General features: G+C 46.9%; 3 protein-coding genes and 1 pseudogene across 3 annotated transcripts; 1 reads left to right on the top strand and 3 right to left on the bottom strand.

The window, feature by feature from the left end:
• Positions 1–15,692: 15,692 nt before the first annotated feature.
• Positions 15,693–23,682, bottom strand: LOC149364666 (uncharacterized). Its single transcript, XM_089570156.1, has 6 exons — positions 23,496–23,682; positions 23,101–23,211; positions 21,911–22,102; positions 17,070–17,195; positions 15,962–16,105; positions 15,693–15,715 (listed from the first exon to the last, which is right to left on the bottom strand). Exons 1-6 carry the CDS (start codon positions 23,674–23,676, stop codon positions 15,693–15,695), a joined length of 777 nt encoding a protein of 258 aa, XP_089426282.1. The 5' UTR covers positions 23,677–23,682.
• Positions 23,683–24,855: 1,173 nt separating this feature from the next.
• On the bottom strand, positions 24,856–32,045 carry LOC149364665 (kelch-like protein 10). Its single transcript, XM_089568726.1, has 5 exons — positions 31,668–32,045; positions 29,428–29,636; positions 28,395–28,627; positions 25,847–26,042; positions 24,856–24,862 (listed from the first exon to the last, which is right to left on the bottom strand). Exons 1-5 carry the CDS (start codon positions 31,824–31,826, stop codon positions 24,856–24,858), a joined length of 804 nt encoding a protein of 267 aa, XP_089424852.1. The 5' UTR covers positions 31,827–32,045.
• Positions 32,046–32,480: 435 nt separating this feature from the next.
• Positions 32,481–47,195, top strand: LOC149364663 (peptidyl-prolyl cis-trans isomerase NIMA-interacting 1-like). The gene is made up of 2 exons (XM_089570155.1): positions 32,481–32,623; positions 46,698–47,195. The coding sequence occupies exons 1-2, from the start codon at positions 32,621–32,623 to the stop codon at positions 47,193–47,195; spliced, it is 501 nt and encodes a 166-aa protein (XP_089426281.1). The 5' UTR covers positions 32,481–32,620.
• On the bottom strand, positions 41,913–43,225 carry LOC149364664 (uncharacterized; annotated as a pseudogene).
• Positions 47,196–71,281: the final 24,086 nt, after the last annotated feature.

Genomic DNA, 71,281 nt, shown 5'->3' with positions numbered 1-71,281 from the left:
TCAGCCTTAATAATAACATACACAGATATACCCTCCCAATGCAAAGGTCGTCCCAAGCGAGGGTCAGTTTCGCGGCTTGCGAGCTCTGAAACATTTGAGATCACGCCTTTTTTGAAAATAAAATGCAGTTTACATGATTGGGGAGAGCACAAAGCAAAAAGTACCCTTTAAATCAGTACGTACGCAACAAATGCTTTATTTTATCCACAGTATGCACAATAACGGACAAGCGACTGGAAGCGCCGTGATCTGAAAACGGAATATCGGCAGAGTACAACGCTTCACGCATCGTCCCGCAGTGCTGCCAACCACACTTTCTTCAGAACGGAATTCGATGCCATTTCTTTTCCCGTTTCGACGCAGACAGCGTAAGGTTTCACGTGTACCTATTCAAAAGAAACGCAATGGTAAGAACAAAGCGCTGACAGGCGGCCTGATTTACAAGTTCTGCTCGCCGACGTTGGCTCGCCGCGATGTGTCTCGCATTCACCGGCAGGCACTCGCTTTTAGATGAAGCAGAGCGGGTCTGGTAGATCCAAAATATATGCGCATACTTCAAATTCTGAGTTTAGCGCAAAAGTAACCGAGGTAAGAATTTTCTGCAACGCATATTGTTCGTCAGTAAGAATGCGCCGGTTGGAGGCACTTTGAGACTCAATGCCGAATAGATTGCGCGTGCCATTCATCTTGAGTTATTCTTCTGGAATCTGCATTTCTTTCTGCACTGACGAAAGAACAATTCGACTCGACTAAAAGACAATTGTTCTTAACGTGCACTGGGATGACAAATCACACGGGCGCCTTTTGTGTTTCGCCTCCATCGAAACGTGACGGAGGCGAAACGCAAAAGGCGCCCGTGTGACGTCAGGGCACATTAAAGACCCCAGGTGGTCGAAATTCCCGGAGCCCTCCACTACGGCGTCTCTCATAGCCTTAGTCGCTTTGGGACGTTAAACCCCATAAACTGAACCAAACCATCCGTCTTAGGATCGTAATGTTTCATGATTGCAGGACACAGTGGAGTGCCTGTCTGCAGGCGCCTTAAAGTTCGCAGGTATGGAGAGAGGCCAGTGACGAGGCCAGTGATATGGGCCTCAGGTTGTCCGTATTCACGTTCTTGTCTGTATTAGGGATAAACGTCACAAGTGACGTTTTTCATTCGGGAGGGAGCGGACGCCCGCCTCGGATCTGGTTGATGTATTCTAATAAATGGAGGTAGGCTGAGTCCGGTAGGTTCGCCAACAGGCTCACTGTTATGTGATCCCGTCCCGGAGCCGTACGCCGGCGCATTTTTGCTAAGGCCGCCTTAAGGTTGTGCAACTCAAAAGGGGCATCGAGTGTTTCATCAGGCCTGCCAGAGTACATGTACTCAGGCCCAGGCGGGTCCTCCGTACGACAGAGAGATCTGTCGCACAGAGCGTCCGGAAGTTGCGCCGTCGTACCTTGATACCCTTGCAGAGCCCGCCGAAGCTGCTTTTGCGTCTCCCCTCTCGTTTGGGAGGAGTCGATTAGACTGCGAAAGAGACGCCACGTCCCCTTCGAGCTCATCTGATGAGCTGCGGCGTCGCAGCGTGCTATCCAATTTGAATATGAGAGCTCGGCAGCATACGCTGCAGCAATAGACCGGCAATAGACCCCTTGACAGTTTTTGAGTGAGCGGAATCAAAAGGTAAAAGCTCTTCCTGTGCCCTCGGACCGTACTCCCAACATACATGATCAACCCCTAGAGTAAAATTGACGTCTAAAAACTGCAACGAACCTTGTAAAGGGAGTTAGTGCGTAAATCTCAATCCCCTCCCGTTCTGCTGAAAGCTCTCCAGGATGCTGCCAACTGCGTCGGTGCAACAAATGTTGTTTAATTTTTTCTGTATGTTGGGTGTACGCTCCGAGGGCACAGAAGGAGCTTTTACCTTTTGATTCAGCTCACTCGAAAACTGTCAAGAGGTCTATTGCCGGCCTATGCCAGAGGGCTTCTCTCTCGAAGTCGTGCCCGCATGCTATGCAGTGTAGCTTTAATAAGCAAGTACACCGGCTACTTACGGCCGGGTTCCCCTGCGCGGTCATTGTTTCTGTGGCCGAGGCCCTACTTCGGATTACCAAGCAGGTCATGTTCGCCGAAGCGCACGTACTGGAAAGGAACTCGTTTAAACCAGTTGTGGTTCCGTATATTCACAAGGTTGCTCATCATGTGAAGAAAGTGGCAGGCCGACACGGCGTTGCTGTGGTGTTGTTCGCACCGAAGAAACTCGCCCAACTTTGCTCACGCATTTCGTGCGCGGAAAAGAAGAGTGGCTGCAGGAAGAAGCACTCAAAAAAAAGTATGTCGACTGCTGTTCCCGTGTCGTTTACGAGATACCGTTGACCTGCGGTAGGGCTTACATAGCCAAGACAGGGCGGTGTGTCAATGACCGGGCGGGGGAACATTTGCGGGCGTTAAGGGGTGGAGGGTCACATTTGGCAGACCATTGTGCGAACTGCAGAGCGTGCGAGCCGCGGCTAAAGGAGATTAAGATACTTGGCAGAGGCGGTGATAAGACGGCACGTGAATTATTAGAAGCCTTTCACATCAGGAAGAGGGGGCATGGCTGTGTGAGTGACACGTCGGTTATTCTTTTGCAGGCAGAGTACAGGTATCTTGAGCACGTATTGTGAACTGACGATGTGTTTCTTTACTGCGCATGGCTCTTTTTATGTATATATTTTTGCTCTCTTACCTGCGAATAAATCAGATGAAGTAAGCGCCTGTCCTGTGTGTTTCCTCATTTTGTGTGCGTGTTCTTGTGCGCTTAAATTCATTTCAAAATAAGCTATGCACCATCTAGCCCAAACAGAAGTTTTGTCTAATTGGCTTCTCTTAAATTTTTTCTTGGGCGCTGGCCCTTTTTATTTTCAATTGGTTTTGCCTGCGATAATCTCTGGTTCGGTGAAGGCTTCCTTTCCCATCATTTTTTTTTTGCTTTTTGAATATATTCGTTCAAAGCTTTACAATGAAGGGATAATGGATTTTCATCCCTTTTCATTTACTGTGTTTCATTGTCGCATCTGCAGCAATACCCTTTGCTTTCTTGGGGTACAGATTGTTTTATATACCAGGCAGCGCTTTCATCTATATTAGTAGAATGGCTTCCGGGGACGCGTGCATGTATTTCTTATTTTTTCCTTTTGTTTATTACACTATGCGCAGACAAAAACTTTGTGGCGTAGCTGGAAAAAATTCGTTTGTTTCTTGAGTCGGTTCTTGGCGTGAGAAAGAAACTTGTTCCGGGCACTGTCAGCAGTTACTTTTTGTTGTGTGAATAACATCACACAAGCTGGCACATCGTTGTCGATTCAGAGATAATATTCTAGCCATAAATGTAATCTTACCACACGACTAACCTGTAAAAATATATGGTACATCTCTGCTGGCTTTCTTTTGCTTTCTGTGCATTTTGTGCTTCATGTTTAAGCAAAAAAAAAAGCGACAAAACTTGAGAAATAATAACGTAGCATTTCTCAACAGACATTAAACTCCGCGAGTAGAAACACTGAAAGGCAGTTAACACAACCTGACATAAAAAATAAACAAAAAACAATGGCTTCATAAAACTGTTTTAATAAACCCTTTAAGCTGCCCATGCGTCATACCTTCTCTTTTGCTCTGTCCACTGGACATGACACTGTCAGGGTATGCGCTCAAGCTTGTAACATGCATAACATCCACAAAGATATTGTTGCGGGCATAGTACCCTGTCTTGCACTGGCAATGCTGAGCGGCTTCTGTAGCGAAAGAGGGCCAGTTAAAGCGGTCTCCGTTGCTTTCTTCTGAATGACGTTCAGAAATAACTGTCCTCTTTTGGCTGTCCCTCAAAAACGGACAAAAATATGTAACGCAGTCTTCGCCCCGACGTGGTTAGACGGCCTTTCCGATGAACGAGGAAAAAGACAAGGAAAACCGTTGCAAGATGAGGGAACCTCTGCGAAGAGACTTGGCCGTGGTGAGCACCGGGGTTGGGTCCTCGTTATCGGAAGCGACGTTAATCCTGAATTACGGTGCCTCGTTCACAAATACAACGGCACGCAGTAGACAGGGAACCTTGTTAGTGGTTGCGGAACTCGCGTCGCGGCAGAGAGGCTCTTGCCATGGACGTAGAGAGATTTCACGTAGATGGCTTTTCTGCGTGCAAAAGTTTTAAGGTGCTACTCCGTCTATATGCGCGCACACTTAATTGGTTGGTTGGTTTGGTTTTGGTTTATGGGGTTTAACCTCCCAAAGCGACTTAGGCTATGAGAGACGCCGTAGTGGAGGGGTCCGGAAATTTCGACCACCTGGGGTTCTTTTACGTGCACTGACATCGCACAGTACACGGGCCTCTAAAATTTCTCCTCCAAAGAAATTCAACCGCCGCAGGCGGGATCGAACCCGCGTCTTTCGAGTCAGCAGCCGAGCACCATAACCACTGAGCCACCGCGGCGGCTACGCACTTAATTAGTACCTGGTGCAGTATCGTGCACTGTTACTAAACCGAGTGCATATACAGGGCGTTTCACCTAAGATTTTACACAATTATTAAAATTAGGACTTTTGAGTTAGAATAGCGCTTTTTTAGGCATAGCATTGTCAGCGGTTAAGTACATCAGAATACAGTAGGGCGTCCTAACTAGTACACTGGTTAACTAATACTGAATATTTAACTTTTCAGCTATTATCGTTAGACTCTTAATTATTGAGAGGCTTGTAGCCCACCGTAAGTAATATCCATATCAGTTTTTAGAATTTCAAAAACATGGTTGCCTTCGGCGCTGTGAGCGAAAAATTTTGCCAATATTGCGCAAAAATACATGAGTTTTTGAGAAGCTTGCAGGCAAAGCAACCCCTCCAGAGCACCTAACTAATCGAAATAGCCTAAATTTGTTGGGCCACAGCACGCCGGGTAACAGCGTTTTCAAAATTCTAAAAAGTGATATGGATAATACTTACGGTAATCTATATGCTTCTAATAATAAAGTAGCCTAAGGGTAATGATTAAAAGCTAACTATTCAATATTAGTTAACTCTTCTGATAGTTAGCACGCCTTCGCTGAATTCTGATGTAGTTCATCATCATCATCATCAATCATTATTCTGATGTATTTCATCGCTGACAATGCTATGCCGAAAAAATCGCTCTTCTAACTCAAAAAGCCTATTTTTAAAACTTGTGTAAAGTTTTAAGTGAATTACCCTCTATATTAAATTACATTCATGAGTAGGAAAAGAGCGGAGATCAGAACGCAGATTTTCAGTCACTGTTTACTTTCCTCCAAGTCGCATGCGCATGTCTGCTGACCGCTTCGGCTGCACATTTTATGGCATGCCACCTCTTCTGCGTTACCCGAAAACCATTTGAACGAACTCCGGATCTTAGCCTGCGCAATGGCATACAGCGGGTATTAAAATTTAATTTGTACAGCTTGGAGTGCGGTCTTCCCTGCGTAACACGCCGGTTGAATTTATTCAAAATTCTCTATTCCACAGCAGTCCTTCTGGCTGACCCCACGATAGATGGTGCTAATTGGCACTCCTGGCATGAATGAACCATCTGATATGTGGTCCATTTGCATCTAGACTCGTCCCACATGAGCGCACACGTAGCCAAACGCAGTATATCTGCTTGCACATACCGGAGACGATTTTTTGCTCAGTGGCTCTCATGATGCCTGAAATTGCCAACAATCATAACTTTAAAACGATAATGATGAAAGAAACTATTTATTTATCTTTTACACTTTGGGAGAACCTCTTGGACAGTTTTGGTTATACTCATAGGCGCCTTCCTCTGTGTAGCAAATTAGTCAAAGTGTGAGAAGCTGCTTTGTAAGCATGCGGCGAAACTACAGGATGTTTACTAAAAGAGCTACGCGGGAAGTGACGTGAACAGCGGTGAAGAAATTTATTTCGGGCAAGGAAAAAGAACGCAAATTCGAACTACTCTTTTTATTGCTGCTCTCGACACATACCCTGTAAACTTACGCGACGCGAATATTTTGGTGTGATGTTCATTGCGTGCGTTTGCTCTTTGTGTTCGTACGGCTGGTAAAACGCATGTGTTCACTACAAAATCGTTCAACTCTTGAAACTCTTAAAGCCTGCGGCCATGTTTGACGGAGCCAGTCAGGCTAAACACATGCTTTTGCACGTCTACTCGGTTTAAGTGCATTAAAGCCTCACCATTTTTTAATCTCCACGTATTGTGGGCGGAGGGTGGGAATGGATGCGCTGTTCGTGATGGAATTTTCGGAAATATCTTTTTTTGAAAAAGGGTGGTAATTCCTTTGAAGAAAGAAAGTTGCAACATTGCCGCTTAGTTTGACGAAAGTATGTAGCTCACGCGGAAAGTAAATGATGCGTCAATAGCGTGTGCAGTGCCACTTTACCATTAAAATCTAGTAGAGATAATGTTGTACTTTTCTATTTACTTACTTTGCTTCTTAATGTAGCAACCACATTCTTTGAAAGAGCAGTTTGCGTGACTGAAATGCTGGTCACGGTAGAAACACCTTTAGAGTACTCGATTTTTGATTTTTGTGATTTTGTGATTTTGTAGCGAGCTACAATGGCCACAGTCTCCCCGTTTAGCGTGCTCCCTCCGTCGACCATACTGCGCATGCGCGAGGAGCGAGTGACGTCAATGCGCACAGCTGGCGCGCCCCGCCGCGCGCGCTCGCTGCTCCGCGCTCACGCTATGTATATCCTGGCATAGCAGAGCTATAATGCCTAGAATATTGCAGTATTCTAGGCACTATAGCAGAGCTAAGCCACTGCCATATTTTTCTTTTTTTATGTCTTCCAGTAATTCTGTCCGTTTTTTAAAACGTATTTAATTACATTTTAATTTCACCGCTTCTTCATCTTTTCACCTGCACCTACCTGTTTCTCATCTATCCTGGTACAGTTTCCTGTCGCCCTCATTTTTGATATACCCCCTCTGCTTTCTGAAGCTCATTTATTTCCTGCTTTTGGTGTTATTTTTTGTCAGAGGCATTTTGGTGTCATTTACTCCTACTAAATTTTAAAACCGATTCTGTAGAAGTTATGACTACGGAAAAGACTCTACTAGAGAAAAAAACTCATTAGGTGCCAAGGATGATATTTGCAATCTCTATGTAAGGTTAATGGGCATGACTAAAGAAAATCTGTGCAACAAAATTAAGCACTTATCACCAAGATAACTACTTATATTCTAATGAATGTTAGCGTTCAGAGTAATTAATCACTTACAAACATCTCGAATAAAAAAAATTAATCATTTACTGTGTGACTTGTGTGAACCATTGTGCGACTTTTAGTTCCATTTTACATGGCGTCCTTGTTCCCGCATACTAAACACGCTTCAGGCATCATTCTTGGCCGCGCACTCCTTCTTGCTCCCGATGCCCTGTTCCCGTCACATGCTCCATAAATCATCCTACCCTGCCGTTCCTTTACAAATTTCTTTCCGGTACCACAAATTGGTCGCATGTTGTGGACCTGTTCATCTGTGTCTGAAGGAAAAAGCCACTCTTGTAAAAAGTTTATTGCTTTGTGCACTCCTTTAACCGCACCGGAAACGATGCGCGCTCATGTAAATTTCCTTCATGCTCCGCTGTGCCCTCCATTGAGAGGCTAAGCTTTTGCAAAAATCTGATGAGGAGCATTGTCGTTTTCATAAGGCATTGGTGTAAGCCCCGACGGCCTCTTTGAATCACTCATTTAGGTAGTCTTTTGCCAACGAAAGCTAGCGAAGCAATATAGCGCCAGGGTCATCTACTGTCTCCACTGCGCTGATGGAAAGAAGCAGGCAAGAAAGAAAAAGACTTCAGAGGGCGCATCGTGCTGAAGAGAGACGCCATTAGGAGTAGGCAAAACACGCGCGAAAAAGAACGGCAAGGCGCGTAAGCTTTCTAGACGCACCAACAACTGTTGTCAGAACCTTGCGGAGAGGAAATGGCGCGCTAGGAAATAAGAAACGGAAGCCGCGGACACCAATCAGCGTTACAGCGAGTTGTCAGCGATGCTGCATCACCGGAAGAAGCGTCCACGTAGAGCTGGCGTCGTCGTCACCGGCTCTCGCCTTGTGTTGGGCTGTGACGGGGGAAGCCAACGAGGGCTACGTCGCTTCGCAGCGCGCCTAATGGGAAGCCAAGGCGTGTCCACGCGAGAAGACCCAGGCAAAACGCATGCGGAATTCTGATGACGGCTCTTTGCTATTAAGGCGCAGAGAATGCCAAGAATCCAAAAGAAGGTAGAGCTTGCGCGACGTAGGATGAAAGAGGGACCATCTAGGTACCGGTGGCAGACGTCGGTGATGGCAGAGAGAGAAATAACTGTCCTTAACAGGGGGATTCCAGCGCCCCATGCTCGTTAGCTGTCGCTGCGTTGGGGGAGTGCAGTGTAGGCATGAAGGAATGGCAGCAAAGCTAAACCAGGGATGCACTGTGAGGTTGAATGTGATATGTGAGAAATGTATTTCAAATTATTATAAAATGCAGAAAATTTTGTGAAATGAGAGTTGCAGTTAAGGCGGATGGTTTACTCCGACGGACTGCGGCGGCATTCTATGAGCTGTGGCAGACCATTGTCATCTTACGGAAATTACAGTCACGACACATGTTTATAGTTTGCAGCAGTGTCCCTGGAGTGGATGGCTTGTGCTTGTAGTAGGATTGAATAATATGAAGATTTTAACCTCGCTTGAAGATATTTTACTAGTGAAATCCCGGTCTTCCTAACTTTAGATTGTACAGCACGTTTCACTTGCCATGGAAGATTAGCTGATTTGTCTTCATTTATTTGTCCTGTCTTTAGCAAATGAGCTATTCTTAGTTTACTGCTTGAATTTTTTAAGTAGAAGAACTTTCGTTTATATGCTCCGATTTCAATAATTCTTTGGCATTGGTCTCTGGAATGCATGAGAAAGATTAATCGGCACCGAGGAAAACATCGCGGAAAACATCGGAAAACATCACTAAATATCTGGACAGAACAAATCGACTGTTATCTTCTTTACTAAATATTTAGATGATTCCTTTCTGTCTCAAACCAGCATAATTATGCGAAGGTGAGTGTTGTGGTAAAGAGCTCCAAACTGCCAGGACCACAATTTATTGAGAAATGCGCGGTCTTTAAAAGGCAGTAGATTCTTAGCGCAAGTTGAAGCCCCGAAACCGAATTATATTAAAGAGGAACACTGTAGTTGTTCGTGTTCGTTCAAGAAAAAGAAAACGCGGTGACTGACACGCATAGTTGTGGCCTTAACACATTTTCTCCCAGAATTTAGCGCTGGGAGCCCGTGTGTGATGAGCCATTAGCTTAGCACTGAAAATTAGACAGGAACCTTTAACAACAGAGTAAAGAGCAACGGTCATAGCTATTACATGCGGGTGAATATACAGGGCGTTTCACTTTAGCCTTTCCACAGTGTCGAAATAGACTTGTTGAGTTTGAAGAGCGCTTTTTTCGGCAAAGCATTGTCAGCGTATAGTACATCAGAATAAAGCTAAGACGTGTTAACTAGCAGGCTGGTTAATTAATACTGAATAGTTACCTTTTTAAATACTACTGCCAGGCTGCTTAACTACTGAGATGCGTCTAGCACACCTTAAATAATATCCATGTCAATTTTTAGAATTTCAAAAACGCGGCTACCCTCGCCGCTGTGACCCAACAAACTTTGGCTGTTTCAGCGCGTTACGTCCACCGGTGGTGGTGGTGGTGGTGGGACACTTTTATTGCGAAAGCAATACTAGTTGCACTTTCAGCCCGTCGCGTAGCGAGGCCGGTAGCTACCAATGACCTTTGGCATATTGGATTCGATTGGATTGTAGAACCGATGCATCACCCCAAGTCTAACCACAAGCACCACCACCAGCTACACTACCAGCTGAACCGTGGCGTAGCTACGGATTCTGAAGGAACCAGCGCACAAAACACAACGGACAAGAAAAAGGTGATACACGACGGACAGGAGCGCAGGTTTCTCAAGCTACGGATATTGCTTTCGCAATTAACGGGCTTAACCAAGCTAAGCCACAGCCAATTTTTAATAGAACATCCTTTCTATTAGGCGTTCAATAGGTCCTGGGCCAAGGCGACGAGGGCACGTTGCAGCTTCAGATCAAGGGAGGCGAACCAGATGGGCCATGGGGAGGGGAGGATAGGCGGGGGACTGGAAGGCTGCGTGGCACTGTGTAAGGCAGTGTTCTATGTCTGCATATCAGTGCGGACAGTATGGGCACTACGATGTGGAAGTGTACCGGATAGATAAAGTTTGGCTGGCGTATGTAGGAGATTAAACTCACAAATCAGTCACAAATAAGTCACAAATCAGTCACAAATAAGAAAACAAAACTTAGCTTCCCTTATGGCGCAGGCAACGAAGTTCTTAAAACAGTAACTGAAAAGAAATACCTTGGTGTGATTATTTCTGACGATCTCAGCTCCAAAACCCAAGTACAAAACATTACCAAAAAAGCCATGAGTATACTTCCTTAAACCCGCCTTGCGCTTTGCAACATCAGATACGAAGTTACTCGCGTATAAGGTCCTTATCCGCCCAATCTTAGAATATGCAAACGTCGTCTGGTTTCCGTATATGCAAAAAGATGTACACATGCTCGAATCAGTTCAACGAAAAGCGGTTCGCTTTATCTACCACAGATACCGGCGCACTGACTCTCCCACGGAGCTGCTTTCCCGCGCAGGCCTCGACACATTATCAAGTCGCGTAACACTTCACAGACTCAAGTTTTTATATTAATTGATAACTCATATATTGATAACTTATATTGATTGATAACTCATAATGCATTCAACATGGATCCTGCTACTTACATTAGTTTTAACCGTTCTAGAGGCACACGTCACAAGCATGATTTTACGATTAATGAATACTTTTGTGCTAACAACACATATTATTTTTCTTTCTTTCCCCGAGCAGTACGGGAATGGAACGCCCTAGATAAATCTATAACTGCGCAGCATTCCTTAGAAAAATTCATGGAGCTTGCAGTCTCATCGGTTTTGTCATCAAGCCAGAATTGATGACCATCCATAGTCTGTATTGGTTTTATGTTGCTTTTTTTTTTTTTGCTCACTCGATTATGTACCAAATGTATGATTGTATTAATGAATACTTTGATACGTGTTTGAACACATGTTTTGAAGGCCAGAGTTGGCTTTCTTCCGTTTTCTGTTTTTCATTTGATGTGATTCCGCATATGAATGCTGATTTCTTGTCTTTTAAACCTGATTGCTGGCTTTTGTTTTATTGTGTTGTTAACTTGCATCTTGTTATTTATAAATCCACTCCTGTAACAGTTCCAAGAAGGGACTAACAGTATGTTCAAATAAAAATAAAATAAAATAAACTGTATTCGGCGAAGAATGGGAGCTTCAAGGATCGATAAGGATGGGTGTGGCGGTGGTAAATCAGCTAAGTCCAATTTTTGCTCCGTGTAGTATTCGTCGACAGTGTGTTTGTAAGCCCTGACCGCCTGCTGCGACGTTGGGCTCGTCCATGGTATCCCCGGCGCCCGGATGTCCACTGGAGAAATCGCTTTGCCTGCAGGGTTGTAGAAAGCGCATGTATTTTGGCGGGATGTAGGTATTATTTAATGGGTCACACCGCCGAGGGTAAGCGCCTTTTCAAAATTAAAAATTGATATGTATATCGCTTACGGTGGGCTATATACGTCTTTCAATATAGGGAGCCTAAGAACAAGTTAAAAAGTTTAACTATTCAATATTAGTTAACCAGCCTACTAGTTAGCACATCTTAGCTGTATTCCGATGTAGTACAACGCTGACAATGCTATGCTGAAAAAAAAACGCTCTTTTATCTAAAAAAACTTTTTTTAAAAATTGTGTAAAATCGTAGGTGAAACACCCTTTATATAATGGATACTGCTCTTAGGCTTTAATTGCGAACAGTGTGGACATTTAAGCACACCAGTGAAAAAGAATAATGGAGTTGTAATGGGTGTTAGAATTATTTTTATGTGAGTTGCCGCAGTTGTGCCTCCATACGACGGGTTAGGCATCACGCCATCATGTCACCGCCCATCGCGCCTTATTAATCCTGGTGGCGCGCTGTTGACAAAACTGAATATGCGAGCAAAAGCAAGCGCTCCGAATACTGAATGTTTTTATTTTAATAAATGAAAATCCTTGAATGGTGCTGTCATCTGGAGACAAAACTTTAATATTTGGAATTGATATAGCGCGCCAAGAGTTCCAGCGTAGCTACAGATGTTTCTCGAGGCCGAGTAATGGATGTCCGTAACTGTGAGTTGGCACGCAGCCTACAGCGCGTCTTGGACGTCATCCATTATGGCACCCAGTTTATAGCGTCGCAGTTTAACCTTTTTAGCGTGAAACTCAAGTTTTCCTAAAAGGGCTGTCAGTATTCTAGAGTCCTGGCAACGCAGTCTTTTATGATTAGAAGCCGCGGGAATTGCAGCAGACGACAAGACCACTGAACATCAGAGAAAAGTGGTGTAAATATGGCCACCGGAAGAATGAAAAAGTGCATAAGCGTTGAGAGTGCCAATCCATTTCGGGCTGTCCCTCTACCGTGAATTCCAACTTCAAAATAGTAATTTTCTCTGTTGCAAAAATAACAAAACTGGTAGAGGAGCAAGATGGTGCATAGCTATTGTCTTTCCCAGCCTTTTCGTGGGTGTATTGCTGCACTATTATTTTTTTTTTTCAGAACTTACAAAGTTTTCCAAAACTGTCTGATTTTAGGATATGCACAGAGAGCCAAAACTAAAGAAAAGAGCACAGTGACAGGAATGGTTGCTCAGCACAGGCACTACGCCCGTTATTGCAGGCAGTGCCGTCTCTGTGACAACTGTGAGGGTGAAACGCAGACTTTTCTCCCGGTTGCATTCTTCAACCTATATATATATTTTTTTTCACTTTTGTTCGCGGTACTGCAGGACCTTCTCAGAGCAGCATGAGAGCGTCGTTCTAGTTTAGCGGCGACGATCTGCGCAAGAAGGCCCGAGTATTGAAACTCCGCTACCTTCCCTTCGTCTAGGAGAGCATTATAGCCGCAATGAGAGACCGCCTTGCCTGTTTAGGTTAGGTTGCGCTGTGATAAATGAAGGCCAGAGAACTGTCTCACACCGGACTGTGAGATACCTGAACCACGCCGCGAGGAATAAGATGAGAAGGAGCAAAAGCAGATTGAAAGAAATGAGTGCCTGCCACGCACGGTCTAAGGAGAGCGTGGGTAGCTTGAGCTTGCTTTGTAAACTTGGCATTGGTGCTTTTAAGCTGCCCGGCCTGACTCCGAGATATTTTGACATGCATGAGCAATAAACCTTGTCAGGAAGGTAGAGCCTCAGGACAGCATTACCTCGCAGCTTGCCTGGCGGCTACTGTTTAGCCTCAAACAAGCTGTGCGTAACCCATGAGAAATTGGCCATGCGCTTTGTTTTAACACAATAGCGTTAAGGGCCTCGTGTCGCCGGGGTCGGCGTCGGCGGCGTTCGCCGTGAGCGAGAAATCCCAGAAGGATTAATAAATAAAACCAATTAGGAAATCGGTCGAGTTGGGGAATCGAACCAAAGCCTTCGGAGTGCAAGACGAGTACGCTAGGGACTCCGCCACGCCAACTGGATGGTTTGGAATAAACAAAGGCACGTCTAGTGAATATGGTGTTTTAGAAGGGTGCTTTAGAGACATGTACTGTGGTGTATATTAGTAATTATGATCATGGAAATTATAGAAGTCGCAGTTACGCGAGTAGCAAAAGTACGTTTCCGCTACTTTTCCTCTTCGTTTGGCGCCCACGTAGCGCCATCAGGCGGCGCCCACTAAAACCTCCTGCTCGCAATGTACGCCACTGCGCGGCAGCGCCTCCCGTTCGTCTCGCTCGGGTGCAGTGGGGCCGTGCGGGGACGCAGGAATCACGCGGTCAGCGGCGAACACCGCAGCGCACATCCCAGGCGCGTTCACCACAAAGCTTGCGGCTTGCTGCCCGTTTATTCGGCGTGGAAGCTATGCTGGCGTTCGTGGCATCGGGTTTTTCGAGAACGATGTGCCAACGAACTTGACCGCAACTTGAGTTTAGGTTAGAATTGAGAAATAAAATGAATGAAAAGAGGAAAAGGAAGGCGCTATCGCGTCACTCTTAAGGCGAAGCTTAAGCGCCACTGCGCGGCAGCGCCTCCCGTTCGTCTCGCTCGGGTGCAGTGGGGCCGTGCGGGGACGCAGGAATCACGCGGTCAGCGGCGAACACCGCAGCGCACATCCCAGGCGCGTTCACCACAAAGCTTGCGGCTTGCTGCCCGTTTATTCGGCGTGGAAGCTATGCTGGCGTTCGTGGCATCGGGTTTTTCGAGAACGATGTGCCAACGAACTTGACCGCAACTTGAGTTTAGGTTAGAATTGAGAAATAAAATGAATGAAAAGAGGAAAAGGAAGGCGCTATCGCGTCACTCTTAAGGCGAAGCTTAAGCGCCCTCCTAATTTTATCGATTGTAGTATCTACGGCAGCTTTTATGCTTAAGACTACAAGAAAAGAATTTTTTTGAGCACAGAAATTGGCGGGTACCATCGGAGTCGGCAGCGTTCATTTTAACGATCCAGATAATTTTCTTCTCACGGGAGGTTTTCCTGTTCAGAAGCTACGTACGATTCTTCGAAAAACTGCTATATTTGTTAACCGTGTTAGCAGTCCGTGTTAAAAGCCTTAAGCTGCTTTCATCTTCACCGAGGGACCAAGTTTTTGAGCCAGCAAATGGTCAGTTTCATTCATGAGGCTAATAAGTTTTACAGTTGTAGAGGGGATCCAACCTGAGTGACCTAAAGCAGCGCCCCACTCGGCTTAAGAGATCTAACGCTTTGGCATGGCCCCGGCAGGGAACACGTTTAAGCGTGCTTCACACTTTTAATGTCCAACTCTCGGGCTGCATCCCAGAGTAGGGTTTCGCAATGTTGCAAGCCGGAACCACTCACGTTTATGGCCTCAGGTCACAGTGTTGCTGCTGCCGTGCCAAGTGTTGCACTTCACTGCCGGTAGTAGTAGCTCGCCCACGGCATTTAATCGTTACGACAACAATAATTTCGCCAGCTTACTTCACAACCAAGAGCACGAAGCCTGTTTCCGCTAATAGTGAGCGCATGCGCAAGAATGAGAGAAGTGGGTATTTTTAGTGTTCCGGAGCAAAACGGCAAATACTTTCGGGCCGTATTTCGTTGTTCATGCTGGCTCCCTATTGAGCCAGTGCCTAGTAGTTTGTGTGATTAACTACTCACAGACCACCTCATATTTCAACAGTTGGATCCGCTTCAATTAGACACACAAATGGGCCTTCCTTCAGGTCCCGACTTTTCTGCCAACCAGACTGCAGAGTTGGCCAGGCCTTGCGATGACGATGCGCATGTTACGGTCGAGCACCACCGCAATCAACTCTCGCCGAATGCCACCCCTGCAGATGTAGACACAGCTGATCTCTTCCTTGGTAGGAGTGCTTCATTTATTCGCACAGGACGTGCTGAGCGATCCGATATTTTGCGGTGAGCCTGGAGCACGACTGAAGTGTCTTAAATTTTGTCGGTACGCCTCCTGCCTGTTGAACGTGCTATGGCATTTTGATCTGGTGGCAATAAATTCCCGAGCTCTCGGGGCCGGCCAGTTAAATGACGATTGTTCGCGGGCATGTACCCGCCAATCACTCATACTTCACGCAGATAGCCCGAGCGCTCCTGCAAACAAAATAAAGAAACAATTAGGGAGTATTGCAATTTTTTTTTTTCTCAACGCGCACGTGCACGTGAAATATTCCCTTTCAGGTCACAGTTGCTAGTTTCATTCAAATGCATCAAAATTGCTGAGCAGCAGAGATGCTTTTTATTAAATTAGAAAGCTATTAACCAGGGCAAGGCAAGTTATGCATGCTTGCAAGTTGTAACTGAACTTACCCTCAAATTTAAGCGTAAAACAACACTCACCACGAGTGGCCAGTTGCCTGGCGGGTGCGAGGCCCTTCACGTAACAGGCGGCCATGGCACTGACCGGCTCGTTCAGTGGAACGGCAGACCGCCAGGTATTTGTCGCGGGCGAGTAACGTTCAACTTTGGCTGTCGTGGTTCTTCCTGCGTTCAGTAAAAAGTGGTGATCAAAACGCATTGTACAGAGTCTTCGACTGTAGAAAGTTATACAAGTCAGTGCGTCACTCGATTTTTTTTCTATGTGCGTGAAGTAGGACATTAATAGTGGACAGTATTGAGGCTGAGTACTGACCATGTTCAGCTCTATTTTTTAAAGCAGTCACGTCTTCTTGGCGGTCATGTTTCTCTTTCCAGTTGAATAGGTCAAGAACTACGGCCCTACAGCCACTCACTTAGGCAGAAAGTTTAATCTGTTGCTTTATTTATTAAAACTTCAAGTCAAACAGCCAAACTTTAGTAATCTGGGAGCCGGCAAAAGACACAAAAGTGGTCTTTCGACGCTGCGCTTAGCTCCTGCTTCTGTAGTCTTTCCACTAAGCAAACTTTCCCAGCTGCATTTTTGCGTGCATTTAGTTCCCCTGAAATCGTTTATGGCTACTATTTGTTGATTTAGTTCTTTTCATTACTCTCATCCTCTTTATTCGTCAATATTTATTCTTACTGACGATTCTAACCTCAGAAATAAACGCGGGAGGGGGGTCTCTAGTAGCAACCATATGCATATGGCGTCGAAATCTGTGTAGCAGTCCTCGGGTTTCTTAAAAATGAAGGCAGCCCTACGCCTGGGCGTTCCACCTGCTATATCAGAGTCCAGCAGCAAAGTGTCGTGATTAACAGCCGATTGACTCTGTGAATGATTAGTTCATTGACTGACTGACTGATTGGTTGATTGACTGATGACTGATTGGTTGGAAAACAAAACGTTTTATTTCATGAAAAGATTGGATTCCTCCAATCTGGGTTGCAGGCTTCTGCAGAAACCACATTTGCCAAGCAAATGGAACTGGACAGCGCAGTATCGTAAATGGTGAAACTCAGATTCAAGCAGTTCCTCTGCTCGTAAAAAGAAGCTGAGGAGACGCGGAGAGAGAGAGAGAGAGGTGTGCACCGTTGAATCCGCCGATGACGTAAAGGTCGCCGTACAGCTGTGCCACAGCGAAAGTGCTGCGGCCCACGCGCAGGGGCGCCATGGTCTGCCAGGAGGACGGGGCTCTGTCCTTCTCGCTGGCGATCACTGCGCAGGGCGTGCAAGTCGGCAGATCACAAGTTTAGGCTACGGGGACAAACACATTGCTATGTGCCTACCGACAGCCCATAGGCAACGAAGAGAGAAAATAAATTTCTTCACTGGCTGGCGCACGCAATGTGTGCAAAACAATACTCCTCCCTTTGAGACTTGCGTCACATGGAGAGACCTCAAATTGGCAGAAAAAAACTCACCAATGGATAGGCATCCAATACTTCGAGATTGGATGCGTATTTGAAATAAAATTAATGGTGGCTTAAGGCAGGTGCAGCCGTGTACTGGCCGTATTTAACAGGCGTTAATGCAGTCTAAGAGGGCTCCTGCACCCTCAACTAAGTTATGAAGCCTTATAGTGGTAACGCTCTAAGCACGCTCTAAGCGCCTTAGAACTACGGCCATTTCAGCCTTCCTCTTTAATTTTCTCGGATTGGCTCCCAGCACGACGCCGAAACTTAAGCGTAATAAATTCGTACAGTGTGTCGCGTTTAGATTTTCTTCCCCAGCAATACACGGACGTATAAAAAAAACGTTACTGCTGTGTTCCAGGATTTCAATGAATGAAATTCGGTATTCACCTGCAATTTGTTTCTTGAGCTATATATATATTGTGAGACGGGAGGCAGAGCGCAGGATGGAGCGACCTTTTAATGGCACCCGCAAATATTGCGACCAACCCGACGAAGAAGAAGATGAGCGGTGATGATGGATATGTACAGATGAAGACGAAGGTCGCATATCGTGCTTACACTATGTCCCCTCGCGTACGAAAGCGACCGGCCCGGGCGCAGGTTTACAGGAGGGCGACGGGCGAAGGGCTTTAGGCGGGAAACATGAACAATCTCGGCACCTCGGCAACGACGATCATTAACAGGATGAACAGGGGCAACGCGATAGTTCACCGGGGACGTTTGTTCGAGTACAGTATACGGACCAATATAACGGCTCAAGAATTTTTCATACAATCCCGGGGGAAGGAATGGAGTCCACAGCAGTACCTCATCACCAGGGTGAAAAAATATGGCACGGTGGGAGAAATCATAGGTGTTTTTCCGAGAGGTTTGGGAGGCGTCGGTATTCAGGCGGGCAATGGTACGGCAGTAGGTAAGACGAGAAGTAAACTGTTCGTGAGAGAGTCTGGAAGAGGTTGAGGGGGCGGAGAAGAAAGGCGCTTCGAGGGTGAATGTCGGTTGACGTCCATACACAAGGAAGAACGGGGAGAAGCTGGTGGTTCTTTGCACGGCAGTATTGTATGCAAAGGTAACGAAGGGAAGCATGGTGTCCCAGTTGGTGTGGTCGGGCTGGATGTACGTGGCTAGCATATCGGACAGCGTGCGATTAAAGCGCTCTGTGAGCCCATTGGTCTGAGGGTGATAAGCTGAAGAGGTTTTGTGCACGGTTCGGGAGGCGTGAAGAACTTCGGCAAGGATGCTGAAGAGGAAGGACTTGCCGCGGTCACTAATAAGGACACGAGGAGCTCCATGGCGCAGAAGGAGGAAGTCCCAGCCGAGGATGAGGGGATAAGCACAGGAGGGAAGCACAGCAAATACTATGTAGTGCAGGATGCCGTCGATAGTGACTCGTGCTGTACACAATCCGGAAGGACGCATTGATTCATCATTGGCAGCACGGAGAGAAGGACCACTGTAAGGGGTGCGCACCTTGCGAAGACGAGAACATAAAGCAGAACTAATTACAGAAATGGCGGCGCCCGTATCGATCAATGCTTCTACTACAATGCCTTCAATATCAACGGTTAACATGTTCGATGGCTGTACAGGAGGAATTGAGAGATCGGCGTGCGGTGCAGTTTTACCTCCGGAAACTGCACAATTTAGTTTTCCGTGAGGCCAGTTGTCGGGGAGGATGGTGGACGTAGAGGCGACGAGGAGCGGCGGAAAGGCGATGGGGAGCGGCGACGCGACGACCTGACTGTCGAGGAGCGGTCCGGAGAGGTAGAGGGAGAGGAGGGACGATAATTAGTATGGTCGGCAAACGAGGGGCGGTAAGCGTACGACGTGTGTGGAGCGTCTTGGGAGAAGTCCCCGTACGATGGGCGACGAGGAGGACTGGTGGCAAACGTCGGGCGGTAAGCAGATGACGAGTACGTAGCTCCGTTGCGAAAGTCTGGGTACCACTCACGCTCGTCGCGCTGACGCCGACGGCATACACGGGCAACATGTCCGCGAATTCCGCAGTAGTGACACACCGGCCGACGTGCAGGCGGACTCCAAACAGGACACATTGCGGGGCTTGGGGACACAGAGACCGGAGTTTGCTGGACGGGCTGTGGATGAGACGGATAAACAGCAGCAGGAGGTGTCGCAGCAACCTGGGCATAGGTACGTCCAAAACGTGGTACAGGTGGTTCCGCAGCCAAGGGACGAGTGACCGAAGCGAGCTCGTCTTTGATGAGCTCACGCAAAGGCGAGGACGACGGGGCTGGGTGCGGGTGGCAGTCGGCTGGCGGTAAGGTGGAGCCGTGCAGTTCCTCCCGGTTAATGGAGCGAATGAGGGAACGTAAGTCTACGTCGGGTGAAATTGGGGTGTCCCAGGTGTCTTTTAAGCGAAGGGACTGAAGGTCGTCAAGACGATGGAAAGTTGTTCGGATGTCTTGGACTGTCGTTGGATTCTGAGCAGCAAGCGTATTGAAAGCAAATGACCCAAGCCCTTTCAGAAGATGACGTACCCGATCGTACTCTGACATAGCGCTGTTGACACGTCGACACAGGGCAAGCACATCTTCAATGTAGGATGTGTATGACTCACCGGGTAGCTGAACGCGCGTATCTAGCTTTTTTTTTTTTGTAAACAGCGGGGCTTGCACCAGATGTGCCAAAAGTTTGTCGTATCTGTGCCGAGAAGTGAGCCCAGTCCGGGATGGCATCTTTGTGGTTGACGAACCATGTCTTGGCCACGGCAGTGAGGTAGAACGACACGTTGACAAGTTTCATATCTGAGTCCCAACGATTATAGGCACTGACCTGGTTATATTGGTCGAGCCAGTCCTCGACATCGTCCCCACGAAGACCAGCAAAAATAGGAGGCTCGCGCTGGAGTGTGGTGATGGTCCAAGTGGGGTGTACAGAAGATTGGGAAGGACCGGGTTGGGTCATCATTGCTGGCTCCAGACGGTTCGAATCGAGAGGAAGAAGAACGGGGGGCCCATCGGGAGTACGAGTGGTGTTGTCGCTGACGGTATCCATCGGTGCGTATGGTACGAGCAGGTGGCGACCGGAACGTAGCTGCAGTCTGGCGGCGGAGAGGACGCAGGGATCGAGAGCCCACTCCACCACTTGTGAGACGGGAGGCAGAGCGCAGGATGGAGCGACCTTTTAATGGCACCCTCAAATATGGCGACCAACCCGACGAAGAAGAAGATGAGCGATGATGATGGATATATACAGATGAAGACGAAGGTCGCATATCGTGCTTACAATATATATATTGGAGTCTATTCAGCTCTTTTCCGCCGGCCTCAGACTCATATGCTACGTGAGTGGTGCTGAGGGAAAGGACACGATGTTTCTTTTTCATTATACCTAATTTAGATGTCCGGCCTTCAATTTTTGCGGGATAAACTAAAAATTTCCAGCTCGCTGCTGGCGTTGCTGAGCAGAGTATCTCTCGCTTCTGTAACTTCTCAAGTGCGACCATTTCTCCAAGACTGACAATCAAACTACCGGTAAATAGGATTCGCAGTTTGAGGAGCCAGAGGTGCATGCATGACACGGATCGATTCATGATGCCTACTGCGTTTTGAGGCCGGTGAGTACCTTTTTCTGTCTGGTGAGCTGTGAAATTAATATCTTTTCTTGGTACCCCAAAATTCCGGTTGCCCAGAACGCCTCTGCTTTTAGTTGGCAAGGCTGTGCTATTTTGGAAACTATTAGCACCCTTCCAACGACAAGCACTTATGCCTGCCACATTTTCCTTCCAAGGGCATATAGAGGGTATGAAGTGTTAAGGGCCTTCATGCTGGAATTATTATCCTCGTATAATTATCATGTTTGACATATTACTAATAGAGATATAGATCATACCAATGGATAGAGATCATACGAATAGACATGGAAGGCTGACGGGAAACAAGCCTCTCCCAGACAGCCTTCCCAGACAGCAGTCCCTGGTGGGTTTATTTTCGTGGGAGGAACCCAGCGGTACATAAGACATTCACGGAAAGCGATACAGAATTCGTCAAACTTTAATATACAAGGGGTATAAATAATGTCTTAACGTTAAAAAACTACAATGACAAAAGAAGTCAGTCAGTAACATGAAATCTTGCGAATATAGGGAGCATTCAAAACGAGGTTGTGCGCATGATGAGAAATAAAGGTGCAGATAAATAAATTGAAGTTATTCGTTTCTCAGGCATTAAAAAGGGAAGGTAACGCGCAACAAACGCTTTTGTCGGGCATAAAGGCGAGTGTTGTAAACTAGCCAACTATTCTAGGCTGTTTTTCAGAGAATTTAGATGTTACGGATTACAGAGAATTACACATCAAACATGGTCGTTCTAAGAACATCCGCTAGCATACCGACAAAAAAGACGTCAGAATCCCCGATATAGACCGATGGCAGCAACACTACTTCAATATGAATGGGCCGACAATAAAGGATGACTGTTTTGGGGGACTTTGCGCAGCGTTCGTGGTTTCCCCAAGAGGGAAGACCACGCCCGTGCGCTCCCTCTCTATCCTCACTGGTGCTGAGGCGGCAGCGGCCGTTGTATCCGCCGACGACGTAGATGCGCCCCGCCATCGCCACCATCTGGTGGCTGCAGCGGGGTCCCGGCATCTGCTGCACCAGGCACCACGAGTTGGACGAAGGCGTGTACACCTCCACGCTGCTCAGGATCAGGCGGCCGTCGAAGCCGCCGCTCGCGTACAGCTTTCCTGCGTCGGACGGGCAACGACACAATGAGGGCGTGAAGAAATGGGCTGCTTCGCTTCATGCCCTTGCGATGGCTTAGACTATACTGGATAAGTGCAGAGGTACGCGTGACATTTTGAGATCTGCATGCTTTCAAGTCAGTTGCCTAACTTGAAGCTCGGGTTTACAGCAATCCCGGAGTACCCGGGTTCGAGCCCGACCACGGCGGCCGCGTTTCGATGGAGGTGAAACGCAAAAGGCGCCCGTGTGCCGTTCAATGTCAGTGCACGTTAAAGATCCCCAGGTGTTCGAAATTATTGCGGAGCCTTCCACTACGGCACCCCTTTGTCTCTTTTTTCGTTCACTCTCATCTTCCTCTCTTTTAGTACGGCACGGTTGAGGTCTCCACAGAATAGTGAGGCAGTTACTGCGCCATTCCCCTTCCTCAAAAATCACTTTTTTTTTTTTTACAGCGATAACAACATTCCAATCGATGGAGTGGGAAAGGCGTGCGAGAGGAGAGGAATACGGCAGTAGATGAACCTCAGGGTCTGTGCAGCTTATATTACGTTAGAGAATGCATGCGGTGGTGGTCGACAGAGACAAGATGTAGTTATCGACAAGCCCCAAAATTTCACGCCCAAAGTTCGTGACAGATGCTTGCTATGACTGTCATGGCGGCTGGTAGCAATATCTCACGACGAATTTTAGTCGTTGGCCTTGGCTGTTCTGTCCTGCTACGAAGCATGCGGCAAACCCTCAGCTTTTTTTTGACAAATGCTCTGAAGTAATGCAAATCCTCAATCTCATGCACATAGCTACAATAGCAACAGCCATGCGTGGCATGCAATAACTTCCACAGCTTTATTATAGTCACACCTTCACTTAGAGAGGACGCAAAAAAGCAAAAGCACCAGGACGAATCATATATCACTTAAGCATGGAGTTAATTCCCAACTAGGCTTTTTAGGGTGCACGCGAGGTAAATAAGTGCGAGAAATAGAGTATCATTCACACCTACCTCTAAATGCGCAGGCTGCACCGTCGCTGCGCGCCCTGCTCATCGAGCACACCGTAGTCCACTGGTTGGAGACGGGGTTGTACCGCTCCACACTGGCAGTGCGACCGGTGTCTGCATCATGGAGCACCAAATGCAAACGTCATTTTAGGACGATGTAAACAATGAACAAACACTGCATTAAAAATGCAATCCCTATATTCAAGTCTACTGGCGCAATACCAGAATTAAGAGGGCTTTATCGACTTCAGGAATCCCGAATGCTCCCGTATACGGCAAGACTGGTCGCCACGACCATGTTCTTAGTGCACGGAAGAATGGAATAAACACTACCGGTTCCTCGCAAAGCCTAGCCATTTAGAGTTCACGCAAAAACATTCGACAGCGCGAGCGCATACCGTCGCGTCCCCCGATGGCGTAGACGTAGTTGTCCAGGGACGCGACGGCTACGTAGCCGCGAGCCGTGTGCATGGACGAGCAGGGATCCCACACACACAGCTCGGTGTCGAAGCGTTCGCAGGAGCGCAGGTACGAGCTTCCCCGCATTCCGCCCACCACGTAGAGAAACTTGCCCACCATTGCTGCGCCGTGGTACGCCCTGGAAATGATTAGGAGTTTACCGCTCTCACATTGAACACCCTGCCTTGCAGCCATTGCTTGGGCTCGTTTTGCTTTAGGCGAGAAATGCAACGTGGACAGAACTATCCAAATGTGTCCTGTAAAACAATATTTCAGTTGGGGGAGATTAGTTACTAAAGCAGATGGTCTTCATTTCAAAGGCGCGTAAGCCCGGTTGTCGGAGGCGCAAATGGAGGTCTACTGCTTGTTCTCTGGTAGCAGCTAATGTTGTGTTTAGTGTGTTCGCGGTTCAGTTGACTTGTTCACATATCATTTGCAGAGGACGGTACGACTGGTATCGTCATCATCATCATCAGCTTGACTACGCCCACTGCAGGACAAATGGCTCTCTTATAGACAAGCGTCAGTCCGTGACGTCACGGAGATGCGGCGGCGCTGGAGTCAGCAGTGACTTTCGTTGAGTAGGCAAAAGCCGGTGCCGTGTGCCGTGGGTATGCCACACTTGAGCGTTTTCGAACGCATTTTGTAATATTCCGGCGAGTTGTGGTGCGGTTGGTTGAACCTCAATGCTGAAGAAAGCAGCGACACAAGTTTCCACAAGTTTATGTCATTTAGATATGGGCGAAAGCGATGCGCAGCGGCCGTGGAGCGGGAAAAGTTCGGCGATGGATCGGCTGCGCGGCTAGTATTGCATTTCTGCATCGAAATATGATAGTTTGCGTCTCTTAATCCGCATGTTTGCTCTTCAGTCGCGCGGAGAACAGTGCAAGAATCAACGTCTGCAGCTTGTGCGCGTTATGTCGGGTTCTCATTATGAGAAGTCTGGACGCGACATTCCATATGGGTGTGACCGTAAATTGAACGCAGGGGACCGTTTTCAGGTGGCAATCACCCGAACTACGTCCCGGGCACCTTTTCGCGCTAAAAAAAAAAAAAAACAGCTGCTGCCAGTCGTCTTCAGCATTCATAGGACCACTAAGCGCGACGTTTGAACCAGCAGTATAGTCCGGAAGTAGGAATATACGACGCGTAATTTTTTCTCTATTTTCGCTTCCACGAGCTTCAACATGTACGTTTTTTTATCACTTAGCCTAGAAAACGATTAAACGTCGCTAAGGTATCGGCAAAATCATGCAGTGTTATTTCCAATATTACCTGAATTTTACAATTTCTGGTCAATCAGAACCTGGCGAAAACAGAAAATACCGGACCTAAAACCAGTTATCAAGCAGAATAAGGCCTGCAAGCAGAATGACTTAAAATATATAGCTCTGCAGACCAAACGTAACTTCGTTGTGCTCGAGGGAAACATCTATCCATTCGCCTGTGAACCTCTCTTGAAGCCAAGCGAATAAAAAAGCATTTTTTCACATATTGCCAGTGAAGGTCACATTTGCATGATTCATTCAACGTAACTGCACGGCTTCAGTGTCCAGTAGTCGGCGTTCTTCGCACTGAAGGGGCTTAACGAGAGCAGGCACACCACACAGGTTCGTCATGGGAAAAAGCTGCCTCGCGTTGTGCATCCCGCCGTCCTTCTTCTTGCACTTAGCGATCGGGTATGTTGTATCGCCCCAAATGTTGAGACTGCAGACCTCTACACCTTGTGCGTTCTCAGTTACATTTAATAAAACCTAGTCGACCGCCGTAGCCACGCCGTTGCTGCCAAATATAGGAGCGCAGAAGGCAGCCTATGGAGCGCTTCGCCAGATAATTCCGTCTGGCGAACAGGTTGAAAAAGTGCTGATCTGCTCTCCGGTCACCAACAGAAATGTTTCTAACCAGAAGCGACGCGCACGCTTCGAAATATGCGCGTACGCGAGTTGGTTTCGAAGGCAGCATCGCTTAGCGCAGGGTGGGCATGCTACGTTTTTGCCTACACCCCGCGTCGCTGCCGACCGCAGCGCCACCTTTGTTTACAAACATGACGCTTGTCTATATATCGTCTCCAGTCAACCCGGTCCTGCGTAAGCTGAGGCCACTTGATACACTGAAACAATGCGTAGGGACCTCTCAACACTGTCACGACAGAGGGAAGCAACGATGGCACAGAAAGGATGAAGGAAGCGTTTATTTTAGTTCTATTCCAGAAATTGAGAGGGCGTATACTTCTACCTCGGCTCGCTCGTGGTACGCAAAAGAACCCTTTAATGCGAATCGTGCATCTTGCCTGGGTGACGTGCCCCGCATGGTGTGCATGAGCCAGCGGTAGGCACGCGGGTCGTACACCTCGACGGCGTCCCGTTCCTCTCCAGAGCTCCAGCCGCCCACCGTCAACAAGACCTCGTGCGGCACACGCGGAACCCAGCGATCGGGATTCGCGCCGGCGCAGCGCTCGCAGGGAAACCGAAACAGGGCTGCGATGGCTGCGCACAGATGGGGAGAATGGGGCATTTTCCACTGGCGAGTCAAAAATAATGGGTTCTTTTACCCAACGTGTTTCAGGGTAATGACCTGCGGCGCAAACATATTGAAGATAGGGATTATCGAAATGATATCAACATGAGCACACCATGCAGCTACGGAGGGAAGCAATGTATGAAGCTTTCTTCAATGTCTGGTCGCGGTATCAGGGAGTCTCTAACCATATTAGCGGTAAAAAACTTTGAGATCATTGCGGCCACCCGCATTGGAGCAATGCGAAAACAAAACATCCACATACTATATCGACGTCCGTGACTGTTCTGACGCCCATGTACTATATCGACGTCCATGGCTGTTTTGACGTCTAAGTGTATTTTGCGCGTCTTTTTGCTTTTAATTAACTAATTACACCTCATTAACCAACTTTTTCCTACCGCAACATTTTATCACACACTATCTATCGCAATCCCACTTTCACACATTTATTATCAGAGAACGACGTGATCATGCGGACAAAATTTGCGGACACGTTTTGCGGAAACTTTTTGCTGACTCGACAGAGCCATATAATTCCTTCGCATTGAGATGATTACAAAGTGATTAAGCAAGTCAGACAGTGGTTCCTCATCTAAGCAAATAAATACCGTGAAAAGGGCCTGTTCTACTTGTGCTGTTAGGAATATAACTTGGCCAAATTGTGAGGGCACAGAAATGAATGACAGCGATAGCGACAAAATAACAAACGACGGACAAGCTGTTGTCCTTTCGCAGTTTTGTCATTTTTCAGTGCCTAGTAGACAAATTTCGCGCGACAGAAGACGTGCATGACTGAACGGTACTAACTGAAGAGTGCAGGTTAGTTTTACATTTCTCACGAAATATGACTGCTAAAGGGCTCTAAGCTGTAGAAGAACTGCACATTGGGCTAGTTGGCGTAGATTCATAATGGTGGTTCAACAGTGCACACACATGCAGACCAAGAAAGAGACAAGACACACATCAGCGCTGGCGTGTGTGTCTTATCTCTTTCTTGGTCTGTGTGTGTTTGCGCTGTTGAAACACCATTATGGTTCTAACCTCAAGATGGTAAGAGATTGTCACAAGTGCAGTAGCTGTGGGCGTTCTGTGGTAGCAGGTACTGCGGCCGTTTTACGACAACCTCTCTACATATGCGCGCATTTTATTTCATTTCATTTACTTTACCCAAAGGGCTTTCGCCTTACCGAGGGGTCACAATAAAAATTTCACTGTCGTAGTGACGAGTTGAAACCGAGAGCTTATCGACAGCACTGAGATCGCTCAAACCTTGTTGGGCTTTATTGCCAGCTTTTAATCCTGTAGATGTTACGAATGAAATGGAAACGTATCTGCTCGTTATATTTCTATAGAAAATGATGACGTTGGCAGGAGCGCGGAGCTGAGTGCTCACGTTATGCCCGCCAGAGATCAAATCCATCGTTCACTTTCGGTCATGTTGAGTTCACCGGCTTGCTTCAGCGCAAGTTTTGCCGGAGGTGTCTGGTGACCAAGAATTTAGTCAGTGCTGGGGATAGTAGAGCACGCATGGTGGCGTGTAACGATATTAACGTATGGAGCCGCTCATCTTGCACACTTTGATTAAAGTTGACCTCTTTAAGACGCACATCTTAGGCTGCTGGTCTAGAAAACGCTTATGCTATTGACTCCACGCCTGATGTTCAATTTGTACCCCATGTGCACCATAGGCCAGTTTTGTTCGGCATGGCCGCAAGTGAAGCGGGTAGTTCCTCGTGGTGAACCAAACAACTTGAGGCCATAGCAGCGCGCAAACACAGACGGACAATATGGAGGTAACGTATACAAGGGCCAACTTTCAACCGATGTCAGTCGAGTGGTCAGGTACGTACATATATCTCTACGTGAAAGAACTGTTTTCTTGTTTCTATTTTTGGGACTTGCTTGATGGTTTTTTTTTAGTCTAATTCTTCGAAACTGTTTTAAGATGGTCGTAACCGATCTTGCTCTCTTGGAGCTTTCAATAAGCAGCCAGCGTATAGCGAACGAAGAACGCAAAGTACGAGTTGCAGTGCAGATGACCAGACGCGTATACTCCCACCGTGACCGGGTTGTATTGAAGTCACTGTATATCGGGTACCCGAGGAGAGGACCAATCAATAAGTAACAAGATCACCCAAGAACGTGGTCACGTGATTTGGTGAAGCCAGAAAAAGTTCGGCGACAGGCGCTTCAAAAACCGGCAGCAGATCAAAACTGACCGTAAATGGCATGTATACTGCCCAGAAGCAGCATTTTTCGGTCAACTCTGCTCTCCCAACTCAGCTACTGAGAGGCAGTCACTGCAGATGCCAACTCACCACCCTTGGGCGCATTGGATGCAACGCTTCCGCTCGACCCCACGTCGCCGTGTCGGGGGTTCGCGGCGGCAAGCGCTTTGCATGCCTCCAGCCCGAAGCCTTCCAAGTGCAGCAGCAGCAGTGGGCTGGGTGAGCACATGCAGGGTCCCGTCTGCAGGGCCTCGCACACTGCCATGTGGTATGATTTGCTATTGGCGAAGGTCGGGTTCACCTGCCGGAACTCGATGAGCGTCCTGCGCCACACGAGCGTGTCAAAACCATAGTTTTCTTAGACTTTATTTTGTGGCTTGGATCAAAAAATCCACGCCTGCAATAAAATCTCCTTTCAGTCAGAGGGTGTTTGGTACTGGTGGCTCAGAGATTTGTTACGGTGAAGAGCTTGGAAACATTGCGACCGGTTGCGAGCTCGTCGGTACCTCGGCTTTCGTTTCTTCGACTAGCGCCATTAGCTTGGGCCGATCACGAACCGAGATTCCAGCAAGAGCATTCTGAGTGCGCACTTTTGTGCGCATGAAACTAATAGCAGCTGTGATGGCAGTCTCGATAAAGGCACCAAGACCCAGTTTCAGAAGGCCAATGTACTGCAACAGACCAATGGCTAATAGAGAGAGAGGTAATATACTGGCTTATTAATTCTACCAAATTGGTCTACCGGAAAAGAATGCTCATTGAATGATGATTACATGTCCCTTGAAACACAAGCATTCAAGCTTCGTTGTCTGGCCCGTTGAAGATGTTACGTTAAGCTGGAGACTGCCCCCCCCCCCCCCCCCCCCCTCCCGCTTCCAAGCTATCGTTAGTTGCGTAGGCTTTGGGAATAATTTCAATTTCAGTTGCAATTTTCTTCGCGTACTAAAGCAAACCTACCTGTCGTAATAATCTGAGAGCCGCTTTGCTTCAGTGTAGCCACGCAAACTTTAATAGAAGCTGTTTATACAGTGGTGAGCGGAAATTATGTGTGTAGCCGCTTGCACTCTCGAAAACAAGTGCAGCTTGCGTTAGGTAGCGCTTGCGTACAGAGTGCCCCACTCACGATTCTCTGCAGAGGCCAATGCGCGCGCACTGTAGCAGCATGAACAGGCCGGCATTCCGTTCCTTTGTACGCGCACGGCCTTGCGTGTGCCAGCGACGGATGGCATGCAGCACGTCCACCTCGTCTCGCACGTTGAGCTCGCTCGAGGAGAGCAGCTCGACGAGCAGCCCTGTTGAAGCCCTCGAAAACTCGCTACTGCTTCGCCATACCTGCATACAATGAGCAATAGAAAGCAAACGTGACATTTTTCAGCACAATGATGCGACAAACTTCAACTAATGGTACGCTTCCTACTTTAGAAACGATTTCTTAACCTTGAGCGCAAAGTGTTAACAGAAGTCTCATGCCCCGCCGCGGTGGCTAAGTGGTAATTGCGTTCGGCTGCCGGCCCGGAAGACGCGGGTTCGGTCCTGGCCGTGGCAGCTGAATTTCGATGGAGGCAGTATTCTAGAGGCCCCTGTACTGTGCGATGTGAGTGCACGTTAAAAAAACCCATGTGGTCGAAATTTCCGGAGCCCTTCACTACGGCGTCCCTCATAGCCTGAGTCGCTTTGAGACGTTAAACCCTAATAAACCAAACCAAGAAGTCTCTTGCGCAAAGATACCGGCAGCTATGAATATGCAGTGTTGGTGTAGATGGCAGCGCCAAGCAGTTGTTTACGTCTGTGACAATTGCGCTGAACAGGCAGGGTAGATTAAAAACGTGTTCGAAAAAATAAACAGCCTCTAATATTTCCTAGTACTGCCGGCCCGGAAGACGCGGGTTCGGTCCTGGCCGTGGCAGCTGAATTTCGATGGAGGCAGTATTCTAGAGGCCCCTGTACTGTGCGATGTGAGTGCACGTTAAAAAAACCCATGTGGTCGAAATTTCCGGAGCCCTTCACTACGGCGTCCCTCATAGCCTGAGTCGCTTTGAGACGTTAAACCCTAATAAACCAAACCAAGAAGTCTCTTGCGCAAAGATACCGGCAGCTATGAATATGCAGTGTTGGTGTAGATGGCAGCGCCAAGCAGTTGTTTACGTCTGTGACAATTGCGCTGAACAGGCAGGGTAGATTAAAAACGTGTTCGAAAAAATAAACAGCCTCTAATATTTCCTAGTACAGTAAACGCATAATGTCTAAAGAACTATGTCATGATATATTTTGTGGGATTTGATCCTACCCTGTTCCGCCATATCTTCATGAATGTTTAATTTATCAGTCCCGTGAAATTAATTTGAGTATACGTAACATGGAAGAGAAGGTTTCGAAGGCAATATATTTGCGACAAGGAGGCGAAACAAGTAATTTGGAGACGCAAACCTTTAAACATAAGCTTTCCTTTTCGCAACTGAACTTCCTGCTTAGACGAACAGTGCGGTGCATATACTGAAGTAAATTTAATGAATTCACGCTTCACAATGCTTCTAGTGCCATCGCACACGTTTCTTGCACCATCGAAAAACGAGGGTTTGCGATATGCCTAAGTTGCCTGTAGTTACCGGGCTGGAAGGGACTTTCGAACCACGTGGCTTTTAGTCTTCCTGAGGCACGCGCGGGCGACATCACGTGGCACGCATGCTAAAGGATAGGAAGCAAGGGTGCATCCCGTGTGGCCCAGCTAGTTTGGAAGAAGCAGCTAGAAAATTCAGGAGGCGAAGGCAAACAGTCGCCGTGCCATCTAGGCAGCCAACTAGGCCCTAAAGGAATCGATGGACCTGCAGCATGAGGACTACATTGCTGTCAACCTCGAACCATTTTCACACAACCCTCGCCACACTGATATCGGTGGTTGGAATTTCCGTTCCAAGACGCAGGTGTAAGACAACAAGCATTTCCAATTGTAACTTTCATATTATAAGAAACGCACTACTATCTCATACGACTCCCTAGCCGAACATCCTGGTTAAACATCCGTCGCAGTGTTATTTAATACGCTCACACGTCGGATAGTGCAGCAGTTGACATTGATGCTCGTAGTGCCTTGATTACGAATCAATATTCACCCCCGTACACCTTTGCCAAAAGTAACCGGGCAGCGGTGGTTTCTTTCTTAGCCGCGTGGCGAACCCCTTATGGCAGCCCTTGAGCTCTGAATGCGTGTAAAGGTGAACCCTCCTTCTCACGTTCTGACACCTTTCGGTTTTTAGAGGCGTCGTAAAGGCTCCGTTATACGGTTGAGAAGCAGAAACCTGTTGCTCGGTTACTTTTGGCAAAGGGGGTACATCTTCCATCGAAAGTAAAGACGCTCTCACTCACCGCGCCGAAGTGTTCACGCGCGAAAGAGAACGCGGTGTCTCGGAACCTCGGCCAGTGGTGCCACAGCGCCAGTGCGGCTAGGCCGAGACAGTTGTCGACGTCCATGTTGTGCAGCAGGTGGTCCAGGCACAGGTCACGGGCCTCCTCCATCACCAGCATGTCGGCAGCCGCCAGCACATCGGCCACGTTGCCGTTGTTGATGTGCAACTGCAGTGATGGTCACAAACAGAGTTGTATTATAAGCAGGAGAACGCTTGAAAAAGAAGACTTATCCTGTTTTTCTTCTACATATTCTGCCATGGGTTTTGGCAAAATATATAAAAGGAAGTCACCTGATTTGAGATGCGTACTAACCATTGCAAAGAAAATGTATACTTGCGTTCTTTATTCAAACTAATGCTGATGTCAATGCGTGGTGCCGCTTAGCATTGCCACGGAAGAACATTGCTTGCCTACCACCAGGTCGCTTTCCTCCTGAGCAACACGGAGATGCTCAGAACTCTCACCTTCAAGCAGTTTCCTGCATGCTGCGGACACAGCACTTCAAAACCGTTACTGCGACTTCTCAGAAAGGGATGCTTTAGCACCCTATTGTCCCACGATCTCTAGGTTTCTATTGCAACCACTGGCGAGACATCAGGCTCATTATTACGATGCTTGGCTTCTCTACCCTCCCCTACCTGTTAACCCTTTCCCGAGGCTTGCCTCATCGGCGTAGTAGTAGCCAAGCAGGATGTCGAGCACGGACGCCGAGACCCCCGTGAGCTGCATCTCCCTGCGGGAACCGTACTCGGCGCAGAACGCCACCCGGAAGAAGGGGCTCGTGGTGCACAGGAAGGACCGGTGGGCCCTGAACTCGCCGCCGTCGTCGGTGCGAATGAGGCAGTCGTAACAGCCGTCGCCGCCGGGAAGCAGCAGTTTCCTGAAGAAGACAGACATGGCTCCCGAGAGAGATGGTGACGTGTGCTAAGAGCGGTCTGCGCTGTCCGCGAGCCTCGCGTGAAACCATGATTTCGTTTTCTTCTACCCACTTAGCCGGGCAGAAAAGAAATCGCTTCAACCGTGCAGCTAGGTACTGATAACGAATGGAACGATAGAAATTTAATTTAATTTGGCTATACATGTATGAGCTTTGGTCTTACTAGTTGCTGCCTGAAGAAGAGGTTGTGTGGAGCTCTTCCGAGAGAGCTTTGCAGCGTGCTTAGTGCGGACACTACGGGTTGGGGCTGCGCACTGTGCTGTGAGGTTTGGTTTTGGTTTTGTGGGGTTTAACGTCCCAAAGCGACTAAGGCTATGAGAGACGCCGTAGTGAAGGGCTCCGGAAATTTCGACCCCCTGGGGTTCTTTAACGTGCACTGACATCGCACAGCACACGGGCCTCTAGAATTTCTCCTCCAAAGAAATTCTAGCCGCCGCGGCCGGGATCGAACCCGCGTCTTTTGGGCCAGCAGCCGAGCACCATAGCCACTGAGCCACCGCGGCGGCTGTGCTGTGAGGAATTCTCGTTTGTGTGCAGACATCTCCTGCGGCAGAAGTATAGGGAACTGAGTGTTAGCAACACCGTGGTGTCGCAGGAGAAGTGTAAGGTTACGGAGTTGACGACATGTCTGGTTCATTACGTCGTTAATCGAGAGTATGGACTTGTGACGCAGTGACAGAGTGTGCCCACTATTGGCTGCCATATTGAGAAAGGTAGCGCTGGTGGAAGAAAACAAGCACAATTTCATGTACAACTTCTTGTGCTTGTCCTTCTTCGGACAGCGTTGCCTTTCTCACAATGATTACCAATCAACTTGATCAGCAACATATCTTGCTTATTACTGATTGGTTCTGAGAGAATGAGACAAGAATAGCTCTGGTTTGAAAGAGATTTGAGCCGGCGTGGAAACAGCGCCGTTATGCTACTCCCCTGTGGGGAGTATTTTGCGAAATGCGGAAACAGACCCCGTGGGCGGAAAACAGCGGAAAAAAATATGATGCGGTCACTAATAGGGCTGAAAGTACAACAAAGCTCAACGCAGTAATGTTTCAATGCTAGTGGACAAGACTATTGTCAGGTAGTGACAGTATAATTGATTGCCCCGAGTTTGGAACTTAATCGCAAATATTTTATTGGAATAAAAGAACGTCAATTCGGGATAGCTGGTGCATATTATTTGAGACGGAAAATTAATAGCGGTAAAGGGAGACATACACCAGGAAAGACCGACGCAGGATATGCGCTAACTTCATCTGATTTTATTCACTGCCAAGCCAGCAAATACATCTATTGTGTGCGCGACAATTTATCGATCACATGATCTAGTCGCTCACACGCTCTAGATTGTAGGAGCGATACTTCAGTATGCCTTTTCAAGATCGAGATATATCTTGACCGTTTTTTTTTATGCCTTGTGTTTTTGTTTTTTGCGCATGCCTTAGATTTTATACATATTTCCTGGCTTGGCAGTGAATATAGTCAGATGAATTTAGTGCATCTGCTGTGTCGGTCTTTCTTGTGTTTGTTTTCCTTGAGCGCTATTATTTTTCTGCCTGAAATAAAATTTCATTGGAAATGGAGACTACTTATCTGTTGGTAAAAATCGATTCAGGCTGGTGTCATTCTCACTCATTCTGATTTAGTTATTTCGCTTGAAAATAGACGCAGTGGTCCTTGCATCTAAGCCTGGTTAAAGAGCTGGGCCATTGAATACATGCAGTACACACATTACTGAAATCCTTAAAGGCGTCCTGTATTTTAGGAGACTATTAAGTCCATGCTACGTGGAATTTTTATCTGGATTGATTTCTATGCATATTTCACCGTTCTCTGATTCGCAAGCTGTGCAAAAAAAAAAAAAAACGTCAAGAGAAGCTTTCGAAATGTATTTGCCGCGCATCCCTATCAAGAAGCGTGGTTGCTGCGGTTGATTAGGGCGATGTTGTCGGGCCTGAACCAATCTCGTTTCTCGAGTGTCACGGTTGTGCTGCTTTCCGAGTCGACCCGTCGGAGCCCTGGCTTCTAAACCATTTGGGTTTCGCGTAACGAGGAACTGTGTGGTGGGTTGTGTTCAAGTTTCTAAAAAAATAGAAATAAAAAAACTGGCGACATGCATTCAAGCTTCGCCCAGTCGGCGCGTCAGCAGTCCACGCAGGGTGCGCTACCAAGGAAGCGCACCGGCACTGAGAGGTACGAAAGTGCAACTTATGGGGAGAAAATTTAAGCTGGGCGTTTCCTGCCATTGGGGCTAATTAGAGGCTCGGTAGAGCGGCGCACAACGAACGCCGAGTGCTCCGTGTTGTCCGTGTTGCGACAGTTTGAAATGAAAGAGCGGGTGGCAGCCCGGGGGGAAACTGGCGCAGAAAATGCGAAAGAAGCATTAGTGCTCGCGGATGAACGGAGAAGCCTGCCTTACTGCACTGGGGTGGTTAAAAGGTAACGAGAAAAGTGGGCGTAGAAGTTCGCATTGCAGGAAAGTTTGCCTACTGTGAAACAACGGAGAAGGCGTGCGTCGTTTAAAGTCTGTTTCCGACGAAAACAATGTGGGCGGGACCATAGCTTGCTAAATTGAAGTATACTTATATGCTGCGCTCTACCAGCGAGCAAGCTCGAGGTCAACGTCATACGGTCGTATCGAATATGAAGATGACAAAGCTACTCTATTGTTATCACTAACAAAACCCACTCGCAGAGATATTTCGGGCGACAATGGGCCAGTTAAGAACACCTATGACTTTTTAAGAACGTTGAGGCTAAGTGAACATCTTTGCTGGTGCTAATACATCACTGATTGCGTGCGACGATAGCTAGGGAAGACGCTTGGCAAAATAGAAATAAACTACGTGGAGTCACACTTCCGTTATCTGCGACAAAATTGCTGGCAGGGGGATTGAAGACCGCCCTCCTAGCGATGGAAATTATAGGAGCGGCGTGAACACGGTTTTTTTTTTTTTTTTTTTGATGATGGACATTCATGAGAGGTAACGTCGATCTTTGTTTTCATGCCTGGTACAGGAAAGCATTATTCTGTTCGCTATTTTTTTTTTCTTGCTTGGTGTTTAAGCACTTGGTGCGAGTCACTGTAACTGATATATTTACTGGAGTAAAAAGTGATCAATCCTTTTCTAACGGGCTTTAACCGATGGGGCTATCCTTCAGAAGGGCATTCATTGTTCGTACTCACGACATGCTTCCCAAGAAAAGAACTCGAATTCTTGCAACCATGTAATAGATACCTAATACTTCTACGAGCTCTGCAGGTTATACGCAAATGCAGGGAACATAGCAGGAGGAATGACGGGAGAGACTGACCACACGGGGTCAAGGAAGAGGCCTAAGCACATTGTGTAGTTAAAAATAATCCCGCGAAGGACAGAGCAGCAAGATTATTGTAAATTTAATATGAGAGATGGTTTACAGCGCCATAAAAAAGCCCTGCCAACGGCATAGACAATAGAGAAAGTTGATGTGACTTAATTGCTCAGCTGCGAGTGCTGCTGAAGACGAAAATGTCGTGAAGCTATCAAATAAATCTACAAGGCACACATGAAGTCATCTATGTGGACAGAAACTTCAGATCTTCGAAATAACTACATCTCTGGAAATAAAACAAAGGGAGGGACGAGGGCAAGCATACTTGGAACGAAAGACCTGCGGAATTCGCAACCACAGGCTTGAGGTAAACAAGGGTCATCATGTACAGAGGGCCACCTAGCAGGAGGCACATTCTGGCTTTTGTGCAGAACAAATTAACTCGAGTAGGGCATAGCCCCGTGAACGACATCACGCGTCTCAGAAAGTGCACACGGAGCGCGCGCCGAGGGCGGGAATGCGTAGAATACGCAGAACATCGCAGACCTAATGCAAATGCTTGGGAGTATGCAATGGGTAACACACACGAGGGCTAGCTGAAGCTGTGAAAGCTTGGCGGAAGAATGCCTGCGACAGTTAGTGTCGCTACTGGCTGTTTTTTATTCATTTTGTTGTTAAGTAAATGAATTCCGACAAAGCACAGCGACAACAGTGATCCTGCTTTGAGACGTATGACAGCCCGGGCAATGGTTATTTTTAATTGAAGAGACCTGACGATAGGTAGAGAGGCAGCTCAGGCAAGAAGACGGGTACACACGATGAAAAAGGGCACTGGGGAACTGCAATCCAGGTTTGGTCAAGAAGTCGTTCTGAAACCTAACTTTTTCATTTGGGTTCGTTTCTATCGACCATATGCCTTCGCTCTATTGATAGGTCTACTGACCCTGCAGTCCCCTTCCTTCATATAATATGACAGAAATCAACACCTAAACAATTTCGCTAAGAATGCCAGAAGTACTTATCAGAGTAGATGTATTATCGCGGCTATGCAAAATTATGCCTATAAGAAAGGAAGAATGCTTGGCCGATTAGGCTCAGCCAGCGGAAATTTGGGGGCATCGGTACGTTTCTGCAAGAAGCAGGGCGCGTTCTATATAAAAATAAATTCATTTTTCTTCAACACACGAGGCGTTGAAACTCTCCTTCACGAAGGAGGAAGCGCCATTTGTTGTCGACAATCTCCACAATAATTGATGTTTTTTTCTTCTCAAGATGCGTACACATGTGGAAACCCTGAAACAAACATCATGATCTCAGAACGCAATATCAGGAACCTTCAATAGTCTACAAAGCATTGTGCTTAGCCTCGGCTCTCTGCACTGTTCCAACAACAGCAGAGGCTGTTTGTTTTCTCGTTTGGATGCAAAAAAAAAAACGTATGGATGTCGTCATTTGTATTCGAAAGCGCGCACGAAAGAGCGCGTCGAAATGGAGCCTGATTTATAGGCTTTGTTCGCAGTATCGGAAGCACTCCTCTACAGTAGACTGCTCGCTCTTAGCAGCCTTCGATTTGAGATAAAACTGAGTTGGTGCGACGAATCTTGAAGCCATTTGTATATCTGTGATACGAATGCAAGGGGAAACGCAATCAGGGGACTGGGACGCTTGAGTACAGTGTGTTCAATGCGCTAAGAATGCGGCTTCTGTGACTGCTTGAATTTTTTCGTGGCACCGATTCGTCAGACTTCAGTGTATTGCTTTTATGTACAACTTTCCATTTATTCGTGTCCAACAAAAACGAAATCAAATCGGCTGGAAGTAGGTTATACTGACGGAAGAAATGAAATTCGATGATGAGATTATCATCGCCACTGAAGAAGCACATTACTTCACTTTCACTTTCAGTTTATTACCTTAAAGACCCCACTTTGGAGGTATTACATAAGGGGTGGGAGTACAAATATAGATTGAATATCATTGCTTACATGATATTTATGAAATGTATATTTAAATTGTTAACAAAACTTGATTGGCAGGTGATGGCATCAACGTCGTGGAGAAGGTCATTCTATAGAGTCTCTAGCAGTGCGAATAAAAAAGGATGCGGAAAAAGTGACGGTGCGGGCGCGTTGGCATGAAACTTGCAGTGGATGGCCGGTGCAATGGGATATGCGAGCTGGCGGTGTGATGTAGGGTGGTTGTCCGAGGGAACTGTAAAAAAACTTATGGAACAGACTAAGAGAAGCAATGCGACGACGATGGGCAAAAGTTGATAAACCAGATTGTCGTTTAAGTGATGACGATACACTGATGTCGTATGAATAGGCAGAATGAATGAACCTCGTGGCACGATTTTGGACAAATTGTAGTGAACTGATGAGATATGCTTGTTGCGGGCTCCAGATAGCAGATGCGTATTCTAGTTTTGGTCGAGTGAGTGATTGATAGGCGAGAAGTTTAATACTTTGAGGGGCGTGCTGTAGATGACGTTTCAAAAAATGGCTGAGGCGTAGCTTAGGTTAAGCCTAGTCAGATGCGAAGCATATTGTCGCCGAGTTGCATATCGAGCACGCCGCTTGGCTAGACGTTCTTCACGCTCTTCATCAGTCTCTGTAGCACGCCGCAACTTTTGCTTCTCATTCCAACGAGCAGCCCTGTCTCCAGGAGGCAGCTCTATCCCGTGTACGCCTAGCAGAGGCAGGCGCACCCCTTGTATACCGCCGCTCCAGCATCACGTGCTCACTGCAGCGCACCTAGCGGCAGAAGCAGAAAACACATTGGTCGCGACGCCTCGCGCGACGGCGCGAGCTGGGGCCCCGTTTCTCCTATGTCGTTACGTCACTCATCACGTGGTCCTCCTTGGTCGCGACGCCTCGCGCGACGGCGCGAGCTGGGCCCCCGTTTCTCATCTGCTGTGACGTCACGCACCACGTGGTCATCCTTGGTCATGACGCCTCGCGCGACGGCGCGAGTTGGGCCCCCGTTTTTCATCTGCTGTGACGTCACGCATCACGTGGTATGACATGGAGGTCACGAAAGGTACGACACCGCCGCGCTCGAGGAGCTGGGTTGGGCTATTTTAGTATGCTTCGCATAAAAAAATGGCTGAGGCTTAACTTGGTTAAGCCTGGAGAATGCGAAGCATCATCGTGTCGCGTAATTTGGAGGCGCACAACCACAGCGACGGCGCGAGGTGGGCCCCCGTTTCTCCACTGTCGTGACGTCATCGTGTCACGTGGTGTGACGTCAAGTATCACGTGATTTGGAGGCGCACTACCACAGCGACGGCGCGAGGTGGGCCCCCGTTTCTCCACTGTCGTTACGTCATCGTGTCACGTGGTGTGACGTCATGTATCACGTGATTTGGAGGCGCACAACCACAGCGACGGCGCGAGGTGGGCCCCCGTTTCTGTACTGTCGTGACGTCATCGTGTCACGTGGTGTGACGTCATGTATCACGTGATTTGGAGGCGCACAACCACAGCGACAGCGCGAGGTGGGCCCCTGTTTCTCTACTGTCGTGACGTCATCGTGTCACGTGGTGTGACGTCATGTATCACGTGATTTGGAGGCGCATAACCACGGTGAAGGGCTGAAGTGGTAGCTAAAGTAGTATGCTTCGCATAAAAACCCAATGACCGGTTAGCTGATGCGACGATGTTCGTTACATGAGAGCGCCAGGAGAGATCCTGGCACAAGGTGACACCTAGGTACTTGTATGAGTATACGGATTCTAGTGGAACGTTAGCAACGGAGTAAGTGAAAATATGGGGGCTACGCCGGCGGTGAAAAGATACGAGTTTACATTTATTAGGATTAAGCGACATTATCCAGTCATCGCACAAGGCATGCACTGTGTCAATGTCGTTTTGGAGCTGTGATTAGTCAAAGGTGTTGGAAATTGTGCGGTAAATAATGCAGTCGTCTGCAAACAAACGAACATTGCAAACCAGGTTTGAGGGTAAGTCGTTTATATAGATTAAGAATAGGAGGGGAGCAAGTACAGAACCTTGGGGTACGCCTGATGTTACTGGAAGAGGGTTGGAACTCTGGCTGTTAACGAGAACAAACTGGGAGCGGTTAGAAAGGAATTCTTCGATCCACAATAAGACGTTAGTATGCAGTGTTAGCATGGTTAGTTTTAGCAGTAAACGCCTGTGGGGAACTTTATCAAATGCTTTAGCAAAGTCTATAAAAATAGCGTCAGTTTGTAAATTTAGGTCGAAGTTGGAGTGAACGTCATGAAGAAAGACGGCCAGTTGAGTTTCACATGACAAACCCTTGCAAAACCCGTGTTGTGAGGGATGAAAGTTGTTAGCGTCAAGAAAGTCCATGATTTTGAGAATAGATGACGTGTTCCAAGATTTTGCAAGGTATGCTGGTTAATGATATCGGACGGTAATTTAAAGGAGTATCTTTGTTACCGGACTTAAAGACGGGAATGACCTTTCCCACTTTCCAGTCATCCGGAATGGAACCTGTATAAAGCGACTGTGAAAACAAAACCACAATAAGTACATTGCAGAAATATTCTTAGTGTTGCGCAGTATTTTGAAGTTAATTTCGTCGACGGCGGCCGATGATGAAGTTTTAAGGTGTTCAATGAGCGAGGAAATGCCGGCTTCAGAAAACGCGATAGCAGGCATGCTCGACTCTATATTGACGGCGAAAGCTGCAGTTGGTGGGTGAATTTCATTAGTGAATACAGATGAAAAGGCATTATTAAAAATGTCAGCGCACTCATTGTCATTAGCGTCTTCTCCAGACTCTTTAGTTAGAGTGATGGTATGTACCGGGTGCTCCCCTATTACCTGCCAAAACTTTCTGGGATTGGAAGTCAACAATTTGGGGAGGTCGTTGTGAAGGAAAGAGTATTTTGCGTTGCGAATTGCTGATAGGTACGTGTGTTCGGCTGCATAGTATTTTTCCCATGCGCACTCCTCGTATTTCTTTAATTTTGCCGCACGGAAAAGGCGTTTCTTTTTATTGTCGAGCCTTTTTATCGTTTTGATATAAAATGGTTTCTGGCGGTCCGAGTGGAAGCTCATTTTGGGGATATATCTATCGGTTAGTTCGCTAACCTTGTTCTTAAAACGGGACCAATTATCATTTACTGAATGATCGTGAAAAGATGCTTCAAATGTTGTGCGATATTGGTTTAATAAGACTAAAGGCTTCATAGTTCCCTTTGTCGTAGAGGCGAATAGTTTTGTTTTGATTCTGGCGTCGTGATGGGTGGAACTCAAATCTTGCGTGGATTACTTTATGGTCGCTGATTTCGCATAGTTAAGTGATAGATGAGAGGGCTTCCGGGTGGATAGTCAGGATTAGATCTAGGATGTTTGCAACACGGGTCGGTTAAGATACCACTTGAGTTAAGTTGAAGTTTAGGCAGACCTCGATAAAATCAGTCGCTTCCTTGTTGCCGACTGCTGTCTGTGTCTGCCAGTTGATTTCTGGAAAATTGAAGTCTCCAAAAAGAATGATAAGCCCTTTTGGGTATTTCCTCGTTAATTGGCTGATCACGTCGTTAAAAATTCGAGAAAAACAGAGTTGGTATTTGGCGCTCTATAACAAACGCCCAGCAATAGGGTTTGGGGCGCAGCGCGACAAAGTAGCCATACTATCTCAAGGTCTGATGGAATATTAATAACTGTACACGAGAACTGATTGTTAACTGCGATGAAGACGCCTCCACCTCGAGCGGATGTGCGATCTTTGCGAAAAAGGTTAAAATTCAGTAACTCAGCAAGAACTTCAGTATCGGTGACGCCATTGGTGAGCCATGTTTCGGGAAGTATCAGCAAGTTACTAGCAGATGAACACGCAAGATTGGAGATGATTTCGTGTTTCGGAAGAAAACTACGTATGTTTATGAAAATCGCTGAAAAGGAAAGATTAGGCTGGGGGGTGGCAGGTACATGAGCGGCTGGGAGCTGGCGGCGCAGCAACCGCTATGGTATCTCTTTTACAGATTGCGATGGTTCGTCGAAGATATATCATCGGGAACCGATGAGCAGGGTTTTGTACCGCAAAGAAAAACGGTTAGTCTTGCTTTTGGCAAAAGTAACTAGGTGTTTGCGCACATTGCGAACGCGGTGTGAAAAATCTTCACCGACGGAGTAGTCAGTGTCCTTGAATTTGCGGCCATTAGCTACAATTTCGTCCTTCATTTTGAAAAGTGTGAATTTGGCAATTAACGGACGGCAGCGATCAGGTTCGTGGCGCCCAAGACGGTGAGTGCGGTCTATTGTTTTGGGGTCGAGGGTGATGTCCAAAAATTTGGAGCAATAGCGAATTAGTAGCCTTTCAGAGTCGGCCCACGTTTCAGGTGGGTCAGGGTTCGGAGTGTTGTAGAATATGAGGCTGTTTCTTCGAGATTAGTTTTCTGCTTCGTCTATACGATCCTCAAAATCACAGAGCTGGCGAGTTGCCTGGGTGGTGTGAGTGCTTAGGCCTTCTATCTATGTGCGTAGTGACTGTATAGTTTGGCAATGACCTTCAAGCGCGCTGATGCGCCTGCTTAGATCAGAAATAAGGTTTTCTGTTGTTAGTAACTGGTTTTTAAGGTCTGTAACTTCCGCGATTAATGTCGACTGACCGGCGGACAATTTATTAAGTTCCGTAACTACAGTTCCGAGTGAGGCAGGGCCGGGGTTAGTCTCTATGTCGCCGGACAACAAAAGCAAGGAAATAATGACATCAGAACACTCAGTGACCATGGCAAGGCAGCACTGCGGGCTCGGCAGCTGTATCGAAAAGTATTCACTAGATTTCTTAGCGTAAAGACAACATGGCTTACTAACACGTTTTGGCGGGCTAGTTGGTTAAGCATCTTGAATAAACAGTCGTGTCGTCCGTTTTCTTGTCTTTTGTGCTCGTCTTCGTTCGCGCTGTTTATTCAAGATGGCTTACTAACCTGCATGGCGAGGCAGAGCGGGTTAAGCGACTGCATCGTGGCACAGCCACCGAGCCCACAAAGCGACGCCGGTGGCCGAAGCTGCTTAAAAGCTGGAGCGGAAGAAGATGTCGATGGGGATGGTGTTTCCAACTGTCTGTCGAGGGTGCAGTGCACTGGTGAGGTCTGCGCACGATCGGGCGAAGCGGTGATGGCGCAAGGATGGCGCACATCGGTTCGGCTGAGAGCGGGCGTCCATTCCGGCGAGATGTCCGGTGGATAGGCAGCCAGAGGGGCGGGGAAAAGCATAGTAATCCAGAGGGAAGCGATAACCTGCATGGCGAGGCAGAACGGGTTAAGCGACTGCATAGTGGCACAGCCACCGAGCCCACCATTATTACAATAACAAAACGCAACTAAAAACAACCTCATCTGAAAGAAAATGTAATATATTTCGCCGGTTGAAGAATGTTTCTTGGTTCTTTTCATTCAAAGCTTTTATTGTATCTCACAGTGCACAGAATTAATAGGACCCTTAAATCCATTACGTTTTGAGAATGCGATCGCATTGGAGCTTGTTCGGCCTGCTGCTTCTCCTCCTTCGTCATTGCTGCTAGACGCATTCTCTGAGTATGTGCAGCCGCCTGTTCCCACCTTCAGCGTCATACTTCCGTGGTCGCCCCCTCAGGTTGCGGGGATTTTCCCACTATGGTAGACACAGGCGTCGTCGATTCTGGCTTCATTTCAGCCTTATATGCGCAGCTCACTAGACACGTGTGCACACATCCAAGCCCAGCTGACAACTGCCGTCGAGCCAGCCCCCGCGCTAGGCCATGTCGCGTGACCAGCTCACACGCAAACTCTGCAATGCCACGCGATCTCATGACGTCACACATCCCGGCGAAGAATTAGCGATCGGCCACGTCACCTGCCAACTGCCTACCTCCCAGCGTACCTGCCAGCTCGGGCCTGTCACAGTCGTGACGTCACACACTCCTGAAATATCAGTACTTTGCCATGTCACGTGACCCGTGACATCACAACTCTCTTGACCAATCAGCGAATTTTGGGACTAACCACGCTGGGATTTTTCCGGGATGAGGATTCTTATGCTATCGTATTAAAATGTGGCCTGTGGCGTCGCTGCGTTCGTGGTTGAAAGTGGATGTTTTTTGTAGGTTTCGCAACCTGCGACGCGACCCAGTACGGGCCTGCGATAATTTATGACACACCCAGAAAAAGTTTTAACGCTCCTCAAGTGTCATCTTTGAAGTACCGACGTTCAAAAAAATAAAGCACTGTTCCCAGCATGGTTCCACATCACCGAGGCGGTAAGGCGTAAGGAACACACACGTGCCCTCCTCCCAAACGTCGTTTTGCCTCACTGACGCAATGCCTGAGCCGAGTATTTTTTTCTTATGGTAAGCTAAACGCTAAAGACGATCCCCGGCACAGTCGGGGCCAGAAAAATGTCTTGGAACACTGAACCACCCGCCCGCAGCTGAGGGAAGTGGGCTTTCCTTGTAGAACATTACATACTTCCCATTTCGCACTTTTGAGAAACGGGTAGCGCTAATTGTTTACGCTGCCACAGATTTTACTGCTTTCTTAATTAGAAAGATATTTATACACTTACTTTCCACAGTATATTGAGTAATGCAATCCTCGGGTGGTAAAGTTTGCGTCTGACTGCAAAGTATCTAAATCGTTCATGGACTCTTGCGTTTTAGAAACAAGACTGTTTGTTTACAAATATAAATGATTAGAGCAAACGTTCGTTTTTAATTCGCTGTGCCGATAAGAATCAGGCACATGCCCGTAGGGGGTGTCTCTCCGAACAATTTTTCGTCACATACCGCTTGGACACAGGGACCATATCCCCACTCACTCATCGACTCCATTTAATCGGCCAACCTTTTTGTCATTTACTTAACCATTCTTTTCTTCCATTGCTCATCACACTTACATTTTTTTTTTAGGATTTGAGGCAATAAACATCACTTTAAACATAGAAGCTGTGATCCCGACAAAAGATAAAGAACTTCCTATTTGGTTAGGCAGAGCCACTTCACCACTGGAGACAGAAGTGCGTGCAAAATTAATCGCAGCGTGCATTAACCTGACGCATGACTACGATTAAGATTAGTTATTCGTACGCAGCTTACTACGGTCAGGCAATACTCGTGTTTTTCTTCCATCTAAGTAGGAAGGCACACCGTCAATTGCAACTTTGTTCAGAAAATATGCAGAAACATGGGTAGCAACCGGTAAAGAATCCCGCCGCCCTAGTTCAATCAGAACATTCTTGCACTCAGATTAGGGGGTGAAGAGCACCAGAGAAAGCGAAGGAAAACTACCTTTCTCTCTCCTGAACGAAGATTGATTGCTCTTTTAAGTACTTTCACTCCTTTAGGCGTGCCATTACCTTCTATTACCGCTCCTGCCCGCTTCGCGCTGGATTCATTGATTTATGCCGCGCATGTTTCCTCGTGGAACATGTGTCAGGTCGATTACTCGTCCTCAAAAATAGGTTAGCCAATCGATGTGTCTTCGAACAAGAAGGACCGGGCAGCATAATTGATTCAAGATGAATTAGGGCCTGAATCTAACTAAGTCTTCAAATACTTTAAGTTGCTCAGCGTTAGCTCAGAGTTTGGGATGGCGTCCTTGCGAGGAGGTCTGAGCTGCAGCAGCTGGCTTTTAAATTCGCTCTCAAGCGGAGCAGACGGCCACGTTGAAATAAAGATAATAATGCTTGATTGTTTTCTTCGTAAGGCGCAATAAGGCTCCAGATGGTTAGCAAAAAAAGACCGTATACGCATAAGGAAAGCCCGTAGTATTGCTTGCTACTCAATAGTAAGCTGGTCGTCATAACACTTAACGTAACGCAGATGAATCTAATGTTGACGTTAACAGCTAGAAAGCGGCATTCCGTCTTTAACCCGACAGGGATAACACCATCATCATCATCATCAATCAGCCTTACTACGCCCTCTGCAGGACAAAGGCTCCTTCCATATCTCTCCAATTAACCCTGTCCCGTGCCAGCTCCGGTCACCCTATCCTTGCAATCTACTCAATCTCATCCGCCCACATAACTTTCTGCCGGCCCCCGCTATGCTTCTCTTTCCTTGGAATCCAGTGTGTTACGCTCATGAACCAGTGGTTATCTTGCCTTCGAATTACATGTCCTGCCCAAGTCCATTTATTAATCTGGTCGAATTTCGATGGAGGCGAAATTCTACAGACCCGTGAACTGTGCAATGTCAGTGTACGTTAAAAGAACCGCCGGTGGTCGAAATTCACAGTGCCCTTGACTACGGCGTCCCTCATAGTCTCAGTCGCTTTGGGACGTGAAACCCCCCGAAACAAGAAACCAAACCAGATTTCGACTAGGATGTCAGTAACTCATGTTTGTTCCCTCACCCACTCTACCCTCTTCCTGTCTCTTAACGTTACACCTATCAATTGTCTTTCCATAACTCGTTGCATTTCTTTAACTTCTTCTTCTTCTCCTCAGTAACTTCGGCTGAATCCTTTTCGTTAGTACCGGTGAGTACCGTAACATACAGCTGGACTGGACGAGACTCCTTTCGAGACAGTACTTTTGTTTTCTTGGTGAAAAGTTGGTTTTAAGGAATGGAAAGGGCGCAGTAACTCTAATTTCGCAGGACATGCGAGGCAGTTGCTGCGCCATTTCCTTTTCTCAAATACACAAGATATGGAGGCTAGGTATAAAGACGTGGAAGAAGACGACGACGACCGTCGATTGCTACAGTAGCGCTAATTTCGGTAATTCTTGTTTCCTGTTTTGATTACTCTTCGTTTTCTCCCCTTGCAGCACCGCATGGTTAAGATGGCAGGTCATTTGCCGAGTGGTTGGGAAATGCAAGTGAGCCGATCTACAGGCCACCCGTACTACCTTAACCTGCTGACAAATGAAAGCCAGTGGGAGGTTCCAACCCAAGCCGCGCAGGCTGCGCCCTTGGGACAACGGCCTCAGGGCGTGGTGCAGTGTTCGCACCTGCTCGTCAAGCACCGGGACTCCCGTCGGCCCACTTCTTGGCGCGAAGCAGTCATCACCCGGAGCCGAGACGAGGCGGTCGGCCTCATCGAGGCCTACCGCGAACGCGTCGTGTCGGGTAAAGCGACCTTCGATGAGCTTGCTCGCCAGTTCAGCGACTGCAGCTCGGCGAAGAAGAAGGGCGACCTGGGTATATTCGGTCGCGGCGCTATGCAGAAGCCCTTCGAAGACGCCGCCTTCGCGCTTCAAGTGGGTCAGCTGTCCGAGCCAGTGTTCACGGACTCTGGCGTCCACATTATACTCCGAACTGCCTGACCGATTCGGCTGGACTTCTCATGTACATATGAAGGGAAGGCACTTTTGTGCACGGGCCTGTGGGTTTGTTGGCTGCGTAAAAGTTGTACGCTTTCCACTCCATTAGTGTGTTGTGTTCTGCTGCTAAACTACTGTTCTTTAAAGGGCACTGCTTGCTTATGCGACAGGAAATAGGCTAGGTCGCACATGCTTTGTAAATATTTTTGTTTTTTTAGCTTTCTTTTATTTACATTCGTTATTTTTCGGGAAGAGACCAAAGAATAAACGGTCAGGCAATATGCACGCAAGCCGCTTAGCCTGTGGTTGGGATTTAGAGACAGCTTGCTGCGGTTTAGAGACAGCTAGCTGTGACCAATATCTTATAGCCTTTATGGGATGAAACCCAGCGGACGCGCGTGTGTTCGTGTGGCAACATTCGAGACTAGAGGATATTCTAAACGTTGAATGTTGTGTCAGAATAAAGTTGTTTAATCACATCCGAGATTTGAGGAGGCGAGTAGCGTGGAAAGGGAAGGGCAAGGAACCGGTAGAACTTCCACGGTGATAGAATGCAGAGAGAGGACCTGAACAGAGACAAGATAAGCATAAGCAGCATACGATGCCAAGGAGATAGCTAAGAAAAAAATGTCAAAGGTCAGGTTGGCTGGCTGCATTATCTAGAGACCTACGGGGCTTCAGGAGAGCAGTGGCAGACTGCGTTGTCCAGCTCGGACTCAGAGGTACAACTTCGTGCGGCGGGCAGGGCCGAAGTTGTCGCTGAAAGGCTGTGCTACGTAGCCGCCTAGCGTCCATTCTGGAATTTCGTCATAGTTTCCGATGAATAAAGTTGTCCTACTACTACCACGAGGCGTGGAAACTTAAAAAAAAAAAACAAATATTGCTGTGGTGAAGGCGACGATAACGACGAGAAGTGGAGAAGGAAGCGGGCAGCGTTTCTGGCCCTTGCTTAATTTTGTTGCCTTTGACCAGCTTTGACCTCGGCTGATAAGACATGGGTTGTCTCTACGTTTACCGTATCATACGTATGTGTGTGCAGTCGGATCAGGGTAGAAAGGATCAGTCAATGCAGCTGCCATGCAACCGAAACGAGTGCTGGATGCTGAGGAAGAGAGAAAGAAAATTCACACACTATCCCGTCGTCAAGAGTAAATGTGAGCATGAAATACGCTGCAGGAGAGGCGTACCGTAATCTAGTAGGTGTCATGAATACCGACAGCCGCACAACAGTCTAGAGGAGCGTTCCTCATCAGCCACTTTTCGTTCGTTTATCTTTTCTTCACCTGCGACAGAGTACCTGTCCTTGGCGCTTTTTACGTATTGCGACCCGTGAGAACAGCAGGCGTCATGTGCCGAAGAGGAGGGGACGGTGACAGGACGTGCTACCCAGAACGCTGGGACATTCGCCACTGCTGGACGCCACCGTTATCGCCTCCGCCGGCCACCACCACGAAGAACAAAAAATTAGACGTGGTTACTGGCCGTGCTGATAGATGTCGTCGCATCACTTATGTTATAGGGTTCGCGTTGAAAATTGTTTTTTTAGGAAAGGAAATGGGGCACTAATTGTTAAAAGAGACAAATTCAGCGCTCGTTTTAGCGTCTAACCTTTTTAAGGCGAAAGCCTTTAATGCCTCATATTGTCGTGACCAAGACGTGTTAGCAAATGTGTCCGCGTTTCGGATGCATGCCTTATAAGGGCATGTGCCAATCAATAGCCAATCGATACTTAATCGGGTGCAATCTACAGACATCGGAACATGATGAAAAGTCGCTTCATGATTATATCATTGTACTATTGTGCTTAATGACTACATGACTAAGACGTTTCTAGGTGTTACATACACATTGTGCCGAACATTCTAGAGAGTTCCATTACTTGACAGGACATGATGTATGCCATTAGAACAATGGTTAAACCAATTAGCCTAATTAACCATTCTAATCAGACCATATAAATAAATAAAACCGAGTAGTAAATTGGTCGCGTTGGGGAATCGAACCAGGGTCTCCGGAGTGCGAGACGAGCACGCTAATCGCTCCGCCATGCCAGCTCAATGGTTTGGAATGAGTAAAGGCGCGTCTAGCTAATACGGCGTCTTCGTTCACTCCCAGCTTCTTCCCTTCCCTTACGGCGAGGTTCAGGTGTCCACCGAGATATGCGAGAGGGATACATTTATTTTCCTCAAAAACCAATTTACCGTCGAGGAAGGCGTAGTGCCGAATGGGCGATGGCGGTTGTGGACTCCCTAGCAGCGTTGCAAGACGCTGTCGCGTTTCACTCTTAGAGGCGAAACTTAACATATTAACCACACATCAGTGACATAAGCAGCAACACTGCGCTTAAGGCTTTCGCCTCACCGCACTTGAAGTCAGCAAAGTGCCCCCCATGAATTTTTCTCCCTCGTCTATTTTGAAGTGTTTTGTTTATGAGACTCTTCGCACTCTTAGCTACGCTCGCCACGCTGTCAACGCTCAATCGATGGCAATTGCCCGTTGACGGCTAAATACCGTTGCAAATACTCTGTCACCTACCGCTGCGACACGATTCCGCACATGGTGGCGCTGTGTGTAGTTTATTTTTACGAGATTTTCTCTTATAAATGCTTTATCTTCTGTAAAAATAGCATATTTGCTACCGCTTGACGCTTACCTCTCAGTCTCTGTTAGCTTGAATCGCTTTAGGTCATTAATCCTCATAGACGAACCAAACAAACCAAACCAGGGACGTAGCACTCTCCTTTAAGCGTCCATTTAAGGTGTTGCCCGTCCGCTTTTTGCGTTTCGCCTCCTTCAAAACGGGGCCGCCACGGTTGGTCTCGACCTCGGGTACTCGAGCTCAGTAGCCCAGGGCGCTCGGCTACTGAGCCGGAGTACCCGGGGTTGAATCCGACCGTGGCGGCCCCGTTTTGATGGAGGCGAAATGCAAAGGCACCCGTGTGCTGTGCGATGTCAGTGCACGTTAATGATCCCCAGGCGGTGTAAATTATACCGGAGACCTCCACTGCGGCACCTCTTTCCCTCTTTCTTCTTTCACTCCCACCTTCCTCCCTTCCCTTAAGGCGTGGTTTGGGTGCTAACCGAGATATGTGAGGCAGTTACTCGGTCATTTCCGTTCCTCAAAACCAATTTCCATTTTTTTTTACGAAGCAGTTGGGCAGAAACCGAAAGTATTGCTTTCATACTTGCATGAAAAAAAAAATTGCAGCTTTGAAATAAAAAATCAGTTTTCGGCCTCCATTATGTGCGAACAAGTCATGGAGCATGTACTAACTCGACTGTCCCTCCCTTTTATGAGGAAAGAGGGAAGAGACTCTTCAATTCACAGTCTTTAATTGGAGACCTAGAATATCGATGGCAAGCCGCACCACGGCTCGCTGTAGGTCCTCCTTGGGGTCTGCCAACAAGGCGGGCCAGGTTGGTGCCGGTGTGTTTGGACAGTAAGGGGAGGTGAGAGCGAAGGGACAAGAGAAGACGCACCGTTCCAAGTCTTAAAACGGGAGGCAAATGAAATGTCCGGAGAAGGCGAAAAGGCGAAGGAGAAAGGAAGAAAGGAAGAGGAAAACGAAAGGCGAAATGGTGAGAAAACAAAGAAAGTAAACATTTCAATGTGGTGGGTCCAAGTGCGCTTTTCGACCGAGTACTGTCATTTTGCTGGTGTCGGCTCCCAACCTAAACCAGCGACGATACGAGTTTTGGGTACTCAGCCACCGTACGAAAATGTTAAAGAAATAACACTATGTCGACTAAGAGTGCCGCGAAAGGCCTCTCGCTGACGGATACCAAGTTGTTGACGGAACTTATCACAGTCTCTTCTCGCCTCGTGCTCTTTTACGACTACGGCGGGAGAAACACCTGCCACACGCCTCCATTTTCTTTCTATATTTTGCAACCTTACTCTTTGCGTTTAGGTTCATCTTCGTTTGTACACGGTTGCTCGGCTGGATGGATGGATGGAAACAACTTTATTACACACACACACACACAAAAATCTTCCAGGGTGGTCCCCTACTGGTCCAGGAGTCCACGGGCTAGTGCTTCACGTAGAGAGAGAGAGAGAGAGACAACTTTATTGCCATAGATTGGCGGGATTTAGGGCAGGTGGGCTTGGTGTGGCCCCCAGGTGGGGGCGACTTCCTGGGCCCACGAAATGAGTGCCAGTTGGATGCTCTTGTCTGGCCTTCTGAGGAGTTGGTTCCATCCGTCTTCGGAGGGAGGTGGCAGTAAGGTTCCAGGGGGCGGATTTCCCGCGCAACCCCAGAGGATGTGAGCCTGGGTGGCGATTTCTCCCTGGTAACAATTTTGGCAGACGGGGTCGTATTCCCCTTCTGGGATGAGTGAAAGTCTAGAATGGCTAAGGATAGAGTGTGTCTGCAACCTGCGGAGCAAGGTGGTTTGCGCTCGATTCAAGTCGGGGTGTGGAGGCGGGAACTGGCGTCTCATCTCTCTGTAGAGGTTGGTAATTTCGGCAAAGGTCACGTAAAGCCCGATCTACTAGCCATTTCTGGGCGGCGGGCTGAGCGGTTCGTAAAGCAGCCTCCCAGGAAGAATGAGTAGGATTGGGGATGGGGGATACTGCCTTTGGGGAAGGACATTCCCAAAGGTAATGGAAAAGTGTGGATTTGGGCACGCCACAGGGGTTACAATCAGGAGGAAAGGTGGGATGAAAGCATAAGAGGCGGTGGGGTGAAATAAAGCAGCCTGTCTGTAATTGCCGCCATGTGGCGCTGGATAAGGGCGACAAGGATACACAGATTGGATGGATACACAGATTGTAACGGGAAGTTAATGCTAGACTTGTGTGAGCGGCACAACTTAGTTATTGTCAATAGAGAAACTAAATGTGAGGGACAAATCACGTGGGAATCCCGTAACAGGCAAACAACCATTGACTACTGTCTAATGTCGCAGGGCATCTATAGCAAGCTCGCAATAATGGAAATAGACGAAGAGGGGAAGGACAGCCTAGGAAGTGATCATAAACGTATTAGTCTACAGTTGGGAGCCCTAGTCAAAAGAGAAATGCAACGAAGTCCAAAAGACAACGCAAAATTAAATGATGAACAAATAGCGCTAATATCAGCCGATATAGAAGAAATAATTGAGAAACGCCACATGGAAAATTGGGATTATAATCAGTTGGAACTGCTCATCGCTACAAAAATGAAACAAGTGAAAGGAGTTAACCGCTGGAGAGGAAAGAGGAAGCCACGAAGCTGGTGGAATATGGAAATTAAGGAGGCCATCGAACAACGACGGGTGGTTTCAAGGGAACACAGAGAAGCAAAGAGGGCGCAGTTATCTGTAGAGGAAATAGAAAAAAAATGGGAATCTTATCGACAAAAGAAACAGCAAGTTCAGGTCCTAGTCCAGGCTAAAATAAAGCAGTCCTCTGATAAATGGCTGGCTGAAGTTCGCGAGGCAAATAAAGGGGGGCCAAGAAAATTCTGGAACCATATAAGCTGGTTGGGAAAAACAAATCAAAGAAAGCAGGAACAGATTATAGATGCTGAGGGAAAATGTTTGGAGGGAGACGATGCTGTGGACTACATTACGTCATTTATAGCTGCGTCTTTTAGCGACGCCAATGGGGTAATCTCCCCAAGTGAGGCGGCAACACAGGACAGCACAAAAGAGAACAGCTTAGAACTGACTAGTCTTAACTGGGAAAAGGCGGAAGCGAATATTCCTAAAACCACATCCGCAGGGATAGACGAAATTCCAATTAAGCTGATTAATGAACTTGGCCCAAGAAGCAAGGACGCGCTGATAAAAGCATTGGAGGCAGTCATAACAAATCAGCAAATTCCGCACAGCTGGAGACAGAGTAAAATGAATTTGATTTATAAAGGGAAAGGAGATAAGATGAACATAAAATCCTTCCGTCCGATTACGATAACATCTGTTATGTACAGGCTGGCAATGCAGGCGGTGAAATTAAAAATGCAGTCATGGGTAGAAGGGAATAGGATACTCGGAGAACTTCAGAATGGGTTCAGAAGGGGTAGGCGGTTAGATGATAGCCTGTTCGTGCTTACCCAATGCATAGAAATAGCTAAGGCGGAAAATAGACCTCTGTTTATAGCCTTTCTAGACATAAGCGGTGCATACGATAACGTGAACAGGGAACTCCTGTGGAGCATATTGAAAGATTTCGGTATTGGTGATGAGGTAATTGATTTTCTACAGGAAATCTACCGAGATAATGAAGTTGAAATTACATGGGAAGGGAAAAAAAGTACCACAACTGTAGGGGTGCACAAAGGATTAAGGCAAGGTTGCCCTCTATCACCGCTGCTGTTCATGCTTTACGTGATAAATATGGAAAGAAGGCTAGAAGAAAGTAATCTGGGTTATAATCTATCGTACAGATTAGGCGGAAATGTAGTTGAGCAGCGACTCCCGGGTTTAATGTATGCGGACGATATTGTACTGTTAGCAGATAGCCAGGAAGATTTACAAACTTTGGTTAATTGCTGTGGAGACGAAGGAGACGCTCTAGGATTCAGTTTTAGCGCAACTAAATCAGGTGTGATGATTTTTAACGATACAACTGATCAGGTGCTTACAATACAAGGCCACGAAATACCCAAAGTGGCCGAATACAAATACCTCGGGATATGGCTAAACGAAGGGCAGATATACACGGAAAAGCATGAACAGGCTCTTAGGGCAAAAGGACGAAGAGACGCCGGGATAATGAAACATAGGGCATTATGGGGGTACAACAAATATGAAGTACTAAGAGGTATTTGGAAAGGAATAATGGTGCCGGGACTTACTTTCGGCAATGCGGTTCTGTGCTTAAGGGCAGAAGTTCAGTCGAGATTAGACGTAAATCAGAGAGCTGTTGGAAGATTAGCACTAGGTGCCCACGGCAAAACCACAAACGAGGCAGTACAAGGGGATATGGGCTGGGCATCGTTCGAGGCACGGGAAGCTAAGAGTAAAATACTATATGAAGAACGCCTGAGGAAATTGGACGATAACAGATGGGCAGCTAAGGTATTTAAATATTTATACAGAAAGAACGTTGACTCACAGTGGCGGAAAAGAACTAGAAAACTAACCAGTAAGTATGCCGGTCATGAGGACGGAGAAAGAAAGAGCATTAAACGACAGGTTAAAAACGCGGAAGTTAAAAATTGGATGAATTCAATGGAAAAGAAACATAGTGTAGAACTATATCGATTCTGGAAAAGGCAGATCAGGAAAGAATTTTTCTATGATAACTCGAGAGGCAGTGCCCTACTTTTTGAAGCTAGATCAGGGTGTCTTAGAACGCGCAGCTACAAAAAGAAATTTAACGAAGAAGATGACACATGTGCAGTGTGTGGTAGATCTGTGGAAACAATTGAACACCTCATAACCAAATGTGATGGTATCCATCCGGATGTCGATGCAGGCACAGTCACTCTTTCTGAGGCCCTAGGGTTTAAAGATAACAATGGTCATGTAAATAAATCTGCAGTGGAAGTCAGCAAAAAGCGATTGGAGGATTGGTGGCTGAAAAGCAGAGATGTGGCATAAGGTTAGAATAGTAGGAAACCGTAGGCAAAGTTGATGGAGAATCTTAATGAGAATTGCCAACACAGTAAACAAAAAAAATAATAAATAAAGAAAAGCTGAGCATGGTGGCAATTGCCACCACCCCGTTTCAAAGGGGGCGCTCCTATCCATCCATCCATCCATCCATCCAAGGTACTGTGGGGTGGTGGCAGTGTCATGCGGCTGAATTTGTAAAATGTGGTAATTTGGTGATATGTAGAGAGGACCGAAGGGGCTTCTTGCGCAGGGTTGGGTGACTGATCCTCCGGGGTCCGGGAAGAGAGTTCTCGGGCCAGCGCATTAATTCGCTCATTACCGGGGATCGAGCATGCCCAGGGACCCACGACAGAGTAACCGTTCGGTCGAGAGAGGTGGCCGTGGTAAGAATACGGTGTGTTGCCGGAGTCGCCACGCCCTTTAGGTAGTGGCGGTACGCGGCCTGTGAATCTGTGCAAATTTCGGTTATGTTTTTGTCAATGATGGAGTGGGCCAGAGCAAGTGCGATGGCGGCTCCTTCCGCCTCTGCAGGCGAATTAGTTCGAATAGTGGCGGCGGCCCCCACTGTGCCGTCTTCATAGGCTGCGACTGCCGTGAAAAATCCTGGTTTAGAATTTTGTGCCGCGTCGACATAAAGGATATCGGAGCGGTTGCTGTATGTTTTCGTGTAATAGCTCGCTCGTGCCTGCCGCCTACCGTGATGGAGACTAGCACTCATATTGCGCGGTAGGGGCTTCTGATATATGTGCTCGGCTTATAGTCCTCGGGTTTTACTTTCTAAGTTAGATAACTGCCTCTGTGTTCACGTTTGTCTCGGCAAACGCGGCAGAGTGCCTGCCCTAGTGCTGCTTCCTTCCTGCGCATCTTTCCTTCAATGTACCGAGAGCAACCATACACGTTGCCTCCTGCTATGGTCTTTCCGGCATAAAGCTGCCGTCTCTGTGGTGGTGGTGGTGGAACTTTATTTCCAGCGGATATAGAGGAGCGACCCGAAGTCGCCCCCCGCTTAAACGGCGGCCGCTATCCCTTGGGCAGCGGCGGCGTCTTCAGCCAGGTGGAGGAGCTTGATCTGTGTCCCCGGGTCGGGGCTGAGCAATAGAGCCTCCCAGTGCCGTCTCTGTGGCGAAATTTTCGCCGCCACGCCGTTTTCCCTAGCGGTTCCCTCGAGGCATCCCAGCAGCCTTGTAATTTCGCGAAATAGGTGTTCGTCCTATTTTTTTTTTTCTTGTATATAGCTATTTGACTTCTATTGTGCTTCATCTAACCTCTTCTTTCAATTTTTGAAGCGCGCGCAAAGTTTGTCATTAGTACCGCGCAGTGCGACGTTACCATCGTTGCCTGTGGGTGGTGGTGGTGAAAACATTTATTAAGAATGGACAGGAGGTATGCTTGGATCAGCCCGTAAGGGACCGATCCTTACAAACACTCGGTGGAGGTCCCAAGTTTTGGACACCAGTGGTGGTGGCCGCCGCCCGGGCGCGCCCGACTAAGGCTTGTTGGGCCTGTAAGTCGTGGCAGCCGAGCAGGGTTGCCAGTGCTATAATACATTTCGGTCCCATTGTTTCGCATTGGTATGGTCCGACATACTCGACGATTGTGCCGCCCTCTGGGGGGGGTCACTTGTTACAGTGTTCCCGTATAGTAAGAGGAGTGCTTAAGTCACTCTTGCTCTATGTTTATGTATATATGTATGTGCACAGTAGTTTTGTGCGTGTGTGTTTCGCTTAATCGTTATCTCCCTCATTTGTAATAACCTATCAGGCAGGTTACCCTTCTGACCTTCACAATATTTTTAAGAGATGTCTCCTCCTCCCAAAACGTTCCCGGGCCAGCAGCTTTGAATAAATGTAAATGGTTATTGGTTGGTTGGTTTATGGGGTTTAACGTCCCAAAGCGATTACGGCTATGAGAGACGCCGTAGTGGAGGGCTCCGGAAATTTCGACCACCTGGGGTTCTTTAACGTGCACTGACATCGCACAGTACACGGGCCTCGAATTTCTCCTCCAAAGAAATTCAGCCACCGCGGCCGGGATCGAACCCGCGTCTTTCGGGCCAGCAGCCGAGCACCATAGCCACTGAGCCACCGCGGCGGCGGTTATTGGCAAGTTACATTTAAAAATAATTATTTTTGAATATAAATAACACTAGTGTGCTGCTGCGCGGGAGCAGCAACCAAAAAACTACACACTTTATATTTATTTTGATATGTTCTTCTTCTCAATGTCGAATTCTTATTTCCAAGGAACAGCGTTGTTTCCCTTCTGAAACGAAAACGAATAGAACGACCTCTGTTGACAGAAGCTCCATGTGGCCGTACTAGCCTCCCTTGTCCTTAGGAGTGTGTTGAATCTGCCGTTGATTTTCTCTTGATATCGAAGAATAGAAAATATTGCAATCACTGCGCCCCCGTTATACGAGCGACCACTATCATGACGTCGATAGGACTTTTTTTGTATTGACTCAGTGCGCCTGCCGCCGCTCTCAAAATGCGGCTCCGGAGTAACCAATCAAAGAGATATGTCCTTTTATTCGTTATGCATTTGCACCGTACGTCACAAACAACTGTACGCACAGTCGTGTACAAAAGATTGCAGGATGCGGATTTCCGATGGGTCTCCAGTTTTCCGATGGGTCTCTAGGCAGTTAGCTGCTATCCTTCCATGATGAAGCACGTATGTCCCCTTCTGCTTCATAACCTTTCATTGAGTACCTTTGCCGGAAGGCACGGAATAATTAATTAGTGCGATAACGCTTAAATTGATCATTCCCCGCATTTAACCGTTGTGTGTGTTTGCTTGTTTGTGTGTCATTTCGTCTGTGTTTTGTTTGTTTGTTTGTTTGTTTGTTTGTTTGTTTGTTTGTTTGTTTGTTTGCTTGTTGGTCTGAAGGCTGCCTTCGTAGCTTCGTAATTCTAGATTTTTTGCGGGTACCTGGTTTCGTCTTCATTTCGGCCTTAGACGATGGTTCACTGAAGACTTCTGGGAATTATTTACCGAAATGTCACTAAACAAGAGCGACAAGCGTACGAATGACATGACGTGCTGTTTGGAACAGCGTTGAATCGCTCATTTCTTGCAATCTTGTGGCAATTTGTCCAATATGTACTGATGGAGGAGACTCGAGGAATGCAGCTGCAAATCATATTAAGTGAACAACCTGTCGAATGAGATTTAATGGAGAGGCGCAGAGGTTTGCCACTGTGACTCCGCCGTGTAAGAGCGTCAAGCTTTTGAAGCTTCGTATGGGAGGTTGTAGTAGAGTGTGGGTACGGAGCTGTTTCGTACTCGTGGAGGGTACCAGTGGATAGCAACGCCGCGTTTAGCGTAACAGACCAAAATTATTGGCCTCAACTTTGTCGGAGGACAAAAAGGCTCCTTGATAACTACCAATCCTTGAAACTTTTGTCGACTCCAAGCTGCAAGGCAAAGAAGAGGGGCGAATGAAAGAATAAGCTTTGTAAAAGAGAGCAGAGGTTAAAAGCTTCGAAGACTGCTAGTAAAACAGAAAAAAACTGAAAAAAGGACTCTGCAGTCGTGACGCAAGGATGGCTCTGAACGGAAGCTTTGTCTCTGCGGATGCAGAAATATAGTGAGTGCGCTAACGTGAGAAGCTCATCAAATTTCTATGCCAGGACCACAGCTTTCGGCCGGTGGCTTTCCCCTAAGGTAGTGCTTCTTTCTTACAGATGGGTAAAGGTCTCGGTACATAAAAAAAAGACTAAGAAAAACACAAAACGGCCAAAGAGCGGCTCATAAGAGGGTTGGGACTTTTCTTTCGGGTCAAGTTCTTGACATGGAAGCTTATGCTCACCTGCATGTTGCTGTTCTTTGTATATTTTGTTTTTTTTTGTCTTGTTAAAGACGCTAATAAGTCCGCTTCTTTCATGCAATAAAACTAGTTGGAAGTCTGCGCTTTGTGTGTTCCTGTTCGTGCCTCCTCTTCTTGTCCTGTCTTCTTCGCGCAGTTTTATTATGACGGACAGGAGAGTATTGGGGGTATCCGTTGGGTAGCAATCGTTTCTGTGGGCATGGTTGCTGAGATGTACTTATTATTTTCTCAATATTTTCTTTTTTCTTTGTTGCCACTAATTTTATCAACTTTTTTTTTGCGCCTGCACGCGCATGAGATAGCGGCACAGTTGGAGATAATCACTGATAGTTATTTTGGCCTGGTGTGAACGGATGGACAAAAAAAAAATTAACGGACAAAGGGAAGTGAAAATATAGCCAATAAATGCATTCCCCCTCTGAAAGCCGTGTTCTTGAAGTACTGACACTGGATGAATAATGCGTTTCGCGAAGACAAAATGCGTAAACTGAGTTAATATTTTTTCCAATATTAATACGCATAAAGCAGGGTGAGGGTGCCTCTTATGCTACCATCTGAGGGTTAGACAAGAAGCAGCCTGCAATTTAACAGCGCCTTTCGGTGTCGCGAAATTGCGGAAACTGGTTCCAACGAATCTGCAGGCAGTGGTCGGTTTTGGATTTTATAACTCAGTGTTTGAAATGCAAAGCGCGAGCGCCCGTCTCTGCGTGCTTTGTAGCGGAATGATAGCAATCATAAACGGGCAGAATATCGATGCGGAACAGATGGCTCAATTCACCGGCTCAGGTTTCGCGCGAACGCTAGACGTAAATAGAAGCTGGCAGCTGCTAGGCCACCTTCCGGAGCCTCCGTCCGAGCTTCGCAGTTTTTCCGTCCATTTTCCCGGAGAGCAGTTTACGATCTTGGCCGTGTGAGGCTGCGGAACAAAGGAAATGGAGCGTGGAAGCCTGTTTACCGAAACAGCTGAAGTGCGCGAGGAAGGTAAGAGAAAGAAGTAAGCTGTTGTTGGCAGCCTCAGCCTCAGCTACTTCAACAACACATAACGACTGACAACCATTCAGGGCGCTGAAAAAATATACCACCAAGCTCTGATTTCGACAGGCTGAACTGAACAATCTGAGCTATCCAAACGGAAAGGAAATGTGAATTAGAAGCTTTTACTGGAAAATCGTTGGGAGCAAGAGAAATCAAACGCGCAGAACACGGTACTATTGTTTCCTGAAGTTTAACTATTCCTGCTGACAAATATTATTAGTAGTACTTAACGACACGTCTAGGAGGAAACGCCATCACTTGAGATTACCTCAAGAGATCACATTGCTGAACAGATGTCCGGATAGCAGCTAGGCTTTTTTAAAGCTTCTTCAGGTCTATATCGTTGTCTCCGATGGAAGCCATACTTCACCTTTTTTTTTTCATGCAAGAAGCCACCATGTGCATTTCTCGGCGCTTGCTCTTAAACTTTTGTTTCTTTTTCTTTATCTTCCAATTCTTCTTTTCACTGCAACGCTGTTTAAGGCGTATTTTCCTACGGATACGCAGCGTATTTGTCGTCATTGCGAGATCTTGATGTGAAAGCCCAAACCCAACCTCAAAAAGGGCATTCTATTACTTCTGTTCTCTTCTAAGGCTTGTGCTTTCCGAAATGAAAGAGCTTGATAGAACGACTGGAGCGACCGCACCACCGCGGCGTGTTCCACAGCTCTTCACTTGAGGACAGGTGGCCATTAGATAAACGTAAATAGCGCTCGCTGGGTTTCATGAACAACCGAACTTTTTTTGAAGTTTTAAGCTGTGGCAAAACACTGCGCATCTGCGCAAACTTAGCAAAATGTCCTTTTTTTTTCAAAAAAAGTATTGCCGTACTACTTAATTTTATTCTAATCTTTCTTTACCTTAATTAAACTAGTTTTTGTAGCACCCTTCATTTTTACCTCAGTTCTCTGTTGACCTTTATGACTTATTCTTGCTTTCCCCCCGAGCTGAGTAGCAGAGTGGTTAACCTCTTCGCATTTTTTTAACACTCTCTCTCACGCTTTTGCACAGGAATTTTGGGTCATTGACAAAAATTCTGAAATAGGGACATCTTTCTCCCCACTATTTGGTGTGGTCACTTTCCCGAGTGGGATGTTTTGCTCCTATGTAATATTGCGCTAGAAATTTTACGGTATGGTGTATGCGGTTTGACGCCCCGAAGCGACTCAGGCTATGAGGGACGCCTTAGTGGAGGGCTCCTGTGATTTAGACCATCTGGGGTTCTTTAACTTGCACTGACATCGCACAGTGCATGGTCCTGTAGCATTTCGAATTTTACAAAGAGAAAAAGCTTGCAATCAGATAATGGTACCTCGAAGGTGGGCAACACGGCAAAAAATCGCGAGCATAAAACAACAAAAGCGTGGATGGCATCCGATGGCATGAAAACCTTCTGTGGCGGCAAATATTTGCGTGCTGATCAGCCGGAGTTAGTATGTTAATGAATGCACTGCATTCAATACACCAGCCTCAACTATTCCACTGATATTCATAACCCCTTAAGAAGGGCTCACCTCATTCATTTGCCATCCTAATCTCCGTGTGCGTCGCTGTTTTTTTACTGTCCAATTTCAGGATTTGCTGGTTCAAGTAGGAACCTCCAATTCTGTAACGGGTACTTTACTTTTTTTTTTAGAGAGCGGAATTGAAATTTGAATATATCTGCATATTTAAACGTCTTTCTAAGCTTTCTTAATTGAACAAAAGGTTTTGTTAGAAAAGCGCAGCTGCAGCACAGAGCTTCCACGAAGTGCTCTTGAGATTCGTTATAAGCGGAACACCACGTCGCCGTTGAGAAATGAACTTTAAAGTAGTCTCCTTTAGGGACGAGAAACATTAAGCGCGAAGTTGATATATTCAGAAATTTGCAGTTAAAGTTTTCGTTTACTTCAATTTTAGTAACTTTGACTTTTTAAAAGTGACAACTGACTTTTGCCCCATTCGGAGAAAATGGCGTTTTCCGTCGCAGAACTTTGTGAGACAGAGGCGTCCTTGCGGCATATTTCACGTCGTCATTTTCATCGTCTCACATTTTTGGCGCGCGCATTTTTCCAAGTGAGCCGTAGGATATCTGTTTGTTGTGTTCTTCCAGGCAGAACAGAAGACCAAAGCACGCTTCTAAGCCTATTAACGAGTGAGTGGCACCCGTTTTTCTTGTGTGCCATGAAAAAACTTTGCATCTTCACCGACCCATGCGCTTGAGCTTATGTAGAGCCAGCTCACGTTTGTTAGCCCAACATTTCTGGACCCACAAAAGGGAGAGCATTAGCTTGGTGAATACTCCCCCTTGGATTTACGCCCTCACAGATTTGGTGGCTTTGTTTACAGCTATTTCGGCGAGTTACGTACACTATAGGGGTTACTTTGCCTGCAAGCTTCTCGAAAGCACATGTATTTTGACGCGATGTAGCCGAAGATTATTGTGTCACAGCGCCCAGGGTATCGCTTTTTCGAAATTATAAAAACTGGTATAGGTATTAGTTATGATGGGCAACGTGCTTCACAATAATCAAGGAGCCTAACAGTAGTAGTTAAAGAGTTAACTTTTTAACCTTTGTTAACCAACTTGTTGGTTAGCATGTCTTCGCTGTTTTGTGATGTACTAAACCGCTGGCAATGCTATGACAAAAAAATGCCGTCTTCTAATTAAAGCTAACTCAGAAACCCTATTTTTAAAAATTGTGTCAAGTATTAAGTGAAACACCTTGTATATTACTCGCAGCAATAATAGTCACAAAGCCTGTACATGCGTCGAGGCTTTGTGGGGCTGTGGGCTCGAGGTTGACCTCAAGTTAAAAGGACAGAAAACTGACTCGCTAACCCTAACCGTATTGTAGCGCTCCGGCTGCCCTTTCTATTCGCCGAAACAACTGTGTAATCAACACGGCAGTTTTGTTTGCCAGCTGGTGCGTCATTATTTTGTTACTGCGCTGAAAGCTTATGTTGTGACGCGTGCTTTCAGCGCAGTAACAAAATAATAGTATATAATGTTTTTTGGCTTTCATAATTCTTCACAGCGCCTTCCTGGCCCTCTGGCGCTTCGTCAAGGCAGCAAATTCAATGGATGTGCCTGAGATGACTGTCTTTCTGCAGGTCTCCCCGCAAGTCAGCAAAGGCACTGCACAATTGGCGGTGCACATGCGTCCCAGGAAATTGTCTCCAGCGCCTTACACTTAGTCTTTCTTTTCTTTGTCTTTGCTATGCAGTGCGTTGGAGGATAAAACCTTATTATCGCAACTGGGACTCGATCCATCTCACTGATGTAAAAGTCACAGCTGAGAACAAAAATAAAGACAACAGCATGCGAGATACTGTCATGGTCGATTACAGACTAGGAAATAATCTAAACGTAATCCTGATGGAGTGCTGCTCGTTTGCGACCAAAGCGGCCATGGGTACAAATTTTCAGCAACGAAAGTGATGCGATAATATCTCGCCACTATGAAGACCTGTGCTGTCGTTCGTCTCAGACCAGCTAAAACAGCCTCTAAACTTCATTTTCACTCCAGACATGAAGTCGCTTAATGTGACGTCACATGTATTATTTTTATTTTTTTTTAGCATAGAACATAGGGTAAATGTTTGCATCGACCTAATACGATTCCTCTGCAGCTCAGGGTATTAAGCTTTATCCTGGAGTAATGCCCTTTCGCTGTGTCTGAGCGGTTAGTTTACGATGACTTTCTTGTTTCGTGTTTTGGGCAGAAAGCTTTATCAAGGGCAGGGAGATTGATCCTCACATCACGAACTAATTTTGCAGCACCGAAATTTTTGGCCGTTTGTTTAACCGTATTCCAAACAGAATAAATTTCTTCTTTGGTGGTTATTAGCGTGGACTATAACAGCGGTCCAGAGAATCTGAAGCTTGACACCGAATTACAATGTCATCGGTTAAAGCCCAAAGATGCAGCCGTCACTTGATACACAAATCACACATATAAAATATATGGAAGGACTAATGCACTTCACGTTTTGTAACTATGTCAACTAAGATTCCCCTGGGAAATAAATACAATGAAACTATTAATTACACCATTCCTGCATCCACATAAAGTGATCCACACTTTTAAAAAACATAGCGTTCTTTGCGAAGTGTGGTTTGCATCTGTTAGAGTCGCTCATTTTCTCCTTTGAAGCGCATTCAAGGATATCATCTTGTTTGTTTCGAGGCAGGCACAAAAGTGCGCCGGAGTTTAAATGAACTTGGAGTAAATTTTTGAGTATCTTCAGGTTAACTTCAGTTAATGGGCGCCTTACTTTATCACCGAAAAATAATCTTGTATACTCATAGAGTTTCTGTAATTGGGAACGGAACTAAACGAAGGCAAAAAGTAAAATCAGGATCACACGGCCAGACAATCTATTTTCGGAGGAAACACATGCTACAGAGTTCCTTAAGTGTAATTAAAACATAAATTTAAATATCGCTAAGCACGGGATGCTGTAGGCGCCGATGTCGCCTGCATGAACACGCCTGCGGAATGAAGCAAAAAAAAAAGAAAATTGAATAGAGAGTTTTTATTATTTTTGTTTATGTTTCAGATGGAAAAAGGGAAAAATATTAGCCTGCATTTGTGTAGACTTCGGCTCTTTGCTGTGACATTACTGGAAAGCGCAGTTAGCAATCGGCACTGGGTCTATAATTAGCACGAACCTAGTCGCGTCGCACTCAGCCACGTAAACATGTGGTGCGCAATCCCAAGGGAAAGCCTAAGCGGGTAAGCAGCGGTCCCTGCAGCACTTATCTTAATGAGGACTCTTTAACGGACTAAAAGAAATGAGCGCTTTGCGAACGGCACGTGGAGATCGCTTTAACGGTAATAAAAATCCGGAACAGTGTGTGCAGAGACTGCATTCGCATGGTGGCGCGCTTCCAGCACGATCACCGTTCTCGAAAAGTAACCACACATTCCGTGCGCGCTGTTAGTTGAGAAAAAGAACGGCGTCTGTTGTTTTTGCTGCGCACTCCATACTTTTACATGTTAGCTGTGTCGTGAAATAATGGAGGCCTCGAATATCAAGAAGTATGGTGATTCCTGTGTAAGTACTCCATCAGTATCTTTATCACAAAAAGAATTTCTCTTCATGAATTGCACATCTCAGCTTGTGTTGTCTTGCAGGGATCCGGGCGCATGAATGCGCTCTTTTCGGTGTTTTCTATTGTGGTGCCTAAATGTATTTATACGCACAGCGTGCCAAATAAAGGTCAATTGTTAGTTCAGCGCTGTGTTGTCCGTTTCCTCCTTTCCTCTGCTCTCTTGTTTGGCCTTGGGTCTTGCGTTGTTTCAATTATACCATGCATAACCAACTCGCCCATCAGTTCGTGCTTTCAATAAAACAAAGACCTTTCGCTCCCGTGTTTATGCCAGCCTACAGAAAAGATTTCTGTCGAGCCTGTTACAAAATTTTTAGCCATAAGGTATACTGCATAGATGTCCTGCGTTTACTACCAGTACACTCAGAGTCCGTCTGCCAAAATTCGTGCATCGATCGTGCGCCTGTGCCTACTTGTAGTCATCTACTCGTTATCAATACAGAAAGGAAACGCGACTAAAAAATGTCCATGTGATGAATAGGCAGCTAAAATAAAGAGGATAGGCTCTTGCCATGGCTCTAACCTGTTAACCTACAGACGACTGTTTCGCAAGGTTTTGCTTTCACAATAGCCATCAGCAGCCATCACTATAATTATCATCATTATCATCACTAGAGATGTAAAAGGCTCAGATTTTTACCCAAGAAAAAAAATAAAGCAGTCTTTTTTTTTGTCAATTTCAATGTAAAATTCCAACAGGAACAACGTATCGGCACGGTAAGCTTAAAAGAAAATAGAAGAGTTCGCGGTAAAGCAGAATGTCTCGACGTACCAACAGCGAACAAACGCTTCCAATAGCAATTGTTTCAACGCTCGGGTCTGGTATGAAAACAACGCGTTTTTCTGGAGCTGCACTGTTGTCTTCTTGGGGTAAGAAAATGGCGTATGACGTCTCTGTTTCGCATTTATGCTTTTAAGTCACGAAATACTAGAGCAAAGAATCTCGGAAAACAAGATGCTAAAGAAAGAGATCAAGATGGACAGTAGCGCATGAAGCGAAGCGACCCCCGCCAACAGAGCCCAACGACGCAGAGTATCATAATTCATCTATTTCGCTTGATGCAGAGCTGACGCAGCGTGCTGCTATGTGATACATTCTAGAGACACCATAATTCGTGCTCCACAGCGGAATGCTGCACGCATTGCGGCCATATCCCGTCGGATGGCCACTTTAGGGTAGTTCGGCGCGCTTGTCTGTGCGCACGAGCCCAAATGTTTAGGTTCTAAGCTCCAGTCAATCCCGAATACCCAAGTGGCCCGATACGCTCCCTATGCCTTCGTTTAACAGTAGGCGTGCTTCGCGACATGTCCGAAGAACACGCGTCGGGATCCTGCACTAAGTAAAGCCGCTTCATGCAAAGTTAAAACTGAGTTGGTGCATTGTTAGGCAAGTAGGGCTACGCACTGAAGCCCGCTTGTTTTATACTGTGTTTGCAGCAAACTGCCTAAAAGACGCCCATTTTAGGTATACTAGAATCTTCGATGTGCTAATGTAATGCGAAGTGCGAAGGGCATGCGCTCCGCGCCGATGAACAGGGAGGGGCAGTTTAATGCCTGAACTGGTTTGAACGTCAGAATGCCCTGCAGGCCGGCTATGCAAAGGACATTACGGCAGATACAAGTGCGTGGCTCAATACGGCAGAGTGTTACTTTGCATTGCTTGTAGCCCATTTAATGGTTTGTGCCACTTCAAATAATAATAAAGTTGTTCTCTCTCTCTCTTCATTTATTACCATGTACAAGTTCCATAATACTCCTGTTCGCTTAAGTTCACTGTTCGTGTTTTAGGACTAATGTAAGTGAACCGAATCTGAAGAGTTGACTAATTAAGCGAAAAGTACAGCAATTATAAGTATGTTGTAAACAATGAACCTGGCCAAAAAATTCTCACTGGACTCAAACGTCGAATACTGCTGGATATGTGAGTGACATCCAGTGACTTGAAGAGCGTTTCAGCTTCTGGAAAGGCCCTCTAAGTGCACCAATTGCCTGTAATGCTGCAAGAGAAGTATTCCTTCTAGCGTTCTTATCCGCAGCTTGCCGAATCTAGAAGATCCGGTCTCCGATCGCTTGGGTTGCGCCTTAGCGTGATATATATCACTCTGCCGCGCTTCCTTGAGGTTCTGCGGGATCCCTGTTTCCTCCTCGCTCGGCTTTCCATACTACCCGCGCTCGCTCAAGCGGCCAGCGGACAGCCAGCTTCCATCCTACGCTGTTGCTTCCGAGCACTAGTTTTTACTCTTTTTTTGCAGTTTGGCGGGGATAGCAGATGTTGTCGCCTACTGTTCTTCAGACTCGGTAGGGCAAGCTGCATCCGACTAAATAACCGCGTCGGCCAAACAAGAGGAGAGCGATCCTGCAGAAAGGAATTGAGAGTGAATTAGAAAGACAACATACGACGTTGTTACTCTGTGACGAATAGGGGTTCCGGGAGTCGGAGGGACTTTCGTAGATACTTTGCACCTGCACGGGCTCGAAAGACCACGCTATTTATGCGCGTGTACGAACACGCGCATGCGTAGATAGAAAAAGGCCGCATGATTGACCCGGATGACCCCAGAAGATAGCAGTGTGCCGCGTTGCGTAAATGCAATAGTTTCCGTTTGCACATTCGTTAAAATAAAACCCCTCAACCGCCTAGCGGGTTTGCTTTTAGTGAAAGTACTCCCATAGGCATATTCCTTATAGATATAAAGAAAGGGCAGTATTCTGAGATATTCATCCCCTGTGTCTGTCACAAATATAGAAACATGAATAGTAGAGACACACCTACTGTACAGACGACAACGTAAAAATCTTACTGCTCCATTACTCCTAATAATGGTCACTCAAATGGCTCATCCACCTGGTTAATATTATGCGAGCCACTGATGGCACATAAAAGAAGGCGATGCAAATATAACTATGGTAATCAGATACAGTAATGTACCATGCCACAACCGGAAATTTCCTTGATCGTACCAAAAATTCTCTTTCGGGCCCTTTTTGCCCGCAGAAGCTTGAAAACTAACCCAATTTGGACACATTGAGAAAATTTCGCTTCTTAATGTTACCCGGAACTGAAATTTTTACCTCTCAGACTCTCTGAAGTAGGCAGGATTCCCCGAATGAAACATCACTGGTGAGAAAGCACAGCCCTCTTATCATTTCGTTTCGGTTTCTGCACAATTCCTTGTCCCACAGCTCCGTCCCATTAAAAGGATGTGATACACGCAATTGCCTATACGCGATGGAACTATTTGTATAGCTGCTGCTTTCAACTTTCATTTACAAAATCAAAAGCAAGCAGAAAGAGTTGGGAAGAAGGAACATTAGAAGGTGTTCGTTCTTTTTTGGCACCATTATAAATCATCAAAACTGTTGCATCAATGAAAGCAGCAAGCATTTCGCAATGCGTGAGACCTACTGTCGCGCACACTTATCGCACCATGCTTAACATATGCGTACACTACGGCTTCAGCTGCTTTGAGCATCAAGTCACGTGCTCCAGGCGAGCTTCACCACCGATAGCATTCGCCTTCACGAAGGCAGCGCACTCTAGTGAAAGTTCCAGACATTCCCTTGGCGATTAAGTCTACAGATAACCGTGTCTTTCCCTTCTCCCGAAAAAAGAAAAGAAGCATGAAAACAAAAACTTATTTTACGCAGTGCGCTCGAGTACCAGTCACCAACTATGCATGCGCCGACCAGAAGGGAAACGAAAAACTAGAAAACTACTTCGCCTGCATGCAACCGCGGTGCGGGGTTCAATCTGGTCACGTCGGCGACATTTGTGCGTCTGGGCGTCGGTTCTAGGCCCAGAAGGGCGAGCTCTCTTAACCTTTTGGCCTTGCAGTGCAAGAGCCGAGTGATTTGATAAGTTTCCTTTCGATTTGTCGGGCTGTAGAGAGAATTTTAATGCTAAAGTTATGATATATCCATCACTATAAATATCACTCTCCTTGATAATATACGGTCCACCCGCCAGCGCAGCCGTTGTCACCAAGCCTGACGTGTACAAGGGGCCATAGGAAACTTGGGGAATAGCCCAGCCATTTCCTGCCTCAGCATCCAGTCCCTCGTGGAGACATTACATCGTCAACACTATTGCGTGTGCCTCTCAGTGTACCTAACCATCAAGCACAATCCTGCGCTGTAAGTCTAGTTTCAGGCACTGGATCAGATGAGACACCATTAGCAGGGCCAGCGAAATAGTGACGTAATCACCTCTAATTACGTGCGCGAAACAGGAGCGCATATTGACGCCGGAATGCAATATAGCAGGGTGGCTTTAATTCGGTTTCGAGCCTTGGTCAAAGACGCTGTGCTGTGAAGACCAAATAGAGCGAAAATGGCCTGCGATGACTTCACTCGTGAGACTTTGAGCCTCCTGACGAGCTTACACCAGACATCTAAGCGTTAGGACATTTCTGACAGCGGAGCGCGGTGCGTTATTTGCATTCCACTCTTCCATGCGCTACAGAGATAAAGCAGTGAGGCGGCGCAGGTAATGGAATCGGGATTATTTACACGACCACGTAGAGCACTGAATAAACCGAAACCAGAATTACGCAACTGACATCCTTTTCCTTTTGTTTTCTGAATTAGGAAACAGAAGAACGAAAACGAATGAAAACTTTACAAGAAAACTGAAGAAGAAATGCAACATAAAAAATCAAATACACAAACAACAACGAGAAAGCACACAGGTTTCACCTGTATACGCAGTGCAAGCAAACTCAGCGAGATACGAATAAAGTGTGCACCATGTAAGAAGACAGTCACTCTTAAAACGTGTCATTAAGAGAAAGCACAGCCATAAACAAGTGCATGTCGTTCGCACTCCACCAATCCAGAATTGGCGCAGTATCCAATTTTTTAGTACATATTCTTCGCGCTGAGAACGGGAAATAAGAATGGGGTGAATTGTGTGATTTCGAGAGCCCCAAGGGCTTTTACGGTGAATATAAGTGTCACACTGTATTGATGCTACAATGAGCTAAAATGAGCAACAATACTACAATGTGCTACAGTGAGTTCAGTAGAGGTGATGCACTTGTTATACTGTGTTGACAAGGCAAAACGAGACAGCATTTTCGAAGGTCAGAAGCATATGCTCTATTTAACTCCGTCAGCGTTTGTTTGTCGTGTGGGGGGCGACCTCTAACCGACTCAGTACGGAGCAGGAGCTTCTGCTTGCACACGTTATCGTACGAGACGCCGCGGTGGGTCTCCTGCACTCTTGCTGTCCCGCCAACTAAGCGCTGCCAGGGAAACCAAACACTTGCGCAAGCGGTGGCGCAAGCTCGGTGCTCCCATAAATGCCAGACTCTTAAGGAGGTCCCTGGGGGGAACACACAGGTGCGGCCGCGGCGGACTAGTTGCGCAAGCATTGATCTCTGGGTCGCAGTAAGATGCGTGCCGAGGCTGAAGGCACGCGTGCGCGATCGCATAGACAGTGTATGGCCCAGGGGATTTGTTCTGAGAAAGCACGCTCGCATTCTAAATGATGGAAATGTAATTTTCGAAAAGAACCGCAACGCGTTTAGATGAGAGTATGAAGGACTAAGAAAACGGAATTATATTCTATTCAAAACAGCGGAAAGAAAGGAATGTTGGACAATGTGCATTAGATGCATACTTACCAAAACGATAGAGCTTGCATGATGTGAAAGCCATTGAGACCGAGACCGGATCGTGCTGTGACTGCGGTCATGCAGATAGCTGTTATCGCACTGGTTTCGTAAGTGAGTGAGGCAGTGAGGAAGCGAACCTCGCCGTTGTTTCTTCAGAAAACGTCTTCTGTAAACAGAGAAGACTTCTTCACTCCTCTTGTAACACCTGGAGGACCGTGTACTGTGCGATGTCAATGCACGTTAAAGAACCCCAGGTGGTCGAAATTTCCGGAGCCCTTCACTACGGCGCCTCTCACAGCCTGAGTCGCGTTGAGATGTTAAACCTTATAAACCAATCAAAACCATCTTACACCACCTCACCGCGGCCGGTCGACAGTGCAATGCCATGAATTTAGGCCATAAGACTCAAGACGCGATGGCAGGTTTGAAAAACCACGGCCTCAGTGCCTTGAGAACTAGGTCCAACGAACGCGGCGTCGCCGCATGATTTTTTTTTTTTTACTGCGTTGCATCGAGACACTGCACGGCAAAATTTGCTCTCGGCGTTGTGATAGCCTGTCTCTGTTCCTGAGACTTTTTATATTGTTACGGGGTAGTTCCGCTTGGGATTGCAGAGAGCGGACACGGAAGACAGGGCTTTCAAACGACAGGCGTTTACTGCAGGCACCAGGCGACACTGCTCGACCGTCGTCTTCTTCAAAACTCACGAGCTTCGTCTTCGTCCTTCCTTATGCGCATATCAGTGCATGCGCCGCCTAATGTAACACTACCCGGCGGGCTGAAAAGCACAGTCCCGGTGCGAACTAGCGTCCAAACCAGGGTCCGTGTAGTACGGCTTGAGGCGTGCAACATGGACCGTCTCGGTGCGAGGTGTAGAGGTATGGCGTGCGGGATGCAAGAGTGCAATTTCGTATGTCACTGGTGTCACTTGTAAAATACGGTAGGGTCCTGTATAACGGGGCAAAAGTTT

The sequence above is a fragment of the Amblyomma mixtum genome, chromosome 2, assembly GCF_055824585.1.
Source record: "Amblyomma mixtum isolate Tamu chromosome 2, ASM5582458v1, whole genome shotgun sequence".
In the NCBI taxonomy this organism is placed as follows: Eukaryota; Metazoa; Arthropoda; class Arachnida; order Ixodida; family Ixodidae; genus Amblyomma; species Amblyomma mixtum.
Note: the sequence above shows the minus strand (reverse complement) of the source record. Positions and strands in the feature narration are given on the sequence as shown.

Coding starts and splice junctions, on each gene's coding strand:
- LOC149364665 (XM_089568726.1), bottom strand. CDS start 31,826: ATGCTGGTGATGGAGGAGGCCCGTGACCTGTGCCTGGACCACCTGCTG. Junction 29,637..31,667: donor CGCGTGAACACTTCGGCGCG/GTGAGTGAGAGC, acceptor CATTGTATGCAG/GTATGGCGAAGCAGTAGCGA. Junction 28,628..29,427: donor ATTGGCCTCTGCAGAGAATC/GTGAGTGGGGCA, acceptor CGTGTGGCGCAG/GACGCTCATCGAGTTCCGGC.
- LOC149364666 (XM_089570156.1), bottom strand. CDS start 23,676: ATGGTGGGCAAGTTTCTCTACGTGGTGGGCGGAATGCGGGGAAGCTCG. Junction 23,212..23,495: donor CGCCATCGGGGGACGCGACG/GTATGCGCTCGC, acceptor TCCATGATGCAG/ACACCGGTCGCACTGCCAGT. Junction 22,103..23,100: donor TGCAGCCTGCGCATTTAGAG/GTAGGTGTGAAT, acceptor CGTCCGACGCAG/GAAAGCTGTACGCGAGCGGC.